Source organism: Salvelinus namaycush, chromosome 3 (assembly GCF_016432855.1).
Source record: "Salvelinus namaycush isolate Seneca chromosome 3, SaNama_1.0, whole genome shotgun sequence".
Classification (NCBI taxonomy): domain Eukaryota; kingdom Metazoa; phylum Chordata; class Actinopteri; order Salmoniformes; family Salmonidae; genus Salvelinus; species Salvelinus namaycush.
In genome coordinates, this window is record NC_052309.1 from 53,081,797 (window position 1) to 53,142,744 (window position 60,948).

General features: G+C 42.3%; 3 protein-coding genes across 3 annotated transcripts; 2 read left to right on the forward strand and 1 right to left on the reverse strand.

Moving 5' to 3' along the window:
• Nucleotides 1-6,413: 6,413 nt before the first annotated feature.
• On the forward strand, nt 6,414-25,866 carry LOC120032479 (tetratricopeptide repeat protein 1-like). Its single transcript, XM_038978587.1, has 8 exons — nt 6,414-6,449; nt 17,970-18,558; nt 18,746-18,806; nt 18,893-19,005; nt 19,491-19,527; nt 19,831-19,979; nt 24,989-25,043; nt 25,474-25,866. Exons 2-8 carry the CDS (start codon nt 17,992-17,994, stop codon nt 25,608-25,610), a joined length of 1,119 nt encoding a protein of 372 aa, XP_038834515.1. The 5' UTR covers nt 6,414-6,449; nt 17,970-17,991; the 3' UTR covers nt 25,611-25,866.
• Nucleotides 25,867-28,453: 2,587 nt separating this feature from the next.
• On the reverse strand, nt 28,454-48,951 carry LOC120032490 (PWWP domain-containing protein 2A-like). Its single transcript, XM_038978598.1, has 3 exons — nt 47,795-48,951; nt 34,258-36,184; nt 28,454-30,472 (listed from the first exon to the last, which is right to left on the reverse strand). The coding sequence occupies exons 1-2, from the start codon at nt 48,934-48,936 to the stop codon at nt 34,285-34,287; spliced, it is 3,042 nt and encodes a 1,013-aa protein (XP_038834526.1). The 5' UTR covers nt 48,937-48,951; the 3' UTR covers nt 28,454-30,472; nt 34,258-34,284.
• Nucleotides 48,952-53,778: 4,827 nt separating this feature from the next.
• Nucleotides 53,779-55,255, forward strand: fabp6 (fatty acid binding protein 6, ileal (gastrotropin)). The gene is made up of 4 exons (XM_038989065.1): nt 53,779-54,051; nt 54,317-54,492; nt 54,943-55,032; nt 55,140-55,255. The coding sequence occupies exons 1-4, from the start codon at nt 53,985-53,987 to the stop codon at nt 55,188-55,190; spliced, it is 384 nt and encodes a 127-aa protein (XP_038844993.1). The 5' UTR covers nt 53,779-53,984; the 3' UTR covers nt 55,191-55,255.
• The last annotated feature ends 5,693 nt before the right edge of the window (nt 55,256-60,948 follow it).

A 60,948-nucleotide genomic window follows, 5' to 3' on the forward strand; every position in this document is an offset into this window, starting at 1 on the left:
CTATCCGACTTGCCAAAACTATAGTTTGTTAACAAGAAATTTGTGGAGTGGTTGAAAAACGAGTTTTAATGACTCCAACCTAAGTGTATGTAAACTTCCGACTTCAACTGTATATATAGTATATATACTATCAGTCAAAAGGTTTAGAACACCTACTCATTCAAGTTTTTTGTTTTGTTTGGACTACACTGTAGAATAACATTGAATACATTAAAACTATGAAATAGCACATATGGAATCACGTTGTAACCAAAAAAGTGTTAAACAAATCAAATTTGTGGAATTTCTATTCTTTGGTCTGAGATTTTTGGTTCCAACCGCCGTGTCTTTGTGAGACGCGATGTGAGTGAACAGATGATCTCCGCGTGTGTATTTCCCACTGTAAAACATGGAGGACGAGGTGTTATGGTGTGGGGGTACTTTCCTGGTGACACTGTCTGTGATTTATTTAGAATTCAAGGCACACAACCTGCATTGCTACCACAGCATTCTGCAGCGATATGCCATCCCATCTGATTTGCGGTTAGTGGGACTATCATTTGTTTTCCAACAGGACAATGACCAAACGCACAATCAGGCTGTGTAAGGGCAATTTAACCAAGAAGGAGAGTGATGGAGTGCTGCTTCAGATGACCTGGCCGCCAGAATCCCCCGACCTCAACCCAATTGAGATGGTTTGGGATGTGTCGGACCGCAGAGTGAAGGAAAAGCAGCCAGCAAGTGCTCAGCATATGTGGGAACTCCTTTAAGACTGTTGGAAAAGCATTCCAGGGGAAGCTGGTTGAGAGAATGTCAAGAGTGTGCAAAGCTGTCATCAAGGCAAAGCATGGCTATTTGAAGAATCTCAAATATAAAATATACTTTGATTTGTTTAGCACTTTTTTGGTTACTTATATATATATATCATACATTTTATGTTTCTACTTTACAAACATACATTTTCATTATGTAGTTCTCAAAATCTGTAGTTAACAAACCAATTTACATGTTAAATCTATAGGTTTACCAAACATTTAAGTGATTATCAATTAAAAGCAGTCGGATTAAGTAATAGTAAATGTCTCTTAAAAAAAGAGAAGAGAATTATTTCAAAGTAATGAGAGCATTGCATTGTGAAAAGCAATTACTTTATCTGAACATGTATTGCAATGTGAAAAATGTATTTCTAGATTAAACACTTAGTCAATTGAAAATGTGCTTAGACTTTTGAAATAACTGCCTTTTTTATTATCTGTTTTGAGTTTCGTACTAAGAGTTGTGAAAATGTACCACATACTTGTGAAAATTGCACCGAGGTGACAAAAAAAAACTGTAACTAGGCCCTTGAAGGGGATCAACTTTGCCCACGTCTTGACTTTGTTTGCACTGCTCTGCATTGTAACATACACTGAGTGTACAAAAAATTAGGACACCTTTCCATGACATAGACTAACCAGGTGAATCCAAGTGAAAGCTATGATCCCTTATTGATGTCACTTGTTAAATCCACTTCAATTGGTGTAGATGAAGGGGAGGAGACAGGTTAAAGAAGTATTTTTAAGCCTTGAAACAATTGAGACATGGATTGTGTATGTCTGCCATTCAGAGGGTAAATGGGCAAGACAAAAATAGTTAAGTGCCTTTGAACAGGGTATGGTAGTAGTTTCAGCAACTTAGCATGAGTAAATATTTGTATGAACATAACAAGATTCAACAACTGTGACATAAACTGAACAAGTTCCACAGACACGTGACTAACAGAAATGGAATAATGTGTCCCTGAACAAAGGGGGGGGGGGGGTCAAAAGTAATAGTCAGTATCTGGTGTGGCCACCAGCTGCATTAAGTACTGCAGTGCATCTCCTCCTCATGGACTGCACCAGACTTGCCAGTTCTTGCTGTCAGATGTTACCCCACTCTTCCACCAAGGCACCTGCAAGTTCCCAGACATTTCTGGGGGGAATGGCCCAAGCCCTAACCCTCCGATCTAACAGGTCCCAGACGTGCTCAATGGGATTGAGATCCGGGCTCTTCGCTGGCCATGGCAAAACACTGACATTCCTGTCTTGCAGGAAATCACGCACATAACGAGAAGTACGGCTGGTGGCATTGTCATGCTGGAGGGTCATGTCAGGATGAGCCTGCAGGAAGGGTACCACATGAGGGAGGATGTCTTCCCTGTAACGCACAGCGTTGATATTTGCCTGCAATGATGACAAGCTCAGTCCGATGATGCTGTGACACACCGCCCCAGACCATGACGGACCCTCCACCTCCAAATCGATCCCGCTCCAGAGTACAGGCCTCGGTGTAACACTCCTTCTTTCGACGATAAACGCAAATCCGACCATCACCCCTGTGGAGACAAAACCGCGACTCGTCAGTGAAGAGCACTTTTTGCCAGTCCTGTCTGGTCCAGCGACTGTGGGTTTGTGCTGGTGATGTCTGGTGAGGACCTGCCTTACAACAGGCCTACAAACCCTCAGTCCAGCCTCTCTCAGCCTATTGTGGAGAGTCTGAGCACTGATGGAGGGATTGTGCCTTCCTGGTGTAACTCGGGCAGTTGTTGTTGCCATCCTGTACCTGTCCCGCAGGTGTGATGTTCGGATGTACCGATCCTGTGCAGGTGTTGTTACACGTGGTCTGCCACTGAGAGGATGATCAGCTGTCCGTCCTGTCTCCGTGTTGCGCTGGCTTAGGCATCTCACAGTACGGACATTGCAATTTATTGCCCTGGCCACATCTGCAGTCCTCATTCCTCCTTGCAGCATGCCTAAGGCACGTTCACGCAGATGAGCAGGTGCCCTGGGCATCTTTCTTTTGGTGTTTTTCAGAGTCAGTAGAAAAGCCTCTTTAGTGTCCTAAGTTTTCATTACTGTGACCTTAATTGCCTACCGTCTGTAAGCTGTTAGTGTCTTAACGACCGTTCCACAGGTGCATGTTCCTTAATTGTTTATGGTTCATTGAACAAGCATGGGGAACAGTGTTTAAACCCTATTCAATGAAGATCTGTGAAGTTATTTGGATTTGAAAGTCAGGGTCCTGAAAAAGGGATGTTTCTTTTTTTGCTGAGTTTAGGAAAGTATTCTTAATCTTTCGTACACTCAGTGTGTATAAAAGACAATCGTCTCGACTATTTTGGAGGGTGAAACATATTCTTCTTGTCATATTGTATTTGTTCTATTTGTATGTTTAGTGAAACATATATATTTGATAGCTAGCTGCCCAGTAAAGGCTATTGAAAGCATTATGTTGAGATCATTCAGGTTCATTTTTGACATCAATCCCCATGTGCATTTGGGTTTGTTCTCTCAATTTAAGAATGTATATGTAGTATTCCATAACAGCCACTGAAAATAAATTTTTATTGTATGAAGGCATGTATATATATATGTGTGATGTATCTTTATTTACAGTATCGTATTGCAGCGTTTGTACACATCTGCAGCGTTTGTAGTTCACATCTGCTAAACTTGTGATTGATGGCGATATATGTGATAGAAATGTTTTATTTAACAAACAATTTAGAGGGACAGTGCAGTAACAATCTAACTATGCCAATTAAGATTTCAATTAAATACATTAAATGAAATTAAAATCAAGACCCTCTATGGCTGTTCAGATTTCATGTTTTAATGTCATGTGCACAAGTACAGTGAAATGCCTTTCTTGCAAGCTCTAAGATCGATCTAAATTTAAAGATATTGTAAAATCAAATGCCTTAATTCAGAAATACTACTAATAACAATAATAGATGTTAGCTCTCTTGAAAACATGTAGTCATATTAAAATGTATCAATCTTAATTCAGACAAAAATGATTACTTTACAGCTGGACTAAGTGAGGGAGAACGGACCGTTAGAAATGTACAGTATACTACTCCATTTCTCCTACCAATCACTGTACATTCTGTTCAGCAGACACAGATAAGACAGCACAGAGGTGATTTCTGTGTAAGTAAATTGATTTGTAGTACATTGTTATTTAGTTTTGATTGACTGGTTAAATAAATGTGATTTATGAACGTTCCTGGCTGTTCCTCATCATTTCTCAGTTTCATTATTATAATGAAAGTTATAACATACATATCACCCTCCTTTTAAGGGAATGGGACAAATATTTATGGATAACTTAATAGATCACACATTCCAGTATCAACAGTATTTATTGTGGGTGAACAACAGTATTCGCTAGGTGATAAAGGACCAGAAAATAAGCTCCTTATTAAGTGTGGCATCACTTGTCTGGGTCTTGTGGAATTTGGTAGCCTCAAGTGGTTATAGAACGATGCAAGTAATGATCTTAAGCACTGTCTGTTCGATGGCAGCATGAAAGCATAGCAGCAGAGGTCAAGGTATGACGTTTATCATCAGGGTCAAGAACACACTCCTTTGCAAATATGTCCCTAATCCATTCAGTGATACAGAATACTGTGAACATCATAAAAATAGATGTTCAGCAGAGAATGTGAGAGAGACATTTTCTATGTCAGCATTCAGCTATAAAGCACATTTTGAGGATGTATCTGTCCATGGCATTTGATCTCAATAATACCCTTTTCTCCCTCCCAAAATGGTCCCACAACTTGTATAATTTGTACCCAAGATAACAGCATTTGGATTTGTAGAGCAAGTACCATCTCTTGTGCATATTTAAGACTTTTTCTAGCAAATACAAAAAAGTGATCTCAAAGGGATGTTGACGATGAATGTTTTAGCGCTAACTGGGCTCCACAAATGAGAAATGACTGAGACAGGGTTTTATCCAGTCAAATAACCTTCTCTACACTCCATCCAGTTCAACCAAGCCCATTCATTGATTCCAGAGCCCTTCAATAAGAAGAATGTGGGCAAATCTTCACACAGATCGCAGCTAACAACAAACATTCCCACAGCTTTAGAGAATGTTCCCTTAGTCTCATTAACAATTAAGTCGTTTAGCAGAAAGTCTTATCCAGAGCACACATTTTCATGCTGGTCCCCGTGGGAATCAAACCCACAATCCTGGTGTTGCAAGTGCCATGTTCTACCAACTGAGCAGCACGGGATACATCTAATGTTTTCATAGGAATGTTCCTGTGATGTGCAAGGAATGTTTCCAAGTGTCCATTCCCTTAATAATGTAAAATAGAATTTACCCAGAACATGGTTACCATGTTCTCAGAACATAAAATAATGTTCTAGACATGTTTCATGGGAACGTTGCAAAAGCATTTATATGTCGACTTTTCTGTGGGGTAGGAGAATATTGTCCAGAAGAAACCCCAGCTCCTCTGAATAATGCACTTTTGTAGGTCTGAAACAACTTGATATGTCTAAGCAATAGGGTGAATGCACTTTGAAGTAAATCTGAGCTCTGTTCAAAGTACACTCAAGAAAAACTTGCATTGATCATAGTGGTTCAGGACTATCATTATAACAGGTTATTATGTGCCAAAACCATTAAACAACTATACAGAAATATCTTAAATAGTTGAAATAAGGAAATGAGAGAATGATGAGAGAATAGTCAAATTAACTGATAACTGACACAGACATGGTGGCGTAGCAAGAATATCTGAGTACTGTAAACCAAGAGGTTTGTGAGTTCAAAGCCCAGGTGAGGACATGTTAAATAATAATTACTGTATAAATGAACATGCAAAGTGTGTCCAATATGTAAGTTGAAAACACCACTGTATGTGAAACACCACTGTGTGTGTGAGTATCCCTAAACTTGTCAACAGACAAAAAGAGCTGAAAATGAATCAGCGGTTCACCAATCAAGGCCTTGATGTGCTTGACAACAGTAACAAGGTGTGATGTTTAATGAAATATACATTTTTTGGACAATGTTTCTTTGAGACCATCAGAAGACATCCTGACAACTGATACACAGAAATGTTCTTGCAACATTTCCATGAACCTTGTCTAGAACATTAATATCTTGTATTGTGAGAACATGGCATCCATGTCCTGTGTATGTTTGGTGGGACGTTGAGGGAATATTCTCCTAACTGGACACATGAATGTTCTTGCAATGTCCCATATAACACATCTAGAACATTAATGTAGTATATTCTGTGAACATTGCAAACACGTTCTAAATCACTTCTGCTTGACATTGAGGGAATGTTCACCTAACTTTAACACCAAAATATTCTAATATTCTTGCTAACATAGATAGAACACTCAAACATTTGAGTAACATTACAAAAACGCTTTCTCTCCCTAGAATTGTTAGCTGGATTTCTGAAAGGCACGTTTGAGAGAGATTCATTCATTCATTATTCGGTTTTTAATGGTTTTCTTCAGGGTGAAACCAAAGAATAATTCTGTGACGAAACAGACAGTATTTATGTGAAACATTCATTAAGTCAAGTGTTTCCTTAATGACTACATGTCCCAGAGTTCCTCGGGGTCGTAACCCTTATGTGATTGGATAAGCAAGCGGAAGCATTGTTTACAGAGGAAACGTCATCGTGAGTAGAGGTAGGACTGTACTAAATCGTAAATATGCAATATTATACTCCTTAACGAACCATTGTAAAAAAATATATATATGTTTACGATGGTGAAGAAGTAATTTAGCTTCAAGTATTGAAATATATATAGAAAACATAATTCAAATGTCACAATGTGTATAATTTGGGTCTGTAACTGTTAGGTAACATTATGCTAGCTAGCTAACGCATGAATTTAGCTGACTAGCTAGCAAGCTAACGTTAGCTTTATCGCTGAAGTAAAAATGTTTTTTTTTGCTGCTAGATAAGCAAACATAATGCTAATATTAAGTAAACAGTTTTGTAGCGAACGTAGTAGCTAGAAGTTTAAAAAAAGTGTCCATGCCTCTACATTCGTGTTAGAGAGGGAGCTGACAACAAGAGGCTTAAACGACGGTGATACATTGCCTTCAAAGTATTCATACCCCTTGATTTATTCCGTATTTGTTGTTACAGCCTGAATTCAGCAGTTTGTCTTTCTGGCTAAGTCTAAGAGTTTTACACACCTGGATTGTGCAATATTTGCCCATTTATTCTTTTCAAAATTCTTTAAGCTCTGTCAAATTGGTTGTTGATCATTGCTAGACAACCATTTTCAGGTCTTGCCATAGATTTTCAAGTAAATTTAAGTCAAAACTGTAACTCGGCCACTCAGGAACATTCACTGTCTTCTTGGTAAGCAACTCCAGTGTAGATTTGGCCTTGTTTTTAGATTATTGTACTGCTGAAAGGTGAATTCATCTCCCAGTGTCTGGTGGAAAGCAGACTGAACCAGGTTTTCCTCTAGGATTTTGCCTGTGCTTAGCTCCATAGTTTTTTTTTTTTTTACCTGAAAAACTCCTCAGTCCTTAATGAGTACAAGCGTACCCGTTACATGATGCAGCCACCACTATGCTTGAAAATATGGAGAGGGGTACTCAGAAATGTGTTATATTGGATTTAACCCAAACATAACACTTTGTATTTAGGACAAGATGTTAATTCAATCAATAAATCATTTTTTTATAAAGCCCTTTTTACATCAGCAGATGTCACAAAGTGCTATACAGAAATCCAGCCTTAAACCCCAAACAGCAAGCAATGCAGATGTAGAAGCACGGTGGCTAGGGAAAACTCCCTAAAAAGGCAGGAACCTAGGAAGAAACCTAGGGAGATTATTGTGCCGGGTGGAGATTATAAGAGTACATGGCCATTTAAGGACAGATTGTTCTTCAAGATATTCAAACGTTCATAGATGACCAGGAGTGTCAAATAATCACAGCGGTTGTAGAGGGTGCAACTGGTCTGTACCTCAGGAGTAAATGTCAGTTGGCTTTTCATAGCCGAGTATTCAGAGGTCGAGACAGCAGGTGCAGTAGAGAGAGAGTCGAAAACAGCTGGGAAAAGGTAGCACGTCCGGTGAACAGGTCAGGGTTTCCTAGCCGCAGGTAGAACAGTTGAAACTGGAGCAGTAGCACGACCAGGTGGACTGGGGACAGCCAGGAGTCATCAGGCCAGGTAGTCCTGAGGAATGATCCTAGGGCTCAGGTCCTCCGGGAGTGGAGGGAGAGCGAGCTAATTAGAGGGAGCATACTTAAATTCACACAGGACACTAGATAAGACATGAGAATTACACCAGATATAACAGACTGACCCTAGCCCCCCGGCACATAGACTATTGCAGCAAAGATACTAGAGACTGAGAGAGGGGTGTGTCGGGGGATACTGTGGCCTTGTCCGACAATACCCACAGACAGGGCCAACCAGGCAGTATATAACCCCACTAGAGGGATATCAACAGACCACCAATTTACTACCCTGAGACAAGGCTGAGTATAGCCCACGAAGATCTCCACCGCACAAGCCTGAGGGGGTGCAAAACCGGACAGGAAGATTACTTCTGTGACTCAAGTCACGCACCCCTCCTAGGGACGGCAAGGCAGAGCACAGTAAGCCAGTGACTCAGGCCGCGTAATAGGGTCAGAGACAGAGAATCCCAGTGGAGAGAGTGGAGCCGGCCAGGCAGAGACAGCAAGGGCAGTTCGTCGCTCCAGTGCCTTGCCGTTCACCTTCGTACCCATGGGCCAGACTACACTCAATCATAGGACCTACTGAAGAGATGAGTCTTCAGTAAAGACTTAAAGATCGAGACCGAGTCTGCGTCTCTCACATGGCTATGCAGACCATTCGATAAAAATTTAGCTCTATAGGAGAAGGCCCTGCCTCCAGCTGTTTCCTTAGCAAATTATAGGGACAATAAGGAGGCCTGTGTCTTGTGACCGTAGCGTACGTGTAGGTATGTACGGCAGGATCAAATTGGAGAGATAGGTAGGATCAAGCCCATGTAATGCTTTAGCAGTAAAACCTTGAAATCAGCCCTAGCCTTAACAGGAAGCCAATGTAGAGAGGCTAGCACTGGAGTAATATGATACATTTTTGGGGTTTTAGTCAGGATTCTAGCAACCGTGTTTAGCACAAAAGGTTTCTGATTTTTGCAATGTTACGAAGGTGGAGAAAAGCTGTCCTTGAAATATTCTTGATATGTTCGTCAAAAGAGAGATCAGGGTCCAGAGTAACGCTGAGGTCTTTCACAAGTTTTATTTGAGACGACTGTACAACCATCAAGAATAATTGTCAGATCCAACAGCAGCTCTCTTTGTTTCTTGCGACCTAGAACTAGCATCTCTGTTTTGTCCAAGTTTAAAAGTAAAACATTTGATGCCATCCACTTCCTTATGTCTGAAACAGAGGCTTCCAGGGTAGGCAACCTTGAGGAACGCCTATTACAATTGATTTGTCAGAGGCCAAACCATCCACAGAGTCGTCTCTGATATCTTTATGACATATAAGATTTAAACCAGTCAAGAACTTGTCTGTGTAGACCAATTAGGGTTTCTAATCTCTCCAAAAGAATGTGGTGATCGATGGTGCCAAAAGCAGTACTAATGTCTAGGAGCACGAGGACAGATGCAGAGCCTTGGTCTGACGGCATTAAAAGGTAATTTCACACCACGAGGGCAGTCTCAGTGCTATGATGGGGTCTAAAACCAGACTGAAGCATTTCATATACATTATTTGTCTTCAGGAAGGCAGTGAGTTGCTTCGCAACAGCTTTTTAAAAAATGTTTGCAAGGAATGGGAGAGTTGATATAGGATGATTTTTTAAATATTTTTTTTATTATTATATATATATATTTTTTTTACATTTTCCATGTCAAGGTTAGGCTTTTTCAAGAGGCTTTATTACTGCCACTTTCAGTGAGTTTGGTGCACATCCGGTGGATAGGGAGTAATTTATTATGTTCAACATAGGGGGGCCAAGTACAGGAAGTAGCACTTTCAGAAGTTTAGTTGGAATAGGGTCCAGTATGCAGTTTGATGGTTTAGAGGCAATTACTATTTTCATAAATGTGTCAAGAGCTCCAGGATTTAAAAACTTGAGTGTTTCTGTTGATCCTAGGTCCTGGCAGTTCTGTGCAGACTCGGGACAACTAAGTTTTGGAGACATACGCAGATTCAAAGTGGAGTCTGTAATTTGCTTTCTAATGATAATTATCTTTTCATCAAAGATGTTCATGAATTTATCACTGCTGAAGTGAAAGCTATCCTCTCTTGTTGAATGCTTTTTAGTTAGCTTTGCCACAGTATCAAAAATAAATGTTGGATTGTTCTTATTCTCCTTAATTAGGTTGGAAAAATAGGATGCTCAAGCAGCAGTGAGGGCTCTTTGATATTTCACGGTGCTGTATTTCCAAGCTAGTCGGAAGACTTCCAGTTTGGTGGAGCGCCATTTCCGTTCCAATTTTCTGGAAGCTTGCATCAGGGCTCGAGTATTTTCTGTAAACCAGGGAGCAAATTCTTCGAGACAAATGTTTTTTGTTTTTAGGGGTGCGACTGTGTCAAGGGTATGATGCAAGGTTAAGTTAAGATCCTCAGTTAGGTGGTTAACTGATTTCTGTACTCCAACGTCCTTAGGTAGGTAGAGGGAGTCTGGAAGGGCGTCTAGGAATCTTTGGGTTGTCCGAGGATTTATAGCACAGCTTTTGTTGATCCTTGGTTGGGGTTTGAGCAGATTATTTGTTGCAATTGCAAACTTAATAAAATGGTGGTCCAATTGTTCAGGGTTATGAGGAAAAACATTTAGATATATAATATTTATTCCACGGGACAAAACTAAATCCAGGGTATGGCTGTGGCAATGAGTACAGTAGGTCTGGATGACATGTTGGACAAAACCCACTGAGTCGATAATGGCGCCGAAAGCCTTTTTGAGTGGGTCTGTGGACTTTTCCATGTGAATATTAAAGTCCAAATGTTTTTATATTACCTGCCATGACTACAAGGTCCGATAGGAATTCAGGGAACTCAGTGAGGAACGCTGTATGCGGCCCACGAGTCCTGTAAACAGTAACTATAAGTAGGCTGCATAGATAACATGACTAGAAGCTCAAAAGATGAAAACGCAGTCATTTTCTTTTTTATAAATTGAAATTTGCTGTCCATAAATGTTAGCAACACCTCCACCTTTGCAGGATGCACAGGGGATATGGTCACTAGTGTAACCAGGAGGAGAGGCCTCAATTAACACAGTAAATTCATCAGGCTTGAGCCATGTTTCAGTCAGGCCAATCACATCAAGATTATGATCAGTGATTAGTTAATTGACTGACTTCCTTGGAAGTGAGGGATCTAACATTAAGTAACACTATTTTGAGATGTGAGATCTCAATCTCTTTCAATAATGACAGGAATGGAGGAGGTCTTTATTCCAGTGAGATTGCGAAGGCGAACACAGCCATGTTTTGTTTTGCTTAGCCTAGATCGAGGCACAGACACAGTCTCAATGGGGATAGCTGAGCTGACTACACTGACTGTGCTAGTGGCAGACTCTAAGCTGGCAGGCTGGCTATCTCATTGTGGAGCTAGAGGAGTTAGAGCCCTGTCTATGTTCATAGATAAGATGAGAGCACCCCTCCAGCTAGGATGGAGTCTGTCACGCCTCAGCAGGCCAGGCATGGTCCTGTTTGTGGGTGAGTCCCAGAAAGAGGGCCAATTATCTACAAATTCTATCTTTTGGGAGGGGCAGAAAACAGTTTTCAACCAGCTATTAAGTTGTGAGACTGTAGAGTTCATCACTCCCCCTAACTGGGAGGGGGCCAGAGACAATTACTCGACGCCGACACATCTTTCTAGCTGATTTACACGCTGAAGCTGTGTTGCACTTTGTGACCTCTGACTGTTTCATCCTAACATCGTTGTTTCAGACGTGGATAACAATAACCCTATACTTTCTACACTCGCCAGTTTTAGCCTTAGCCAGGGCCATCTTCAGATTAGCCTTTACGCTGGTAGGTCTGCCCCCTGGTAAACAGTGTATGATCGCTGGATGATTCTTTTTAAGTCTAATATTGCGGGTAATGAAGTTGCCAATGACTAGGGTTTTTAGTTTGTCAGAGCTAATGGTGAGAGGCTTCGGCGGCTCAGACCCGTAGCGGGTGGAGGAGAAACCTGAGAAGGCTCGGCCTCTGACTCAATCTCGTTGCTTAATGGGGAGAACCGGTTGGAAGTTTCTGTCGGCTGAATGAGCAACACCGGTTGAGTAGGGCGGAACACTCGAGGCTGTAATCCGAGCGTACTTTGCCACATTTTTTGACAGTATTACATTAGCGCCTTATTGCAAACAGGATGCATGTTTTGGAATATTTTGATTCTGTACAGTCTTCTATCTTTTCACTGTGTAAATCAGGTTAGTATTGTGGAGTAACTACAGTGTTGTTGATCCATCCTCAGTTATCTCCTATCACAGCCATTAAACTCTGTTTTAAAAGTCACCATTGGCCTCGTGGTGAAATCCCTGAGCGGTTTCCTTCTTCTCCGGCAACTGAGTTAGGAAGGACGCCTTTATCTTTGTAATGACTGGGTGTATTGATACAACATCCAAAGTGTAATTAATATGCTCAAAGATATTTTCAATGTCTACTTTTTATTAGTTTTACTAATAGGTGCCTTGTGGTTGAATCTGTGTTTGAAATTTACTGCTCAACTGAGGGACCTTACAAATAATTGTTTGTGTGGGGTACATATATGAGGTAGTCATTCAAAACTCATGTTAAACACTATTATTGCACACAGTGAGTCCATGCAACGTATTATGTGACTTGTTAAGCACATTTTTACTCCTGAACTTATTTAGGCTTGCCATGACAAAGGAGTTGAATACTTATTGACTAAATACATTTCAGCTTTTCATTTTTAATTAATTTGTAAAACTTTTTTTTTTAACAAATCCACTTTGACATTATGGGGTATTGTGTGTCGTAGGCCAGTGACAAAATCTACATTTTAATCCATTTTAAATTCAGGCTGTAGCACAACAAAATATGGAAAAAGTAAAGGGGTGTGAATACTTCCTGAAGTCACTGTATATGAATGCTTCCATACAGCTGTTACACAGTAGGTAGTGTAAAGCATAGCACAGAGAATGTTCGACCAACCTTTACTTGGCGATACTTCCTCAATTCCTGACTTTGAAGACAAAACACATCTTCTAAACTTCCATGTGTAGTTGCAGGGGGTTTGTTTGAATTTAGAAAATGCTCTGTTATTCAATTAAATAAAAAATATTTCTCCATTAAGTAATCCAACAATATGTACGCTGCCATCTTGTCTACTTCAAATCTTCTGTTATTGATTGAGACGGGTGTCCTACCCAAAGTGCAGCATGTCATGATGACACTCGCCTCTCGATCAATGGGAAGATTTTAAAATACAAGATGGCAGAGTGCACGTTGGATTACTTAATGGATCGTTTTTTAAATTTAATTGAATAACAGAGCATTTTCTGAATTCAAATAAACCCCTGCAACTACACATGGAAGTTTAGAAGACGTGTTTGTCGCCAAGTAAAGGTTGGTCGAACATTCTCTGTGCTATGCCTTACACTACCTACTCTTTAATGTCTGTATGGAAGCATTCGCATTTCACTGCCATTTCAAAGTGTAGCTGGGTCATTCTCACGAAACTGTCAAAAAATAATAATAATCCTTGTAATTTTTCCACCCAATTTTCTCTTGAATCACTGAGATTAGTCTGTACTTATCTATATCTTAATTATTGTTTTTTTAATCAGATGTTATGCATTTTACCAACATTTTCACAAAATTCTCATTACCTTAACAGTTCAAAAAAGTAATATACAAATCAATATTTCTAATATTTTTTTGCAATTGCTTACCTGATGAAAAGGTCTGAGTTAAACATAACACTGACAGGTTTCACACAAGGTGCTTGAGGTGCTTAAAGTACTTTAATTTGGCACTCTGAAATTCAAGTCCTGGAATTCCTTGAAAATCGGACATTTTCTCAACGTGGTACTTGGAAAAGTACTTGAATTAAAGTGAGTGGAACAGAAAATTATCAAATATGTTTATAAAAAAATCTTAGAAAAATATGTTGGTCTTGCAAATGAATTTCCAGGCAGACTATTGAGTTTTATTTCCTCATGTGTTTTGTGCTCTGGTTGCCAGGCGAGCTCGCTCATTACACCCACACTGCCACTCAGCCAGGCAGTTACAGAACTGACTGATTAGGCGCTGCCAAACATCACATGATAGCTAAAATGCTGGGCAAATGTAGATTCAATCCTGCTTTTTTTGCGTATGGGACATTTCTGGGATCTTTTAGTTCAGTTCATGAAACATGTGACCAACGAATTACTTGTTTTATATTTTTGTTCATTATAGTTTACCCACCTTTTTTTTACCACTACATCACTGAACCCAACCAGCCCACACCGTGTAAGGTGCAATAAAATGCTTCAGACTTCGACATTAACAGACACATCACTGTTATTACAGACACAGCACTGTTATTACAGACACATCACTGTTATTACAGACACAGCACTGTTATTACAGACACAGCACTGTTATTACAGACACAGCACTGTTATTACAGACACAGCACTGTTATTACAGACACAGCACTGTTATTACAGACACAGCACTGTTATTACAGACACATCACTGTTATTACAGACACAGCACTGTTATTACAGACACAGCACTGTTATTACAGACACAGCACTGTTATTACAGACACATCACTGTTATTACAGACACAACACTGTTACTACAGACACATCACTCTGTCACAGACACATCACTGTTACTACAGACACATCACTCTGTCACAGACACATCATTGCCAGCATGGGTGAATCGGCCCTGAAGAGCCACATGAAGGGGGAGAGACACAACACTGCATCCTGCTCTGGCGCCAGTTCTACATTGTGACTTTTTCTCTTCAACAAGCTCAAGTGCTTTTTTTGCCAATCTCCTCATTCAGGGGCGCCCGGGATATTCAGCTTTATCAAGCGGTTCTGGTGACAGTTCGCATGCCGTTTTCCTCACACAGCCCACCCGCCCTTCTCCCGACCGGTGACACTATAAAGCTGCCAGTTGGAAGCAAGACGCTTTTTCGTAGTTAAGTAGTAGATTCTCAAATACCCCAAAATATAAACGCAACATGCAACAATTTTGAATATTTCACTGTTGCAGTACACGTAAGGAAATCAGTCAATTGAAATAAATTCATTAGGCCCTTATCTATGGATTCCACATAACTGGGAATACAGATATGCATCTGTTGGTCACAGATACCTTAAAAAAAGGTATGAGAGTGGATCAGAAAACTTTGCGTCTCCTTTGCATAGAGTTGATTAGGCTGTTGATTGTGGCCCGTGGAATGTTGTCCCACTTCTCTTCAATGGGTGTGCGAAGTTTCTGGATATTAAGAGAACTGGAACACGCTGTTGTACATGTTGATCCAGAGCATCCCAAACATGGTAAATGGGTGACATATCTGGTGATTATGCAGGCCATAGAAGAACTGGGACATTTTCAATTTCCAGGAATTGTGTGCAGATCCTTGTGACATGGAGCCGTGCATTATCATGCTGAAACTTTGAGGTGATGACAGAGGATGAATGGCATGACAATGTGTCTTTAGGATCTCGTCACAGTATCTCTGTGCATTCAAATTGCCATCGATAAAATGTAATTGTGTTCGTTGTCCGTAGCTTATGCCTGCCCATACCATAACCCCACCGCCACCATGGGGCACTGTGTTCACAGTGGTGACAGCAAATCGCTCGCCCACACAACGCCATACATGTGGTCTGTGATTGTGAGTCCTGTTGGACGTACTGCCAAATTCTCTAAAACAACGTTGGAGGTGGCTTACGGTAGAGAAAATAACATGAAATGATCTGTCAACAGTTCTGCTGGACATTCCTGCAGTCGGCATGCCAATTGTATGCTCCCTCAAAACTTGAGACATCTGTGGCATTGTGTTGTGACATTTTAGAGTGGCCTTTTATTGTCCCCAGCACGAGGTGCACCTGTGTAAGGATCATGCAGTTTAATCAGCTTCTTGATATGCCACATCTGTCAGGTGGATGGATTATCTTGGCAAAGGAAAAAAATACTCACTAACAGGGATGTAAACAAATTTGTGCACAAAATTTGAGAAAATACGATTTTTGTGCGTATGGAAAGTTTCTGGGATCTTTTATTTCAGCTCATGAAACATGGGACCAACACTTTACATGTTGCATTTCATATTTTTGTTCAGTGTACAATACTATCATTAAGCTGGAATTGTTTAGGAATATGAATGGGAAATGTGTGTTTACCAGTATGTCCTAAATTCTGCTCATCACTACTCAAATTACAACATCATCAGTACTGATTTACCACTCATGTACACTATATATATACAACAGTATGTGGTCATCCTTTCAAATTAGTGGATTCGGCTATTTCAGCCACACCCTTTACTAACAGATGTTTAAAATCGAGCACACAGCCATGCAATCTCCATAGACAAACATTGGCAGTAGAATGGCCTTACTGAAGATCTCAGTGACTTTCAACGTGGCACATCTGGCAGTCCGACGGTCAACTCTGGGTTTGGCGGAAGCCTGGAGAACGTACCTTCCCCAATGTATAGCGCCAACTGTAGCGTTTGGTGCAGGAGGACTAATGTTCTGGGGGTGTTTTTCATGGTTCGGGGACCCTTAGTTTCAGTGAAGGGAAATCTTAATGCTTCAGCATACAATGACATTCTAGATGATTCTGTGCTTCCAACTTTGTAGCAACCGTTTGTGGAAGGCCCTTCCTATTTCAGCATGACAATGCCCCCGTGAACAAAGCGAGGTCCATACAGATATGATTTGTTGATCGGTGTGGAAGAACTTGACTGGCCTACACAGAGCCCTGACCTCACCCCCATCGAACACCTTTGAGATGAATTGGACTGCGAGCCAGGCCTAATCGCCCAACATCGGTGCCCGACCTCACTAATGCTCTTGTGGCTGAATGGAAGCAAGTCCCGACAGTAATGTTCAAACATCTAGTGGAAAGCCTTCCCAGAAGAGTGGAAGCTGTTATAGCAGCAAAGGGGGAACCAACTCCATATTAATACCCATGATTTTGGAATGAGATGTTCCATGAGCAGGTGTCCACATATCTGGTGTCCACACATCTGGTGGCGCCTAGAAACAATTGCAAAATAAGAACTATTACAAATTGATGGTCCTTGAAAAGAAATACACTACATTACCAAAAGTATGTGGACACCTGCTTGTCATACATCTCATTCCAAAATCATGGGCATTCATATGGAAATGGTCCCCCCTTTGCTGCTATGTTAGCCTCCACTCCTATTTTTGAGTTGCACCCCCTTTTCCCCTCAGAACAGCCTCAATTCGGCAGTTTATGGACTCTAGAAGGCATTCCACACTGATGCTGGCCCATGTTGAGTGTGAAAAACCCATCAGCGTTGCAGTTCTTGACTCAAACCGGTGCACCTGGCACCTACTACCATACCCTGTTCAAATGCACTTAAATATTTTCTTGCCCATTCAGCCTCTGAATGGCACACGTACACAATCTGTGTCTCAGTTGTCTCCAGGCTTAAAAGTCTTTAACCTGTCTCCTCCCCGTTGTTAGGTTCTGAACATATTTCAAGCTAGAATCCAACACTTGGTGAAAGCTATGTCATGGAAAGAGCAGGTGTTTCTAATGCTTTGTACACTTTGTATTTTGTTTTATTCAAATAAAACATTTCATAAAATGACCCGAGAAATTAATCCAGACGCATTTCGGTAATGAGATTTTGGGGTGAAAATTTAAAAAATGTGTTAAATGTTAATGTATTTAAAATAAGACACTATCCCAAAAACTACACATCTTAGTCCTCAGAATGATAGTTGATAGTTTTTCAGATGCATCATGGTTTTGTAACTCAATTTGCTACAGACATTTTAAAACTGTTTTAATGAGAATCACCCTCCTAGCAGAGATTTGAGCGCTCGAGACCACGGCTCTGGCTAGCTATGTGAATTATATTATCTCTGGTCAATGGTATCTCAGTGCACTGTAACATAGTCTATCCTTATGTTAAACTGAGATGCAGGTTAAATTGACAGAATGTAGAACTGACTACAACGCCTTCTTCTTATGTGAAGTTTTGTACAGGGAGAAAATTGTATGGATTCCACAGCAGAAAAGGAGTCCGAGGTGCTCCTTGACAAGATGACCAACTCTCTGACCAATGCTATGAGAGTATCCGAACAGCATGAATGTCCAGACAGCCAAAGCACAGCAGCCCACAGGGGTACTGAGCAGGAGGACGATGCCTTCTTTGACTGTGAGGAGTCTCTGGATGGAGCAGACGGCTCCATGGGTGACAAGGAAAGGAAGACTGACTGTTCAGAAGCCCCACCATTATGCCAGGGAGCAGAGGGAGACAGTAAAGAGACAGTCAGATTGAACAACTCACAAAACACAGAGGAAGTACACATCAATGCAGAGTTAGGAGAAGCTGAGTTGTCAGGGGTGAGAACGACAATATTGGAAGATAAAGAGGGGGAGAGAGGTGAAGGAATGGAGGAGGAGAAAGAGAGTTGGGATGAGTGCACTGAAGAAGACATGAGTTTGGCAGTTGAAGGGGGAGATTCTGATACTGAACTGAAAGGAGAGGAGAACCCAGCTCCTGAGTTTGACGAGGAGTATCTGAGAGAAGTGGAGAAAGTCCTGACAGAGGAAGAAAAGGAGGTGAATTTTATCCTAGTCTAAACATTAGTTTCCTACAACGTGTTTCTGTTATAATAATAAATCACCAAAATGCAATATGCTTTTTTTCCAACTTGAAACTCTACAACCATCATTTGGTGCTTAGTAAGTTGACATTGCATAAGCTCCCCATCTTTTGTGTTTAATGTTTGTTTCCTTTGTGCCATAGAGCCGCAGAGAGGAGAGCATGACACTAAAGGACAAGGGGAACAGTCAGTTCAAGAGTGGAGGTAAGCTGCTGTAGGCTAAACTGCTGTAGGGCGGCTGTTAGAGGAAACGTGTCAAATAGGAATTGACTGACCCTTTATCTTCCTAGAGCACACTGAGGCAGAGGAGTCTTACACGGCAGCTTTGGGAGTGTGCCCTGTGTGTTACAGCAAGGAGAGGGCTATTCTCTTCTCTAACCGTGCTGCTGCCCGCCTGCACCTGGTAAGACTGATGGTAACAATAAACTTAACCAAGTGGGGAATTCTGAGGACCTATCTGAGTTTATCTTGATTGTTATTACCCTCCTGAGGTTTCCTAAACTTCTGTTTGTTTTGTCAAAATAACTTATCAGACGGCTACCTAATATAAATTATAACATATGGCTAAAGTGTACCTTTTATGGCACAATTGTATCAAGTAAACTATCTTCTACTATTGCGAAGTCATGTGCAAGGTTTAGTGGTGGGGCAAAAAGACGCAGAGCTCTTGTGACACCTAGTGGTACTCCACTGTAGCTATAGGTTTGAATGGGAACTATGCTCTTGCCTGATTCATTCGAGTCCTATGTGTCAAGACATCAACAGGTCATTTGGAGTTGATGATGTCATCTCATAACTATTCCACCCAAACAAATGTACAACACCTAGACAAATACACAACAAAATGCAGACTTGAGTTTCAATCAAACCTTTTTTCCCCGCCAACAGGATAAGAATGAGAAAGCCATTGCTGACTGCACAAAAGGTGAGACTGTTAAATCTGTATGTATTGTAATTCAACCATGTCAGATGATTGAACTGTCTGGGACCCGGTGTCCTGCTTTACCAGTGTATGGTGTGTGTAGCGAACACACTGCCCACTCCAGAACCCCCCCATGTTTCTACATATTTTCTGTTCACCCAAACCAGGTGTATCCGGTAAATAGCAGTTGCTATTATCAAAATCACCAACACCAGGTGCAGATTTGGGTGAATTACATTTATTCATACCCATTGCTACATAACTAGCACTCTGAACATTTGTTTCCTTGTTTTTTTTCACCTCCAGCTATAGAGTTGAGCCCAAACTACATGCGGGCGATCCTGCGGAGGGCAGAGCTCTATGAGAAAACAGACAAGCTGGATGAGGCTTTGGAAGACTACAAGGCTGCTCTGGAGAAAGACCCAAACCTTCCTTCAGCCAGAGAGGCCTGCATGGTTAGTGGCAAAAACGGACATTTAACTCAAAGTAACGATTTAGCAGAACAGAGAAAGCTTGCACTTAACGGTCACTATTCAGTAGATGCACATAGTTCACTTTTAACACTTGGAGACTACTCTACTGTATAAGGGTTGGGTTTTACATGTTGGATGAAAAAACAAGATTTTGATATGAGGCCCACTTATTTGACAATTTCATTGATCTTGCTCGTTCAATAGCTAGGGTTCGAATTGATCATCACTGTTTAACTTGCAATATTGATGTGAGGCAAACTGAAATGGCTTGGACAAAGGGTTTTTCATCTTTCCATTCAATGAGGCTGTCTGTGCTGGAGTTGGCTGTATCTGTGTCAAGGGTAGAGATGTTTTTTTTTGTTCTGAATGAGGCCATGCATAGCAACAGGAGCCAAGCAGCAGCTCTTACTAATGTAGCCATGAGGAGGCGGCTTACACAACACAAGCTCACAGCGCACGCATCTCAAATGGCACCCTATTACATATATAGTGCACTAAGTAGTAGAGCAGGGACGATAAACCCAAAATGATCGACACCGACCGCTTATCGCAGGTATTTTGCTGAAATCGTTAATTACGATAAGTAGCCTATACTAGAGAAATGTGAAGTTTGAAATTAAATAAGTTTGCTAATATGGGTCATTGTTAATGGGACAATTGTTGGCTACAACCATCAACCTAGTAGTAGTAGTAGTAGTAGTAGTAGTTTAAAATATAATAATAATAACTGGTGCTCGACATTAATGTTATAAACGTATCGTTCTATTTATCATCATCGCATCAATTCAGGCAATTTATTGCAACATGGATTTTTGTCCATATTGCCCAGTTCTTTAAAAAAACATTTTTAACCTTTATTTAACTTGGCAAATCAGTTAAGAACAAAATCTTATCATACAATGACGGGTTACCCCGGCCTAACCCGGATGACGCTGGGCCAATTGTGTGCCGCCCTACGGGTGCGCACAACTGGCCTATCCTAGTGCACTTTATAAGGGATTAGGAACCATTTGGAACGCGGTCGCCCCATCTTGGCCTGGCCTGAAACAGAAGAGTAGACCGAGGCAAGGAGAAGACAGATAAAATATGGAGAGGAAGGAGCATAGTGCAATTACTTTCATATGAAACTACACCGGAAGACACTAAATGGTCTCAAAATACTCTGTCTAATGTATCTCCTCCGGCCCTGACACACACACACACGTACCCAAGAATCAACTCCACTCCTCCCAACAGCTCCAGATTTCCTTTGTTTGGTCTAGAATGGATAATGTGAGATGAGAGCAGTTACAGAGCCTTCAGAAAGTATTCATACCGTTTGACTTATTCCACATTTTGTTGTTACTGCATGAATTAAATATATATTTATTATCTGCCAATCTACACACAATGACCCATAGACAGTGAATTGTTTTTAGACATTTTTGAGACATTTTCAAATTGATTGATTAAATGAAATACAGAAATATCTCATTTACATAAGTATTCACAACCCTGAGTCAATACTTTGTAGAAGCACCTTTAGCAGTGATTACAGCTGTGAGTCTCTAATAGTTTTACACACAGATCTGTCAAATTGGTTGTTGGTCATTGCTAGACAACCATTTTAAAGTCTTGCCATAGATTTTCAAGTAGATTTAAGTCAAAACTGTAACTCGGCCACTCGGGAACATTCACTGTATTTTTGTTAAGTGTAGATTTGGCCTTGTGTTTTAGATTATTGTCCTGCTGAAAGGTGAATGCATCTTCCTGTGTCTGGTGGAATGCAGACTGAACCAGGTTTTCCTCTAGGATTTTGCCTGTGCTTAGCTCCATTCTGTTTATTTTTTATCTTAAACTCCCCGGTCCTTAACAATTACAAGCATACCAATAGCATGATGCTGCCACCGCTATACTTGAAATATGGAGAGTGGTACTCAGTAATGTGCTATGTTTGGGGAAAATCCAATAACATTTTCTATTCAGGAAGAAAGTGAATTGCTTTGCCTATTTTTTTTGGCAGTATTACTTTAGTGCCTTGTCAATTAGGTTAGTATTGTGGAGTAACTACAGTGTTTTCTCCTTGCACAGCACAGCCTTTAAACTCTGTAACTGTTTTAAAGTCACCATGGTGAAATCCCTGAGTGGTTTCCTTCTTCTCCGGCAACTGAGTTAGGAAGGACGTCTTTGTAGTTACTGGGTGTATTGATACAACATCCAAGGTGTAAATAATAACTTCACCATACTCAAATAGATATTCAATGTCTGCTTCTTTATTTATTTATTTTATCTTTTTGCGATCTACCATTAGGTGCCCTTCTTTGCAAGCCATTGAAAAGCCTCTCTGGTGTTTGTGGTTGAATCTGTGTTTGAAATGTACTGCTCAACTGAGGAACCTTACAGATAATTGTATGGGTGGGGTACAGGGATGAGGTAGTCATTCAAAAATCATGTTAAACACTTGTTGCACACGGAGTGAGTCCATGCAATTTACTATGTGACTTGTTAAGCACATTTTTACTCCTGAACTTATTTAGGCTTGCCATAACAAATGGGTTGAATACTTATTGACTCTAGACATTTTATCTTTTCATTAATTCATTTGTAAAAAATAAAAACAATTAGAAGAACATAATTCAACTTTGACATTATGGGGTATTGTGTGTACAGTGAATTCGGAAAGTATTCAGACCCCTTTACTTTTCCCACATTTTATTACGTTACAGCCTTATTCTAAAATGGATTACATTTCCTCATCAATTTACACACAATACCCCATAATGACAAAGAGAAAGCGTATTTTTTTTTTAGAAATGTTTGCAAATTCATAACAAATGAACAGAAATATCTTATTTACGTAAGTATTCAGACCCTTTGCTATGATACTCGAAATTGAGCTTAGGTGCATCCTGTTTCCATCGATCATCCTTCGAGAGTCCAAGTTTCTACAACTTGATTGGAGTCCATCTGTGGTAAATTCAATTGGACATGATTTGGAAAGGCACACTGTCTATACAAAGTCCCACAGTAGACAGTGCATCTCAGAGCAAAAACCAAGCCATGCGGTCGAAGGAATTGTCCGTAGAGCTCAGAGACAGGATTGTGTCGAGTCACAGATCTGGGGAAGGGTACAAAAACATTTCTGCACCTTTTTAAAGGTCCCCAAGAACACAGTGAACTCCATCATTCTTAAATGGAAGGTTGGAACCTCCAAGACTTTTCCTAGAGCCTGCCGCCTGGCCAAACTGCGCAATCGGGGGAGAAGGGCCTCGGTCAGGGAGGTGACCAAGAACCCGATTGTCACTCTGACAAAGCTCCGGAGTTCTTCTGTGGAAATGGGAGAATCTTCCAGAAGGACAACCATCTCTGCAGCACTCCACCAATCAGGAATTTATGGTAGATTGACCAGACGGAAACCGCTCCTTAGTAAAAGACACATGACAGCCCGCTTGGAGTTTGCCAAAAGGCACCTAAAGGACTCTCAGACCATGAGAAACAAGATTCTCTGGTCTGATGAAACCAAGATCGAACTCTTTGGCCTGAATGCCAAGCGTCTCGTCTGGAGGAAACCTGGCACCATCCCTACGGTGAGGCATGGTGGTGGCAGCATCATGCTGTGGGGTTGTTTTTCAGTGGCAGGGACTGGGAGACTAATCAGGGTCGAGGGAAAGATGAACGGAACAAAGTACAGAGAGATACTTGATTAAAAACCTGCTCCAGAGGTCTCAGGACCTCAGACTGGGGCGAAGGTTCTCCTTCCAACAGGATAACGACCCTAAGCACACAGCCAAGACAACGCAGAAGTGGCATAGGGACAAGTCTCTGAATGTCCTCGAGTAGCCCAGACAGAGCCCAGACTAGAACCCGATTGAACTTCTCTGGAGAGACCTGAAAATAGCTGTGTAGCGACGCTCCCCATTCAACCTGACAGAGCTTGAGAGGATCTGCAGAGAAGAATGGGAGAAACTCTCCAAATACAGGTATGTCAAGCTTATAGTGTCATACCCAAGAAGACTCGAGGCTGTGATCGCTGCCGAAGGTGCTTCAACAAAATACTGAGTAAAAGGTCTGAATACTTATGAAAATTTGATATTTCAGTTTTGTATTTGCAAAAATGTCTCAACCTGTTTTTGGTTTGTCGTTAGGGGGTATTGTGTGTAGATTGAGGGGGGAAAAGCTATTTCATCAATTTTAGAATAAGGCTGTAACTTAACAAAATGTGGAAATAGTCAAGGGGTATGAATACTTTCCGAATGCACTGTAGGCCAGTGAGGAGAATCTCAATTTAATCCATTTAAAATTCAGATTCAAACACAACAAAATGTGGAAAAAGTTGAGGGGTGTGAATACTTTCTGAAGGCACTCTATGTCCTTGGAGGCATGCTGTATAGACCAGCGCCCTAGATATAATATGCCAATAATTACAAAGCAGAGAAAAGGGGTCCTTCTGACCTGAGGTGGATAATGAGATATTACTGTGATGGATTGAGGGGAAAAACCTGTGGGGCGGCCTAGTGGTTAGAGCGTTGGGCCTGTAACCGAAAGGTTGCTGGATCGAATCCCTGAGCTGACAAGGTAAAATATGTCGTTCTGCCCCTGAGCAAGGCAGTTAACCCACTGTTCCCCGGGCGCCGAAGACGTGGATATCGATTAAGGCAGCCCCCCGCACCCTCTGGTTAAATGCGGAAGACACATTTCAGTTGAAGGCGTTCAGTTGTACAACTGACTATGTATCCCCCTTTCCCACTACGTCTGAGGTTACTAGCTCTTCTCCAGGGGTTAAGGACAAGTGTAATGCAATAGTCCCACCACAGTGATGTTGTCAAGACAACCAGGGGGTAAAGTAGTAACACCATGTCCTTGAAGTTCTATTCCAAACAAGTAAAGGTTGTGAGATCAGAGGGAGCTAAATCATATCTGATGCGCACTGTTGTGTGTGTGAAATGTTGGGGCCACAGAATAGTAACCAGCCACCTTGACTGACTGACTCTCTTTCTATCTCCTCCATACAGCGGCTTCCACAACAGATCCACGAGCGAAATGAGAAGCTGAAGGAAGAGATGATGGGTATGAGACCTTTTTGTATTTTACACCTACTGCTTTTCTCTTGCTTTGCGTAGATTGGACCCCCAGGGGAACGTTTCAAAAGGCTAGAGACTAAAGTACATTCACTGATCGGCAAGAAACACTGAATGGTGCACTGTGATATGTTAAATCAGATTGTTAGCAAGTGAGGGTGGCTGCAACATGCCATTGCAGTTTTAGGGTGGTTCTGTTCCATCATGGTCACCTATAATGTTGTGTGGATCCAGCTGTTACTCACTAGGCTGGGAGTGGTAAACCAGTGTGTAGGTAGGAAGGAGAAAGGTTGTTTAATAATACGGACCTAAATGGAAATGTTTTCATGTGTTATTGGTCATTTTATTGTTTTCATCACAATTTTCATCATAATTTAGTCTTTGTGTATTTTGCCTTTACCCTGTCTGTTTGTCCATAGGCAAGCTGAAGGACCTGGGCAATATGTTCCTACGGCCTTTTGGTCTGTCCACCTCAAACTTCCAGATGAACCAGGATACAGGCACGGGATCCTACTCCGTCAACTTTGTTCAGAGTCCAAATAACAACAACAGATAACAGCATGACAAGCCAGTCTGAGAGCCGTCACACCTGGCTGGCCTTCCATCCCCAGAGCTAAGAGACTGACACTCAGGACCCTCCACTGGTGTGTCAGAGGTCTGAGTGGGATCCGTTTGAAATCCACACGACAAATGAGTCTTTCATGGTTAAATAAGATGTGATAGTGTGTGTGAGAGTGTACTGTTTAACCGTCTGAAAAGTAAACTGTGTTTCCTAAGGGTATAGCCATTAAATGATCAATGACTGTTACTTTGCAGCGTTGTCCTTGTTTTTATATGGAGCTATTTCCTTTGTCACTTCTTTGAGGTCAGGATGTGAGGATTGAAAGTCATTGGCCCCATAAACACTCAGGTTATACTGATGTACAACACATTTGACAACTTCTGAAGAATATCTGTGGTATCGCACCTTTTTGTCAAATGTGTTGTACATCAGTTGTACAACCTCAGTGTACAGGGCCAGAGTGTAGTTGTTAAATTGTGTTGAAAGGATTAACTACTCTGTGTAGGCCTTTTTCATTTGCTTAAATATTCAGAGATATTGGTGTCAAATGGTGAATTACAGTACAATATAGAAAAACACACCAAGTACAAAGGCAAAAAGCAGATTTACTGATTTTAGGAGATATACAGTAATTACAAAACAGGATTTCCCACATCCACCAGTCTGTTAAGTCAAGACATTATTAGATTGTATCAAAACGCATACATGTACACGAGATGGCGAGAGATGAGCCACGGCTGATTCAGTCACTGTGGCTCTCTTCAGCTGCTCCTGACTGACTTGACCATGTGTTTGTTTCCCTTTGGGAATCCCCAATCCAGCCTGTGACCTCACAATCGGTCCAGTCAACTGGCTGCTTGTCTTGAAGTGAGGAGGAAAGTCAGGGAGGAAGATTGTGGTTTTAACCCTAGAGAGTGACTGGAGAGGGACATCTGGCAAGGAAAATGACATGTACGCTTAAATTTGCACATAAAATGTCATGTCATCAAATAATCTATGTGCTGGATGAGTTGGGCTTCAGCGTTAGTGTGATTGAAATTTAAAGGCAATGTTCCTGCGTTAGTGGAGACTGCATTCGTGTTAAACGCTGCATATGTCGGCTCATAAGGAAATTACCTTTAAATTTCTTACGCTTCAGCGAAACTGAGTGAATGGAGCCCTACAGGACACTAAGTGGGGGAGCGTGATATCTTTGATTTTCTGTATCTGCCAGTCAGTTGTAGATTACACACTTTAAGTACTGCATCTCCCCAGGAACAGTCTAGACATTTGAAGTTGTTCAGCTAACTCCTGTTCTTTAAGGCTGCTTGTAGCTCAGCGAGTAGCTTACTGTGGGATAACAGGAGCTGGTATAAGGTTGGGGCAGACTGAAGCCCCGTTTACACCTGGTGCTGATGTAGTCCACATTCTGATTGGGCCCACATTTTTTGACCGGTGTAGACGATCAAAATAACTGATGGTGATTCTCCCACATCCACATAGCTGATCTTTTGACGGTGTCAGAGGTGGAACTGAGTTAAATCCACAAGCAGCTCCCAGCATTATACTTAAAGTGGACATTGGCTATGGAGTCACATTAAGAGAAATCCATGCAGCCTCGTTTACAAATTCTAACACTGGACTGTGAGATGTAATCTACACCTTGATTAGGCTGATAGAAATCCTCATTATTTTGTTTAATGATTTTCAATTTGAGTGTCATTTCTACAGTGGAATTGGAAAGTATTCTGACCCCTTGAATTTGTCCACGTTTTGTGCCGTTACAGCCTTATTCTAAAATTGTTCTCATCAATCTTCACACACTACACCATAATGACAAAGTAAAAACAGGTCTTTAGAAATGTTTGCTATCACATTTACTTAAGTATTCAGACCCTTTACTCAGTACTTTGTTGAAGCACCTTTGTCAGCAATTACATCCCCGAGTCTTCTTGGCTATGACGCTACAAGCTTGGCACACCTGTATTTGGTGAGTTTCTCCCATTCTCTACAGATCCTCTCAAGCTCTGTCGGGATGGATGGGGAGTGTCGCTGCACAGCTGTTTTCAGGTCTCTCCAGAGATGTTCGATCGGGAGTTTCATCAGACCAAAGAATCTTGTTTCTCATGGTCTGAGAGTCCTTTAGGTGCCTTTTGGCAAACTCCTCAGTAAAAGGCACATGACAGCCCACTTGGAGTGGCCTCCGTCTGGCCACTCTACCATAAAGGCCTGATTGGTGGAGTGCTGCACAGATAGTGGTCCTTCTGGAAGGTTCTCCTACCTCCACAGAGGAACTCTGGAGCTCTTTCAGAGTGGCCATCGGGTTCTTGGTCAGCTCCCTGACCAAGGCCCTTCAAACCCAATTGCTCAGTGTGGCCCAGGCGGACAGTTCTAGGAAGAGTCTCGGTGGTTCCAAACTTCCATTTAAGAATGATGGAGGCCACGTAATTCTTTGGGCCCTTCAATGGTGCAGACATTTTTTAGTACCCTTCCCCAGATCTGTGCCTCGACACAATCCTGTCTCAGCTTATTTCCTTGGACCTCATGGCTTGGTTTTTGCTCTGACATGCACTGTCAACTGTGGGACCTTATACAGACAGGTGTGTGCCTTTCCAAATCATGTCCAATCAATTGAATTTACCACAGGTGGACTTCAATCAAGTTGTAGAAACATCTCAAGGATGATCAATGGAAACAGGATGCACCTGAGCTCAATTTCGAGTCTCGTAGCAAAGGGTCTGAATACTTATGTAAATAAATGTGCTAAAAAATCTAAAAACCTGTTTTTGCTTTGTCATTATGGGGTATTGTGTGTAGATTGAGATTTATTTTTATTTAATCCATTTTAGAATAAGGATGTAACAAAACAAAATGTGGTCTGAATACTTTCCAAATGCACTGTAAATAGCCAAGTCTCTCGTTCTGAACTTCTAATGTGAGCGGAACGGGTGTGGTTTCGTGACAACGATTAAGAGCAGCTGCTCACCGATTTGACAGCTCCAACGCAGTTACACCTCCGACACCGCCAAAACATCAGCTATGCGGGTGTCAGCTATCGCTGGTTAGCGCTTGATCTTATTTAATCTAGGCCTAATGCTCAGTGGGCAAAGCTTAGAATGTCAGTGGTTGGAGTTACAGGTGAGAGCAACAACAACAAAAGGCCCTTAGGGAGGTAGGTTGGAGGTGATGGATGGAGGGAGTTAAATTGTTGCAACAAATTATGTATATAAACCTTAGATTGCTAATGCTATGTATTGGTAGATGAGAGGCTTAGAACCCACCAGTCGGTCATATTGGGACTCAGAAGAAGCAATCCTCAATAGGAATGAATTTAAATCTACAGTATTTCAATTACTTATTATTGTTTTCAAGGAAAAAATTACATTGATTTAAGTATTTTGTTGTTGTAGTGGGGACATAAGTGCTTTAAAAAAATGATACAAATAAAAAAAAATCTAAACATTTAATGTATGTTCAGCTCACATATCATTTGAAAGTAAGCATTAAGGTGTTTGTAAAAGGATAAAACAAATGTAGACATTAAGAAAAAGACATTTGTAGTTCTATAGCTTTCAAAATATCTTTTTATAATGGTGGGGGAGTGCCAACATGGAGGCACAGTTGCTTCAAAACAGCACCCCCCTCAGTCATCTTATGTGTGTATATATATATATATCATTGGTTGCGACCCGCAAGGTTGCCAGTTCGAATCCCAGTTGCGACTTATTTTTTAAACTTTATTAACCTACATTTTTAACTTATCACATTTCTAATCTACTAACTTTCTGGCTGAACAGCTTTAAATATGTGACAAGTCTGGGCTAGTACCATCCCCCCTGCTGGTGCAATGGATTTGGCAAGGGACCAGAAGGTCACAGGTTCTAATCCTCCCAATCACCTTTCTCAAAAAAGGTATAATTCAGCATATTAATGCAAATTTTTATTTTATGTTAAGACAAATATTGCTGGGTCTCCCGAGTGGCGCTGTGGACTAATTCACTGCATCACAGTGCTAGCTGTGACATTAGAGATCCTGATTCGCCTCTTCCAAATCCGTACGGGAGTTGCAGCGATGGGACAAGACTGTACCTACCAATTGGATACCACGAAATTGGGGAGAAAAAGGGATAAATAAAACAAATATTGCCTTGAGTCAAGAGGGAATATTTAAAAGGTTTGATAATCCAGATCTGTTTACACTTCTAAGATATCTAGATACAACGTGTCCCTGACTACCTCCTGAGGTGGTCAGGAAGATCTGATCACAATCACTTCACTTCAAATGCGGGCACAATCAGAATGTGGACAGGATCAGGACACAGACCGCATGTTAGCACCAGGTATAAATGGGGCTTGAGACACCAGTATTCTTTTTCAAGACTGCTTCAACACAAAGCACAGCCTTCTGCAAATGCACTGTAATAGCATAGCACATGCAATCTTTATTGCATTAATATAAATGTTTTACATAGTATTAATTTTTTTGTCTTTGCATTTCAAGATCACTGATCAACATACTAAAAACCCTGCAAAATCCTGTGTCCTGTCAACATGTATGTAATACAAATGTAATAGATATCTATAATGGTCAGAGTGCTCGTCTACTCTGCAGATGTCCTCACTCAAACTAAGGTCACATGCTTGTGGACATGGACGCCTGCTCAAAGAAATCAAATGGTATTCAGCATGATGGACAGGCCCAGAGGTGGAGTAGGTCTGCAATTCATTATAAATATATAAATGTTCCTTCTTCCGATACTTAAATAAAAATAATTATATCGATGACGTCTCCAATTCTGGACATGTCCTTCCGTCCGACAGTCTCTCAACCAATGGCAGTGTAAAGGACCCATCAGCAGCCCTTCAGCGTTGTAGCACTGGAAGAGAAGACAGAGAGAGACATGAACACATCAGGGACCTTTTCATCCAAATCAGAGGGCATGTTCTTTCTGTATTTGGCCTCAACAAAGCAGATTCAATAGGTTTAGTGCATGCCATTAAAAAAAGCTTTTTTATCAAAGCACTGAGACATTGAAAACAGCGACGCTACATGACAGGAAGTGCACTCCTACAAATACTAAAATGTTAATTGAATAAAGGCTGTAGGTCAGTGCACATTAGTTAGCCAACAACACAACATTTTTGAGGGGCCTCTAGTGATCTTGAGTGAAATCAGAAATGAACCTAACGGTGCATTGTTCATGTTGCAATGGCGCCATTTCTGGGCTCAAGGACACCTCTAAGGCATTTTGGGAGGGGTCCTGTGTGTCTCAATGAGGGATCTATAGCTGAGTTCTACTGCACGGATGCCTAGCAAGTTCCTGATTGACAGTGGTAAAACCAAGATAGACATCACAAATGAGTCACCGTAATCTGTGATAACGTTTTCAGCAGTTTGCTGGTCTGCCATGCATTTACTCTACTGATTATTCAAATGTCTTTGAGATTTAACCTAGTTAACCTTGAAATGCTGCTGCTGTGTGGATCGGCTCCTTTATTTACGTAATGTTATGTGTATGCTGCTCCCGAACATGGATATATACACTGAATGTACAAAAACATTAGGAAAAACCTGCTCTTTCCATGCCAGCCTGACCAGGTGAACGCAATTATCTCTTATTGATGTTACCGGTTTAATCCACTTCAAATCACTGTAGATAAAGGAGAGGAGACAGGTTAAAGATGGATTTGTGTCATTCAGAGGGTGAATAGGAAAGAAAATATTGAAGTGCCTTTGAATGGGGTACGATAGTAGATGCCGGGCGCACCGGTTTGCGTGTATCAAGAACTGCAACAGTGCTGGGTTTTTCACGCTCAACAGTTTCCTGTGTGTATCAAGAATGGTCCACCACCCAAAGGATATCCAGCCAACTTGACATCTGTGGGAATCATTGGCATCAACATGGGCCAGCATCCTTGTGGAATGCTTTCAACACCTTGTAGTCCATTCCCTGACAAATTGAGGCTGATCTTAGGGCAAACGGGGGTGCAACTGAATATTAGGAAGGTAAGTAGCCTTTTCATTTGTATTTCAAACCAAAACATTACTTCTCAGTACTATTTCATTTACAAACAATTAAAGGGCAGAACCATCAAACTCCCCCTAAACGTTAAATTCTACAATGCCATTCAAAGATGCATTGCTTCAGATACACTGACTGACAGCCATTGAACAATGGCTTCTATTAGCATATGACGTCAATGTCCTAGATCTGTTTGCAGGTAAGAAAATCTGTTCAATAAAAGGAATGATTTTACTCCCCCAAAAATTCTCCACATTCAGCCCTTTCCTCTCATTATTGTTAATGTACCAATAGCCTCAAGTGGTAAACAGGGGCTTGACTGGCAAGTCGTTTTCTACAGGTCTGCTATTTCATAAAAGCCCCACAAATATTTGCAGTTAATGGCAGCTATTATAAAGACCACAAGCCACAATTTAAAAGGCATGGTCATTGTCAACTTAAAATGCCCCCATTTTAGTACAAGGGGGACAATAGAAATATCCCAAATTCCAAATGACCAATGTTTTTATTCCAGCTTGTTTCAAGGTGAAACTGAAGCCTTATAAATGGCATTGGATTTGTAGGTGTTAATGGAAGTAGGAGCACTAAAATGAAGACAACTAGGTAAGATTCTTGAAGTTGACATTTTATTTATAATACTTTTTAAAAACATCAGAAAACATTTACACAAGTGTTCTTCAACTGTTACTTTTTCCAACAGTTTTCTCCCCCCCCCTATACAGCATTCTCTGATCTGCAAACAGATGATGTCCAAAATAGAAGAAACAGAGCCAACCGTCATAATACACTTTGTCTCTGCTTGTAACAATGGTCAGGTCAGTGTACTCTACCAAGCAATAAGCCTCTGATCTCTACCTGTTCGGGCCAAAAGGGCAAAGGTGAGGCGATGTTGGTCTTACTGTATGTCCCTTAATATTTAGTCAGAGTGGATAGGTGTGTAGGTAGGTAAATGAACAAACATCTTTCGGAAATGTAATTTGTCATTGGTAATGAAATGGTCAAATCTGAAGTGAACCCATATAATTACATAAGAGTTGACGTAACCTTTCCTCACTACCCTCCCCCAACTTCAGCCAAACAAATAACCCTTTTTCCATTATTTATCATAAAAATCCACTAAAAATAATTTGATACATATTGTACTGTACATAATATATCAAATCGAGATTTGCAGTCGTATGAGATCAGCCAAGCAGTGAAGTGATAGAAGATCAAGTTCAGAAGAACCAAATAAAGTCAAACACATTCCAACTCAAATAGGGTCGAGTAACAGCTGAACACTGAGAACTCTGAGAAATCACTGAACTACTTAGTACAAGTCAACAAGACATGGCAAACCCATAGTAAAAGTTTTACAAAATAACTGAGCAAAAATAGTTCATCCCTGTAACGTGCCATACCACACGTATATGGGAGGAGTAACTACAATGGCTTCCCTCTGTCAATGCTAGTTGATTCTATCATTTTCATAGTAAGCCATCGCTCCATTAACTAACATCATTGTTTAAAATGTCCCGATGCAGACAATTCAAATCAGTGATTTTAAAACAAAATTGGGCATCATTCTATGTATAACAGCATGCAAAGTCAAGGAGCTAGATAGGAAGACCAGAGAGTAATAAAACAGTCTTGGTTAACTGAGGAGCATAAGGTATAGAGACTACAGACAGGACAGAGTCAGATGAGGAGAGAGAAAGGGGGAGAGGTGAGGTGGCCCAAGGGGACCAAATGATGTAGCACTGGACAGGTATGAGGGGGGTGGATGTGCCCACTGCCCGGTTGAGCGAGCACGCTCTCAGTACTGTATCTACTGCCCTGCAACCATCTCTGTTTTCAGAGAGGATTAGAAACAGGGCACCATCCTCCTCTCACCGGCACTTGAGGTGACTTTGGCTTACAGGCACATCCTCACAACCTCAGCTCAACTGTCTGGAAAGCCCTGGCTGGCAGTGTGCCACACGGTGATCAAGAGCTTACCGGCCCGGCAGCCAGCTCCCACAGCCAGTCAGCTCTGACTGTGTCTGAGATACAGCAGGTACCTAAGCCCCTATGACTGCTCGCTCTTCAAATCCACCAGGGTCCACTTCCTCGTCACATCACAGCTACAGTACATGTCTTCCACCAGCACAGATACATCATATTTACTGCTGCTTAGATCCTGTAACTTTCCGTTCACAGTATCTGAAACTGAACCGTTTGTTGCATAGACTGAAAGAAATACACATTTTGTCTCTTAAGATTTTGACAATTGGCAGCCAATCAAGCAGACCTATGAACCATGGTGTTAGAACAGAACATAAGCTTCTTTGCACAGAGTGAAACTTAAAGGCCTCAAGATAAGGAGAATATTTCAATCACCAACCATTCTGTAAAGAAAAGTTAAAAATAAAATGACCAGATTTCCACCACTTTGGATAAATAAGTGAAAGGATGATAAAATAAAAACACACTGCCATTTTTATGTATGCAGTAATGTGTATAACTCCAACCCATTCCGTCCCTTTTTGACCATAGAAAAAAAAAAGAGGAGTCCAGCTTGTCGGGCCTGAAATATTTTGTTTCTTTCTCCCAGGAAGGTGAAGGGACATGGTAGGTGGCTAGCAGGGGAGGGGAAGGGGGGGGGGGGCATGTTAGCCTACCTTTCCTTTTCCCCAAAGCACACCACCTCACGTCTCGAATTGCGTAAGCAAGGCGCGAACCTCAGGAGTGAGCTGCTTGGCAGCCTTGGCTGCCTCTGTGATGGCTTTACGGTACAAGCCCTTTCTCTTCTTGTCGAAGCGTGACTGGAAGCTTTCTAGAAAGGGGGCGACCTGTGCAAGTGCCAGGAAGGAGGTGGTGGGTGAACCGAACCAGGCGACACGGGCCTCCTGCCTGACTAAGAGCCCATTATCTTTGCGGCTGATCTGGATGCCTAAGACGCGGGCTGGCCACCAAGGGAAACCATATATTTTGGCCCAAACGATGTCCCCTACGCAAATGCTTCTGCCGTCCAGAGAGACACACTTAGACACATTTTTGGAAAACACTTTCTGAGATTTACGAGGGGTTTTCTCTTCCGTAGGTGCAGGCGAGGTGTCAGTGACTGCTGAGGACGTGCCGGGGGCGGGGGGCGAGTGCAAATCACCGGGAGGGGGAAAGTCAAAGGTCTCGGTGGAGCTACACTCTGAGTTTGAAGACTTTAAGTCATCTGCACTATCAATGCTGCACATGGAGGTATTAGAGGAGTCAGGCTGGCTGGGGTTAAGGGTCATGTACACCACAAGGTTGCCAGTCTTGCTGCCGCGCGTCTCCCGCCTCTCCTCCCGCCCCCCCTGCTCCTCTGGCTCCACCTTGGGGTCGCTGTGCTCCGTGACTGTGAGGGGTTCCACTTGGGGCTGGGATTGGGTCTGAGGACTGAGCTCAGGTTCTGGCCCTTTATCTGGACCCTGGTTTTCAGCAGCAGTGGCCTCGCCTGTGGAGCAGGAGGAGGAGGAGGAGCGCGTGGAGGTGCAGCGGGGCGCGCCTAGCTTTGGAGGGGACAAACTGCCACTTCCCGGCACTTTCTCGAGGCAAGGCGGCTTACATGTAGAAGAGTCATTCTCTTCATTACGGTACCTTTGGGGCTTGATGCGCATCCTGGGCGGGAGAGGGGTGGCGTTGCTTGGTCCCACCCCGCTGATCTGCTGCAGCCGCCGGGTGAAGTGGACCTTCTGGTGGGCGTGGGCCTCCTGCAGGGCAGCGGCCCTCGTCATCGTCTTGGCGTTGCCACTGCTATCGGTGACCACTGTAGCCTCTCTCTGCCTCTTCTGCGCCTTGGCCAGTTTCAGCACCTCCCGTGCCTTGGAGTGATCAACATTTTTGCTCTGCAGCACTTTCTTGGCATTGAGCTGGACTCTGGAGCTGCTGTTGACCGGTGATGTTGTTGTGGTGGATGTTGTCCTCAGAACCCTGTTCCCTCCAGCTCCGCCCTTCACCTGGCCCAGAGAAGAGGAAGAGGAGACTTGAATCCCTGAGGCCTGCCGTTTGGACACCTCAGCAGCATGGCGCTTCTCCTCAGAGCGAGGTTCATTACGCGGCCGCTTGCTGACAGTAGCTGCACTGTCGTTGCGTCTCCGCTTGGCGTCCTCGCCCCTAGAGTCCGACACAGGGCCTCTACGTGGCTCCCTCTTGTCCACGGTCATGACAGTCCCCTTGCACTTGTCACAGAGCACCTGGCGGGGCCGCAACTTGATGGCGTTCATGATAGAGGTGGGCTCCTCGCGATACAGCCTGCGCTTGGGCCGCTTGATCTTGCGGGGGGGCGGCTGAGGTAACGACTGGTTGTAGGTGTCCCTGATGAACAATGGCGGAGGGTAAGGGGCTCCCTCCTGAAACAGTGGCGGAGGTTTTGAAGTCCATGGGTTAGGCTTAGGCTGGGGGTCAGGGTTTGGTTCGGGGATTGCGACAACTTGGCTGTCAGGGTTTTCCTGGACTGGCTTTTCCACCTTCTCTGGCTGGAATGTTTCTGTCTTTAGCTGCATAGATTCAGGTTTATCCTTGTATTCTCTCTTTGGGAACACAGTGATTGGAATTCCATAGGGTCCAAACCTGAGAAGAGAGAATTTAGAGGATTTAGAAACTGTGGATAACTATAAAAACTCAACTTGTTTTTTGTCTTGTATTCGTCAAAGATTTCATGCTAATTCAAGATGTTTCACATTTAGGCCTACATTGTACATTTAGGAAATCAATCTAAATCAATTAAATCCTGAACATTCAAAGAGGAAATATTAAATGAGTGTTGCAAAAGATCAAAGGAGCTCCCACGGCCTAAAACACAACATCACCATAGCTAACTAGAGTGCACAAGGCTCTACAAACAAAGGGGAAAAAACTATCCTTGTTTACAATATTAATGCTCACCCTCCAGCTTTATTCACTCATGTTTTAATAAGGCAGATACACGTGGAGGTGGCAGCAGAAACTCCATGACTGTGTTTGTTAAACCCTACCTTATGAATTTGGGATCAGAAATGACTCTTGGGTTGAAACTGCCACACATTTCAACATCTAGTGGACTGCGTTGATACAGGAAGACCAATTCAGATATTAATTTTTTTTTTACACTAATTGGTCTTTTGACCAATCACAGATCTTTTCACATCAGATATTTTTCAGACCTGATCTGATCAGTCAACAGACCAATTAGTGAAGAAAAATCTGAATTGTGCTGCCTGTCTTGTTTTCTCTATTTGACTGAGTGTTCTTCAAAATGAAATTCCAGGAGGTGTAGAGATGTGTGCCATGCAAAGCAAACCAGACATAGCCTATATGATCATTTACTTCCCATGAAGCAGGCCTAGCCTAAATTCAACGTTACCATGAACCAAAAATAAACAAATCTGAATAAGCCTATAGAAAGTTTCAGCAGTGGCTATTACAATGGCAGTATATATATATATATATATATATATATATATATATATATATATATATGGTTTTTTTTACCCCAGAAGAACCCCTATACACCTTGACAACTTCAGCTCAACCAAAATCTTAAAACTGCCGGCCCTACTGAACATTATCCAGATACTATAGGTCAAGTGGTTCAACTACCACTACATAGGCCTAGTTGAGCTAGTTTCTAGGCTGAGATATCATATGCAGTACACTATGTTTCCTACCAGAGCACCTCCTAAAATAATCCCCATGTTACAGAGAGATGACAGAGCTATACAGAGATAGATGGCCTTGGGTAAATGTGTCCCTATGCTGCATTAGTGAGTGCTTCAAGCGCAAATACAGGACAAGATTTATCATGCTAACTCTACTGGACCAAATGCTAACTCTACTGGACCAAATGCTAACTCTACTGGACCACCCTTCCTCCCCTTTGAAGAACAAAACAATGGATCAATAGCTAGGTTTCCATCCAACTGGCGACATTAGAAAATATGCGCATTTACCCACCAGTGGTGTTTCAGCCAAAAATCAGTGCGTGATGACGTAAAACACACAAAATGTATTTTTTTGCTTAAGTTTTCATGTACCCGAATAAAAATCTAAAGTTCAGAGTGTTTACATCGCATTTTCAACTCTACCAATAGTTTTGTAACAAACTGTTGCGTTAAATAGCAAATGTGCCTACTCTGGTCTTCACATGTGCGCTCTATCCAACAGCTCGCATACACAGTGCGGGTAGGCTAGTCTACATGATGAGATTCTTATGGATAAGAGAAAGAATATTTGTATTTGTCAAGCAAGTGCAACGTCAAAGAAGATGTTTTGGGAAACAGCTCTGAAATGTAAAGATGCTCTTATGAAGGTTCTAACGATGAACTTCGCCTTAAGATGCTTTTGGGGTATATACTGTATATACTGTACTGAGACGTCCAAACTTGTGAAACTAAGACGTCTATGATTGTTTCAGATTTAGTCTGGTCCGGACCAACCAAATGAGGTCTTGTTTGGGGGCGGAGATCATTACAATATGTGTAGAGATCATTACCAATGTGTAGAAAAATACCCAAATATGCAAAAGAAGGATCTTGCACATTTCTACCTTTGTGTACCTTAGGGCTGTCCCCAACAACAGCAAAAATGTTGGCCGACAGTCTGTTCTTTCGACCAATTGATTGGTCGAAATGTTTAAACGTGTACTTTTCCATATGTAGACACATCCTATGTGTGTTAATCAAATCAAATATATGCACTGAGCTTTTCTGATGCTTTAAGCACACCGTTTGATTAAATAAAGAAGACACAAATTACTAGAGGGAGTCCAACCTCAATTGATTTGATTGTACTCAGGCTTGCAGCGTTGTTAAAAAAAAAAAAAGAAGACAGTGAGCGACTGTGACTAGCACCCGGTGTCTCTCTCTCTCCACCCTGCTGCAGCGACCACTACAAAACTTAATGTGTTTATCATGCTGTAAGTGTTGCTGAAGCTGCAACATAATTTGCCATTTCATACTGAAAACTTCTGTTACCAAAATATCTCATTTGTTTAGGAAAAACATTCCCTAGTCCCGCAACCCTTACTTTCTTTGTGACACATGTATGCATCGCATGCACATGACCAATGGGGCCTGACCTATAGCATATCATAATCGCATCAATAAATTGGTTATAACAAACTCCGAACACGTGAAAGCAAAATGGATGCAGAGGACGTGACATGCAGTGCATTCGGAAAGTATTCAGACCCTTTCACTTTTTTATGTTATGTTACAGCCTTGTTCTAAAATTGAATCTTTTTTTTATTTTTTCTCAATCTACACACAATAGCCCATAATGGCAAAGCAAAAACTGCTTTTCATAAATTTTTGCAAATTTATCTTAGAAAATTAACCCTTTACTCAGTCCTTTGTTTAAGCACCTTTGGCAGCAATTACAGCCTCGAGTCTTCTTTGGTATGACGCTACAAGCTTGGCACACCTGTATTTGGGGAGTTTCTCCCATTCTTCTCTGTAGATCCTCTCAACCTCTGTCAGGTTGAATGGGGAGAGTCGCTGCACAGCTATTTTCAGGTCTCTCCAGAGATGATCGATTGGGGTCAAGTACGGACTCTGGCTGGACCACTCAAGGACATGCCCCGAAGACACTCCTGCATTGTCTTGGCTGTGTGCTTAGGGTCGTTGTCCTGTTGGAAGGTGAATCTTCGCCCCAGTCTGAGGTTCTGAGCAGGTTATTAAGGATCTCTCTGTACTTTGCTCCGTTCATCTTTCCTTTGATCCTGACTAGTCTCTCAGTCGCTGCCTCTGAAAAATATCCCCACACCCACAGGATGGTGCCAGGTTTCCTCCAGACGAGATGCTTGGCATTCAGGCCAAAAAATTCAATCTTGGTTTCATCAGACCAGAGAATCTTGTTTCTCATGGTCAGAGTCCTTTAGGTGCGTTTTGGCAAACTCCAAGCGGGCTGTCATGTGCCTTTTACTGAGGAGTGGCTTCTGTCTTGCCACTCTACCATAAAGGCCTGATTTGGTGGAGTGCTTCAGAGATGGTTATCCTTCTGGAAGATCCTCCCATCTACACAGAGGAATTCTGGAGCTCTGTCAGTGACCATCGGGTTCTTGGTCACCTCCCTGACCAAGGCCCTTCTCCCACGATTGCTCAGTTTGTCCGGGCGGCCAGCTCTAGGAAGAGTCTTGGTGATTCCAAACTTCTTCCATTTAAGAATGATGGAGGCCACTGTGTTCTTGGGAACCTTCAATGCTGCAGAATTGTTTTTGTACCCTTCCCCAGATCTGTGCCTCGACACAATCCTGTCTCGGAGCTCTACGGACAATTCCTTCGATCTCATGGCTTTGTTTTTGCTCTAACATGCACTGTCAACTGTGGGACCTTATATAGACAGGTGTGTGCCTTTCCAAATCATGTCCATTCAATTGAATTTACCACAGGTGGACTCCAATCAAGTTGTAGAAACATCTCAAGGATGATCAATGGAAACAGGATGCACCTGAGCTCAATTAAGTCTCATAGCAAACGGTCCGAATTCTTATGTAAATAAGGCATGTATTTTTTATTATTTTGCACATTTCTAAACCTGTTTTTGCTTTGTCATTATGGGGTATTGTGTGTAGATTGAGTGTTTTTATTTAATCCATTTTAGAATAAGGCTACAATGTAATAAAATGTGGAAAAGGTGAAGGGGTCTGAATACTTTCCCGAATGCACTGTAATCAATAGCATAACTGTTAAATGTGTCTAGCTTTATAAAATTATGGAAACTGAAAACGCAGGCCACGTAGTATTTGTACTGTCCAGAGCTAAAAGTAAAACTGGAAAACGTGGCAGGCTACGGCCTTTTGGAGGGTACTCAATTACTGCCTACATTCAAACTTTCAATCTCTTTAAATGGGAGGGGATGTGTGCGGTTCAAAATGTATTGTTTCTCTGGCAGTTAGATAAGGGCAATTCCACGTTAACGGAATTATGCTTTGATTCCGATTTTTCCACTTTAAAATGTATGCCAAACAAAAACCATTGATTTCAAAGTGTAATGAAACCATAAGTCTATGCACAAGGACTACTTGACTACTTAACTAAAACTAATTTAGTGGATAGATGCAGATGCAAACTTTGGTAACGGAATTTAGGTAAAATCAGGATTTTATGCAAACCCGTTTCAAAGATGTCTGTAAGTGAAGTGGATTTACACCCGGTAAAGGAATTACATCATGGGTCCCTGATCTGTAATACCCAGAATTGCATAATTATGGATATGAATGTTATTCTCAGGGGTCGCACTAAAAAAGATAGGCCTATTTCTTAATACGTTATTTTGCTGCGTTTTGTAAATGCTGATCTAAAACGCTTCAAATTGTAATTTCTGCTCGGCATCAGACTCATTGTGTGCTTCAGTTGCACTTCTCCACTCGGAAGAGAATTCACGAATGGGCATTCTATCAGCAGACAGCGCTGACCGATGTGTAGCTACTTTTCTCGGGTACTTTTCTCAGTGTAGCCTACTTTTCTCTGGTAAAATGCAAGATTAACATCAAGCAAAACATTCGGAAATGTAGCTCGCTACATTCTTTCTATGATAAACATTAGAAATGGCCATGCATCGTTTTTTTGCAAAAAATGACTTGCTTTTTCATTGTACGCTCATTTACTTGTGACTGCTAGCCAAATAGCTTTGCACTTCTTTTGTCACCTGATGAAAATGAAGCTATTTACTGCACGAATGTATTTTCTGTGAAGGAAAACTATAGCTGCACATCCCTGATTACTCTTTTGAAGCAAAACACTTGACTGTCAATATAAAACGCAGGTGATATGGTTTAAAAACGCAGATTTTTTTTTTGATGGGCTGCATTTTCAAAATGCAGATTCCTGAACTATTAACGTGACTTCTGATTCTCATGTTTAACAAGTTTGGACATCACAGCGCAGCAGAGCATTGCAGTACAAAAGAGCAGAGTAGGTTTCAGTAGAGTGCAATAAAGTTCAGTAGAGTACAATACTATATTGGACTGTATTCTACTGTGCTGTATTGTGATCTCTACTCACTGTACTATCCAAACTTGTGAAACATATGTCTATGATTGGTCCAGTCAGTCTGTGGACATTACCATCAAGGTCAGGGTGGACTGACCAAATTTGAACTACTTTTCAACATCCATGGACATCCGGTGTTGGTCGGTGCTTAGTGGGTTAGGATGCTGGTTACAGGGGGCTCATGGGTAGGTGTCAGTAAGAGCTGGGAGAAGTGACATTAACTGGAGAGTAAGAGAGAAGGGCAGAGAGCAAGGAAAAAGGGAGAGGGGTTGTCCACCAGAAAGAGAAAGAAACCCATTATAATGCCAGTGGAAGAGTAGCAGGTGACCCAACTGTGGTTTGTGACTATTATGATTTCCTATCGTAGCCAATTCAGTTGCCGTAATTACGTTACATATCTTTTGGTAAATACGTTACCAATTTTAATGACTTAATTCATAAAACAAAATCAATATTAGTAAAATACTAATTGGTAGGTTTACCATTACTTGTTACTTCTGTGAACTTTCATTATCCGAAATTACAAAATATCTTAAATGTGCATTTTTGGTAATGGAATTACAAGGCAATATTTCTTAAACTTGCAAGTGTTGATATTAGTTGGGAGGGTTTTTACATCAACATTTTGTTTTGATGTAATTTTTGTTACCTTAAGACTTTTTCGGGCCGACAGAGATGGTCGCCTCGCTTCGCGTTCCTAGGAAACTATGCAGTATTTTGTTTTTTACGTGTTATTTCTTACATTGGTACCCTAGGTAATCTTAGGTTTTATTACATACAGTTAGGAGGAACTACTGGATATAAGAGCAACGTCAACTCACCATCATTACGACCAGGAATACGACATTCCCGAAGCGGATCCTCTGTTTTGCCCACCACCCAGGACAATGGATCGGATCCCAGCCGGTGAACCAAAACAACGTCGCCGTAAAAAGGGGCAGACGAAGCGGTCTTCTGGTCAGGCTCCAAAGACGGGCACATCGCGTACCGCTCCCGAGCATACTACTCGCCAATGTCCAGTCTCTTGACAACAAGGTTGATGAAATCCGAGCAAGGGTAGCATTCCAGAGAGACATAAGAGACTAACGTTCTTTGCTTCACGGAAACATGGCTCACTCGAGACACACTATCGGAGTCGGTACAGCCAGCTGGTTTCTTCACGCATCGCGCCGACAGAAACAAGCACCTTTCTGGTAAGAAGAGGGGCGGGGGGGTATGCCTTATGATTAACGAGACGTGGTGTGATCATAACAACATACAGGAACTCAAGTCCTTCTGTTCACCTGACTTAGAATTCCTCACAATTAAATGTCAACCGCATTATCTACCAAGAGAATTCTCTTCGATTATAATCACAGCCGCATATATTCCCCCCCAAGCAGACACATCGACGACGGCCCTGAACGAACTTTATTTGACTCTATGTAAACTGGAAACCACATATCCTGAGGCTGCATTCATTGTAGCTGGGGATTTTAACAAGGCTAATCTGAAAAGACTCCCCCCTAAATTCTATCAGCATATCGATTGTGCTACCAGGGCTGGTAAAACCCTAGATCATTGTTATTATAACTTCCGCGACGCATATAAGGCCCTCCCCCGCCCTCCTTTTGGAAAAGCTGACCACGGCTCCATTTTGTTGCTCCCAGCCTATAGAAAGAGACTAAAACAGGAAGCTCCCGCGCTCAGGTCTGTTCAACGCTGGTCCGACCAATCTGATTCCACGCTTCAAGATTGCTTCGATCACGTGGATTGGGATATGTTCCGCACTGCGTCAAACAACATTGACGAATACGCTGATTCGGTGAGCGAGTTTCTTAGCAAGTGCATCGGCGATGTCATACCCACAGCAACTATTAAAACATTCCCAAACCAGAAACCGTGGATTGATGGTAGCATTCGTGCGAAACTGAAAGCGCGAACCACTGCTTTTAACCAGGGCAAGGTGACCGGAAAACATGACCGAATACAAACAGTGTAGCTATTCCCTCCGCAAGGCAATCAAACAAGCTAAGCGTCAGTATAGAGACAAAGTAGAGTCGCAATTCAACGGCTCAGACACAAGAGGTGTGTGGCAGGGTCTACAGTCAATCACGGATTACAAAAAGAAAACCAGCCCCGTCGCGGAACAGGATGTCTTGCTCCCAGACAGACTAAACAACTTCTTTGCTCGCTTTGAGGACAATACAATGCCACTGACACGGCCCGCTACCAAAACCTGTGGACTCTCCTTCACTGCAGCCGACGTGAGTAAAACATTTTAACGTTTTAACCCTCGCAGGGCTGCAGGCCCAGATGGCATCCCCAGCCGCGTCCTCAGAGCATGCACAGACCAGCTGGCTGGTGTGTTTACGGACATATTCAATCAATCCTTATCCCAGTCTGCTGTTCCCACATGCTTCAAGAGGGCCACCATTGTTCTTGTTCCCAAGAAAGCTAAGGTAACTGAGCTAAACGACTACCGCCCCATAGCACTCACTTCCATCATCATGAAGTGCTTTGAGAGACTAGTCAAGGACCATATCACCTCCACCCTACCTGACACCCTAGACCCACTCCAATTTGCTTACCACCCCAATAGGTCCACAGACGACGCAATCGCAACCACACTCCACACTGCCCTAACCTATCTGTACAAGAGGAATACCTATGTGAGAATGCTGTTCATCGACTACAGCTCAGCATTTAACACCATAGTACCCTCCAAACTCGTCATCAAGCTCGAGACCCTGGATCTCGACCCCGCCCTGTTCAACTGGGTACTGGACTTCCTGACGGGCCGCCCCCAGGTGGTGAGGGTAGGTAACAACATCTCCACCCCGCTGATCCTCAACACTGGGGCCCCACAAGGGTGCGTTCTGAGCCCTCTCCTATACTCCCTGTTCACCCACGACTGCGTGATCATGCACGCCTCCAACTCAATCATCAAGTTTGCAGACGACACTATAGTGGTAGGCTTGATTACCAACAACGACGAGACAGCCTACAGGGAGGAAGTGAGGGCCCTCGGAGTGTGGTGTCAGGAAAATAACCTCACACTCAACATCAACAAAACAAAGGAGATGATCGTGGACTTCAGGAAACAGCAGAGGGAGCACCCCCCTATCCACATCGACGGGACAGTAGTAGAGAGGGTAGTAAGTTAAGTTCCTCGGCGTACACATCACGGACAAACTGAATTGGTCCACCCACACAGACAGCGTGGTGAAGAAGGTGAAGAAGGTGCAGCAGCGCCTCTTCAACCTCAGGAGTCTGAAGAAATCCGGCTTGTCACCAAAAGCACTCACAAACTTTTACAGATGCACAATCAAGAGCATCCTGTCGGGCTGTATCACAGCCTGGTACGGCAACTGCTCTGCCCACAACCATAAGGCTCTCCAGAGGGTAGTGAGGTCTGCACAACGCATCACCTGGGGCAAACTACCTGTCCTCCAGGACACCTACACCACCCGATGTCACAGGAAGGCCATAAAGATCATCAAGGACAAAAACCACCCGAGCCACTGCCTGTTCACCCCGCTATCATCCAGAAGGCGAGGTCAGTACAGGTGCATCAAAGCAGGGACCGAGACAGAAGCTGTTTTTCAATCTCAAGGCCATCAGACTGTTAAACAGCCACCACTAACATTGAGTGGCTGCTGCCAACATACTGACTCAACTCCAGCCACTTTAATAATGGAAAAATGTATGTAAAAAATGTATCACTAGCCACTTTAAACAATGCCACTTAATATAATGTTTACATACCCTACATTACTCATCTCATATGTATATACTGTACTCTATACCATCTACTGCATCTTGCCTATGCCGTTCTGTACCATCACTCATTCATATATTTTTATGTACATATTCTTCATCCCTTTACACTTGTGTGTATAAGGTAGTTGTTGTGAAATTGTTAGGTTAGATTACTCGTTGGTTATTACTGCATTGCCGGAACTAGAAGCACAAGCATTTCGCTACACTCGCATTAACATCTGCTAACCATGTGTATGTAACAAATAAAATTTTAGTTGATGCTCATGGGTTCTTTTCGATGGAAATGCGCATAAGCAAGTAGCCTACATCTATACCTGCATTAATATGGCCATGAGCCCCTCCATTGCTACTTATCAACATCCTTGAAACCGTAGAAAGATGCAGATTCCTCTGACAGCCAAAACCAACTGTAAAATTGCACTGGAGAGTTAAGGATTAGCGAGTGTCTCACTCTGATCACACTGAATGAAACAGCCAAGAGAAAGAGGGGAACATGCCTTTCCTCACCACTGTCTTTCCTTTGCGTCACAGCTTCTCACAGCAGCCTCCTTATCAACCAACACCTTTCATTAACACACAACCACCATCCTTTCCTTCCTAATCAACACCAGGTGACTGTCAGCTAGGCAAAAGGTTGGCCTGGTCCAGAACCATCAGCTAGCCCCTTCCCCTTGGCACGTCATAGATTTGAAATAATTTGATAAGTATACAATATGGTAGAAGCTCTAACTTTTCCTCTGATAGCAACAATATGGTGGAAATTCCACCCATCTATCCTAACACCCATCTTTCCAGATGCATACACCTAAGTAGGGGACGGGTAGAGTAGATATTTTAGGACCAGGTCGATGTCTAGTGGCGAGTTAGTCTGAACCAAAGACAGCGACTCATCTCTCATCTTGAGCACACATCCAATAGGAAAAACAATGACTCCATATCACCTATGTTATGGAACACACTCTGGCAAATCACAGGCACAAGGCCTGCACTCAGGGGACTGTTGGAAAACAAAAGCCATAAACCGATCCCTTAGACTCAACAATGAGGATCTAAAAATGGAGTCTTTTGTTTGTAGAGAGGGGGTGGTGTTGATTATCTACAGTACTATAGAAAATGAAGCAGTAAGGTTTGAGTGGCCTCCATCTTGTCATTGTAATGAACCGGCCATTGTCCTTGGGATCACTGCTGCACTGGCTCTTATCAAAGCAACTTACACTAACGTGGCTTCCAAGTTATAGCATATTCTACCATGTATTGATAACCTATATTAATAGCGTATATGGTATAACACCAGAGGAATACCTTGAAATGATATGAAGTCCTGAAGAGCAACTACACAATGAGCTGTAAGCAGCTTGTGAGGGGAAACTAAACACAACAAGGTGTTGATTGTGTGTGCAGATGTCATCTTTGCTAAACATAATGAAGATATTCAACACAGTCCCCAGGCATGTCAGCAAGTTTAATTATGACCAAAAATATAGACCTGCAGATGATAAAGGGATGGTTGGAGGAAAGGTGTTGATTAGACGGGTGACAAATTACAAGAAGGATATTAGATAGAATCCGAGAGGGGTTGGTGATAGTGGCATAGTGCTACATGACTACTCTACCAAAGTATGACCTTACACTACAGACTGAGCATGTGATCATCCTCTCCAGCTGACCTCTGATATCACTAGCCACTTTAAACAATGCCACTTTTATATGTTTACATACCCTACATTACTCATCTCATATGTATATACTGTACTCTATACCATCTACTGCACCTTGCCTATGCCGTTCTGTACCATCACTCATTCATATATTTTTATGTACATATTCTTCATCCCTTTACACTTGTGTGTATAAGGTAGTTGTGAAATTGTTAGGTTAGATTACTCGTTGGTTATTACTGCATTGTCGGAACTAGAAGCACAAGCATTTCGCTACACTCGCATTAACATCTGCTAACCATGTGTATGTGACAAATAAAATTTGATTTGATTTATACCCGGACTTTGTAAATAGAAACATCAAGTTTAGTTTTGTAAACTGAAATGACAAACCGAAAGCACTGCCCACATAATTGGGGATAAGAGCAGTTCCTCTGTATTTTTGTGATATGTTGTCAAACTAGAGATCACCATGGTAGCTTGACCCCTCGACCCCTGGCAAATGTAGAAAACTATCCGTTTAGGTCAGGAGGCAGGGGTTTGCAAAGCACAAGGTCCTTTACTGACAGCTGACAAGTCGGAATGAGGACACACCACATCTTTCAGGTGTGAATTGTTGTGTAATTTTGTATGTGCATAATGTGCAGTGGATGTCAGTAGTAAACAAAAATATGTGGTGTGTTTCCAGAAGTAAACTAATGGACAGAAACGTCTTAGGAAGTTACATAGAAAAACAAATGTGGTATAAAACTAAAACATAAGAGACATTTCCGAGACGGATTATACTATACCTTTTAGAGAGGTCCATCAGAACCCCAGAGAAGATCTTCTCGCCTAACCGAAAGGACACCACCAGTGCGTCGTCGATGATGTGATCCAGAGATACTCGAACTTCGGAACCAGGTATCAGATTGTCCACTGATTCGGACTGTACCTCCTCAGTTTCAGCAACGGGCATGGGGTGAGGGGGTTTCAATACCGTCTCGCTCTCGTGGAAGTTCGTTTCCAAACTCCGCTGTCGTGAGCACGAGTCCCCAAGTTCTGCCGAGGAGGGAACCTGACCCACTGCCATTACAGGAAGCTCGGGACTCGGAGAGTTCTGGTTTGTGATGCTCAAAAAGTCATAAATGTATCCAGTTTCCATGGGTGTTCCAAGGAGTGTCTCCGTCTCTAGAACTGGCAGAGAGTCGACGTGTTCTATGGACTGGGGATGTTCAAGAGAGGCATCTTCCGAAGACTCGGCCTTGTACTCGGTACCAGAAGGAGCATCATCTGCTGATTCGGGCTCCAGTTCAGCCTCGTGGGACGGTTTGATTAAAGCTCTATAGTCACACTCGATAATAGTAGGTTGGGTTAATTCTGTGTTTTGATAGTAATTGATCATGGGCTCTGCTGGTTCTGCCAACGACAGCCCAGCCTCCGTAGTCACAGGATGCGCAGGGAACGAATGCAAAAAGACCACCGATGGCTGTGAATCGGAGATGGAGCTATTCTGATGGCAGGCGTAGGGCTCGTGCTTACTGAGCTCGTTTGCAGGATCAACATTAGGCGAAAAAAATTGTTTCAAACGTTCTGCCCTCGACATTGTGTATTTCGAACCATAGCCCTCGCGAGAATGGTTATCGGTATTTTCTACGCCGACCATGAGACATCCTGTATCGATGTGTTCATCCTCTGCACAAGCAGCGAGGACTTTTCCCGCGGCTTCTTGGTCTGGCCTGCTCACTAGCTCCATTTGGACCTGGCTGCATTCCTGAACTGCATCCCCATCCTTGAGTTGGTGAACAAGGTCTATTACTGGCGCGTACTGCTGCGTTGCATCGGAGTCGAGTTTGGCCCCCGGCACAGCTGGCACCGGTTCGAGCTCACCACAGTCCCCCGCTGTTGTTGTTAATACCGCAACAGCTCCTGGCTCCGCAGCCACGGCCGCCATTTTCTTTCCGCTTTGCTTCTACGGCCAGTGTCCCGTCCTCTCCCTGTGATAGCACTAGAGCCCGCCCACTTGAAAGCCAATTACACTTGATAGGCCAGCGAACTATAAAGTTGTAGTTGAGTTGTCAATATCCACGTCATTCAAAGGAAACCCTGGAAACACTTTTGTAATTGGCTCCCTTTGTCTAACCTTAACCTAACGTAGCAGGCAAAAAATAAACCTTCTGTGAACCTTTTCCACAAGGGGCGATATTGTATTGTATTTCAAGCATCAGCGAGGTTCAAGCAGAGATGTTAAAAAATGTACAGTATGCCTATATTGATTTTGGACCTTTTGTCTTTGGTTCTAGTTCTATCCCTATCCTTCAAACATGTTGTCTGGGCAACACTCAATGCATTGCATTTAACACTTATCAGTCACTTCAAATTCGTCAGGTGGTGACTCACTAGTATAAACTATGTATAACTGTGTCATTATGTCTCATATGAGGCAAGAGAACACATTATAGAGTAAATGCATATAAAGTGAATTATCTTAACCTGCTGCTTAAATTCTCCTAACCTGCTACGAAAAAGTAACGTCCGGTTGTAGCTCTATCTAAGTAGCAGTCCAAATGACGAGGTAGACGAAAACAACAACAAGCGCAATTAATGGCTTTGGTCCTTGCCATAGCCTTCAGCTTCACGATTGCTGACTGGTCTGGTGCAAGGCTTTATAAGGCTTTAAGTCTTAGGCCACAATTGCACATTGCTATTTAATTGTCACATTATATTTGTCTCCTTTAGAAACCAAGCTTACCAGTAGGTCTATGTATACCACAGTTTCTAAAGATAGGATCCAAAAACGAGGGGTCATATCAGTTCTACCATTTACGTCTGCATAAAAGGTGTATCTGAATGGATAAATTCTATAAATATAATGCATTGCTATATATCCCTTATCCATATTATTCAATGGATACTTTACAGGATTTTTAAAGCAGTACCAGCAGTGTCTGAAATACACCCCTGATATAGATCTTGGCCTATAGCATACACTCCTAGGCCTAATGTGTTCATAGCGAACTTTTGACCTGAGCTTAGGGTGGTTCCTCTGAAAAGCACTGTCAAAGCATCTCAGCAGGAAATACCGTTGGATATTATATGGGGGTGGATGGAAGATAATAGTATTACTTGACAAGGCAGCTGAAACACATTTCCAGTTGAGGAAGAGCATTTGTGTTACAGGTGTGTCCTTTGTGTGAATTAGAGATTATCCATAAGAGATACCGTAGTACCCCTTTTGAGAGTACCACCTTACAAAAATGACTTCTGCCAGAGAAAGATTGTATGACATTTGTCATTGGTAAGGGGTACTTAAGTAGTATGGTGCACTATAAAAGTTGATGTTTCAGTGTGTTTTACACTCTTCAAACTGATTCAACCCTCGGGGGAGAATAAAATGATTTAGCTCTGTGCTGAAGGACACTGTTGAGCAAATAATCATGAAAGAGTGTTATGTGTTCTCTTGGCATAGTACAATAACGACTCAAGGGATGAAATCAAAGGTAATACAGTATGAGTCAATGAGTAACCAATACCTGAATAAACGTACTTACTTATTCATTTCAATTTTTTAAGAATTTCACATGAGCATTTTCTTACATTTAGATGAGCATTACGTAATTCAATGAACTATCAAAAATAGTAGCCTACAGTAGGCTAGATATAAAAATGTGGATCTTATTACATACAGTCGAAGTCGGAAGTTTACATACACTTAGGTTGGAGTCATTAAAACTCGTTTTTAAAACATTCCACAAATTTCTTGTGAACAAACTATAGTTTGGGCAAGTGGGTTTGGACATCTACTTTGTGCATGACACAAGTCATTTTTCCAACAATTGTTTACAGACAGATTATTTCACTGTATCACAAAGTGGGTCAAAAGTTTACATTCACTATAAGTTGACTGTGACTTTAAACAGCTTGGAAAATTCCAGAAAATGATGTCATGGCTTTAGAAGCTTCTGATAGGCTAATTGACATCATTTGAGTCAATTGGAGGTGTACCTGTGTATGTATTTCAAGGCCTACCTTCAAAACCTTCAAACTCAGTGCCTTTTTGCTTGACATCATGGGAAAATCCAAATAAATCAGCCAAGACCTCAGAAAAAGAACTGTAGATCTCCACAAGTCTGGTTCATCCTTGGGAGCTATTTCCAAATGCCTGAAGGTACCATGTTAATCTGTACAAACAATAATACGCAAGTATAAACACCATGGGACGACGCAGCCATCATACCACGCAGCCATCATACCGCTCAAGAAGAAGACGCGTTCTGTCTCCTAGAGATGAATGTACTTTGGTGCAAAAAGTGCAAATCAACCCCAGAACAACAGCAAAGGATCTTGTGAAGATGCTGGAGGAAACAGGTACAAAAGTATCTATATCCACAGTAAAACGAGTCCTATGTCGACATAACCTAAAAGGCTGCTCAGCAAGGAAGAAGCCACTGCTCCAAAACCGCTGTAAAAATCCAGACTACAGTTAGCAACTGCACATGGGGACAAAGATCATACTTTTTGGAGAAATGTCCTCTGGTCTGATGAAACAAAAATAGAACTGTTTGGCCATAATGACCATCGTTATATCTGGAGGGAAAAGGGTGAAGCTTGCAAGCTGAAGAACACCATCCCAACCGTGAAGCACAGGGGTGGCAGCATCATGTTGTGGGGGTGCTTTGCTGCAGGAGGGACTGGTGCACTTCACAAAATAGATGGCATCATGAGGTAGGAAAATTATGTGGATATATTGAAGCAACAGCTCAAGACATCAGTCAGGAAGTTAAAGCTTGGTCACAAATGGGTCTTACAAATGGACAATGACCCCAAGCAGACTTCCAAAGTTGTGGCAAAATGGCTTAAGGACAACAAAGTCAAGGTATTGGAGTGGCCATCACAAAGCCCTGACCTCAATCCTATCGAACATTTGTGGGCAGAACTGAAAAAGCGTGTGCGAGCAAGGAGGCCTACAAACCTGACTCAGTTGCACCATCTCTGTCAGGAGGAATGGGCCAAACTTCACCCAACTTGTTATGGGAAGCTTGTGAAAGGCTACACACAACGTTTGACTCAAGTTAAACAATTTAAAGGCAATGCTACCAAATACTAATTGAGTGTATGTAAACTTCTGACCCACTGGGAATGTGATGAAATAAATAAAAGCTGAAATGAATCATTATCTCTACTATTATTATGACATTTCACATTCTTAAAATAAAGTGGTGATCCTAACTGACCTAAGACAGCGAATTTTTACTATGATTAAATGTCAGGAATTGTGAAACTGAGTCTAAATGTATTTGGCTAAGATGTATGTAAACTTCCAACTTCAACTGTAAGTTATTCAAGTATGTCAACACGTATGGCACCATCTCATCAAGCATGTCTACAATATTTACTGTGACTTTCTGCCCATGCCATAAGCACTGCATAGCTCATCCACTGGATTGTATAATTTAGCTGAAAATACACTGAGTGTACAAAACATTAAGATCACCTTCCTAATATTGAGTTGGACCGGATTGAGTTGCACCCACGTTGACTCCAATTCTTACCAGATTTGTGTCAAGTTGGCTGGATGTCCTTTGGGTGGTGGACCATTCTTGATGCACGTGGAAACTGTTGACTGTGAAAAATCCAGCAGCGTTGCAGTTCTTGACACAAACTAGTGTGCCTGGTACCTACTACCATACCATGTTCAAAGGCACTTCAATATTTTGTCTTTCCCATTCAACCTCTGAATGGCACACATACACAATCCATATCTCAATTGTCTCCATCCTTATTTAACCTGTATCCTCCCCTTCTTCTACACTGATTGAAGTGGATTTAACAAGTGACATCAATAAGGGATCATAGCATTCACCTGGTCAGTCTGTCCTGGAAAGAGCAGGTATTCATAATGTTTTGTACACTCAGTGTAATTTCATAGTTAATCACATCGAGATTTGGAGCTACAAGAAATGCGAAAGTGTGAGATGTATTCAGTCTTGTGGCTTGCATTTTGAAAAGGCATACTCTTTAGTAGAGGTTCTTGGACGAGCAGTGGGGTTTTACCCTTATGGCTTTAAGGGTATTGACCTGCATGTGTTGCTTCCTCACCAATGCCTTTTGAATTTCAAAACGCGCTGATATAAAAATGTGTTGTGTGTATTTCTGCATAGTTTTTGGCAAGTGCTGGGACTTGCACTGAGTAGCATCTAAAAATAGGAGCCGTAGGAAGTTTGATGTACAAGTGGAACACTGAATTTGTGGGCGTGCATTTTCTGGAAAGGTCTCAGAGGCTAGGTGTGTGTATGTGTGTTTCCGATGTCCTCGAACAGACTGTCCACCCCTGACGATTATCCCTGGTGTTTTGGCGGTGGTGTAACGAGCTTACTGTCCTCCATGAGCTGATATTGTGTGCTGCCAAGTTCTATGTCTGGTCTCATCATAGGATCTTTGGTCAAGGGTGGAAAATGCAGAGTAATGTTCTGTAGCTGTCATAGAGATCATGACAACACTCCGAATGGATAACTAAACAGACAAGGAGAAGCTGTTGTTGATTCAGAACCTGTGTCATGTATGGCAGCCTTAGGTCCCAGACTGAGGCAGACTGTAAACTCACCATGTAATTCACTGTTGACTAACAAATTAAAGGAGGGGTTGTATGGTCCAAGCATGTCCTCTGTTCTGAGGGCATTTTGGACCTCTATGTTGCCATTGATGTAGTATTGAAATACTGTTAATAATCAGGTGTTTCCCCCCCCCCCACACATACAGTAGTAGATTATGTGCAAAAGGTGAGTGACCCCATGGTCACCAACTCTCTGACTCGCCATAATACCCAATGGCACCATAAAAGTTTATGGCGTAGTGATGTACCCATTGTAGTGAAAGAAGGGTGGAGATGGTTGCCGTGTCTATTTAAAGAGGGACAGGTTGTCACTCAGTACCTGACTCTTCCCTGCTGGTCTTGGAACTGCTTCTCCCTCTCCTTTACCTCTCCTTTGCTTTCTGTACACCATGGCCTTTGCTGGAAAGTGGGAAACTGAGTCCCAGGAAGGATACGATGAATTCTGCAAGCTCTTTGGTAAGACATTTATTCAAGTTTAATAACCACCTGTATAAAGTAATAGTAAACCTATGAAAGCCTTAGTCTTTGTCTTGACATCTTGAATTCAATTGTTTTATGCAATATATTGAAATGGATGTATTCACATCACTGCACATTCAATGGGGATTAGCAGTATTAGTATAGAAAAACTACGGTGCTCAAACAGTGCTCAGACATGAGAATATGATTCAAAATTGCCTCATTACCCCTAGTCTAACTACATATTTTCTTGTTATCCAAGGCATCCCTGATGACATCATTGAGAAGGGTCGTGACTACAAGCTCATTACTGAGGTGGTGCAGAACGGCAATGAGTTCTCATGGTCCCAGCTCTATCCCACAAACAAGACCATCAGCAACAAGTTTGTCATTGACCAGGAATGTGACATGGAGACTATTGGAGGGAAAAAGTTCAAGGTAAGAATCTCTATGATGTGTCATACAACTTTCAGTCAGTTTAGATCAGGAATTCGTTTTTTTTTAAATCCTGGTGTCTGTTGTGTAAGCTTCTGTAATATAGTACTTCAGACAAAAGTCTCATATAGTCACTATAGTAAAAAATTATCTAGGGGACTCCCGAGTGGCGCAGCGGTCTAAGGCACTGCATCTGAGTGCTAGAGCCATCACTACAGACACCCTGGTTCAAATCCAGGCTATATCACAACCGGCCGTGATTGGGAGTCCCGTAGGGCGGTGCACAATTGTCCCAGCGTCAATAAGAGTTTGTTCTTAACTGACTTGCCTAGTTAAATATAGGTTAAATTTAAGATAGGGGAACTCAGATGCATGTATTGTAATCTAGAATCTAGATTGTTGGTTTAACAAATTATAGTATGAATAAATATAATTTGTGTCCATCCATTTCAGGCCACAGTTACAATGGAGGGGGGCAAGCTGAGCACGAAATTCCCCAACTACCACCACACATCTGAAATCAGCGGAGGAAAGCTGATTGAGGTAAGTAAAAGTGGCACTTTGCAGAAGATGGTGTATATTAGAGGGGAGAAGAAAAAAGACATTTAGGCAGTTCAAGTAATGTTTTATATATGTTTTCCCCTGTTTAGACCTCAATCGCGGGCTCAGTCGTGCTGAAAAGAACCAGCAGGAAGATCTAAACACACTGTGACCGTGCTATTAGCAAAAAAACGAACGGAATAATGAGTAAATAAAGTAAGACTGCCTAGCCAACCTGCTGCCTTGGTCTTTGTGTCTCTCCTATGCGTGATGACATTTGCCACAAGAGGAAAACCTCTTGACAAATGTCACTACATTTATTATGGGACAACCATTGGGGGGGGGAAATCTATCTTTAAACACAATACAATTCAGTAGCAACTTTAATAAAAGGTTGAAAGAATAGTTTTCAAGAGTTTGCTAGAATGATTCATACCCTATACCATCAAGATTAAGCCGTGTGTAGAATAGAATCTGGAAACCAGTTGGATTTTCCATTTCCACCATGATAGATGTACATTGTTAGGTTTTAGGATTAAACATTAACAAGCAAACAACAGGTTTGTGCCACACTCTCTTAGGATGTGCATGCAAACCGAGTTAAGAGCAATTAAGCTCTCTGGGATAGTTACAAAACAATAGACAGATGAGGGGATGTCTCGGGGTGAATGAGTGTCCCCCTCTCTGTGTAACCAGCCAGCCCCTCCCCTCTCTGCTTTGTAAACAAAGCTAGCGAGAATGATCCATTACCCAACCCCCCTTGCCTACTCCAGAGTCCTCACTTCCCACGACTGCCTTCAGTACCACCTACCGATCCGGCCAAAGAAGGAGGGGCTACTATAACCTCCCTTTCCTATCATTGGTAATCAACTTGGATTATAAATATATTTTCCTCTCCCACGGTTTTTCACGAATGAAAAATGTTGCACAACTTTATGATCTGTGAAGTGAATGAACAAAACATCTCAGAAATCCTCTAAAAATTAAGATGTCAATTTCTGAAAAAGAAAAGAGGGGGTCAAGTGTGAGCGTTAGTTGTCTAAAGGCAAATGTTATTATATTTTTTACTATGCATTGCTTGTACTTCTTATTTTGTCTTTCATTTTGAGAGACTAACATGTTTTACATTTTTAATTTGCAATGATTATTTACAGTTTCTTTACACTTTGTAAGGCCTACAGTATCAATAGTCTCCAGTTTCTTAACTATTTGTTTAGTGGCAAAGGGAGGGTAGAAATGAGGGATAGGGATCTCCTCCATTGTCGTGAGGTCTGTAGAGGAAGGGAGCATCAGGGGAGGCTGGGGAGGGGGTTAGTTGGTAGAGAGTGGAGCTCCTCTTCCCCCGTTGAATAGCTTTTCATGTGCAATGAATTGAGACATTCATATTAAACTATTCCCCCTGGGGTATGCTAATCGACTTCAAAAGGCTTGCTATACACATCTACAAGATATTCTCTACAAACATGAAAAACAAAGGGTGGAGAAACGATAATGTCAGTCTGGCTTTTGTAAACTGTTTTATTTTCAACTCATTTGACAGAGAAAACACCGATTCCCCTTCCCCTGCACAAATGCACACAGCTGTTATTGATCCATCAGGGTAGATATAGTTGGTCCATTTGGATTTCAAGAGTTGATGCTTCGAGGTGGTTGCAATGTGCAACATTTTCATTCAGGTAAAGAAATCCACTGCCTTTCCAAGCAGTTAACACAGGTACTAGAAAGCATTTGCAAAAAAAAAAAAAGTGTGCTTTAAAACAACACAATAAGATGGCGGTGTGATTGAAAGTAGTCTTGACTAAAGTGACCAATCATTAGCCTACATATCACACAAGATAGATTGGTCTTTGATGGCGCATTGAGCTCTTCATATATTCCAACATAAAACAAAAAAAAGTTACAGGTAGAGTCAGTGATATGACGTAAACAGCATAGTGGATACATTTCCGCAACTACTAAGAGCGCTGAAGCGCAAGGCTCAACTTCTCTGCTGTTTTGGTCCCGTAGCTACCACGCTGTAACAGTGTGAAGCAAACCCGTGCACATGTGCAGATACTGTGAGGGGGAAAAAACGGTTCGGGGGGAAAAAAGTGTACATACATTTTTTTTTTTTTAAGTGTACATCAACTATAAAGTCAACTAAATGTACATACATTTGATCTAATGAAAAAAAGTAGCAAATAATAAACACAGGTATCAATACATATTGAGGTAGGTAAAAGTTAAGGTATGCAAGAGGATGGTTTTGTTATCGGAGACCCGGTAGACTACAGGGCCATGGCCTCTTCATGCCATCTGTCAGCAGTAGGGGAAGCTGATAGACATCGTGGCTAGGATGTGATCAGTGGAAAATATTTAATTACTCCATCAAACCTGAGCTATTCCGGGAACTGGACCCACATGTACTTGGCCATCGGTAACAGCATGTCTGGCCAGCCTGGATTTAGACGTTAAGGCAGCATCATGACTCATGACACAGACATCAAGCTCATATTCCATATAAACCCGAGTCATACAGCCGTGGCCAAAAGTTTTGAGAATGACACAAATATTAATATTCACAAAATTTGCTGCCTCTGTCTTTAGATATTTTTGTCAGATGTTACTATGGAATACCGAAGTATCATTACAAGCATTTCATAAGTGTCAAAGGCTTTTATTGACAATTACATAAAGTTGATGCAAAGTGTCAATATTTGCAGTGTTGACACCCTTCTTTTTCAAGACCTCTGCAATCCGCCCTGGCATGCTGTCAATTAACTTCTGGACCACATCCTGACTGATGGCAGCCCATTCTTGCAAAATCAATGATTGGAGTTTGTCAGAATTTGTGGGTTTTTGTTTGTCCACCCTCCTCTTGAGGATTGACCACAAGGTCTCAATGGGATTAAGGTCTGGGGAGTTTCCTGGCCATGGACCCAAAATATCGATGTTTTGTTCTCCGAGCCACTTAGTTATCACTTTTGCCTTATGGCAAGGTGCTCCATCATGCTGGAAAAGGCATTGTTCATCACCAAACTGTTCCTGGATGGTTGGGAGAAGTTGCTCTCGGAGGATGTGTTGGTACCATTCTTTATTCATGGCTGTATTCTTCGGGAAATTCTGAGTGAGCCAACTCCCTTGGCTGAGAAGCAACCCCACACATTAATGGTCTCAGGATGCTTTACTGTTGGCATGACACAGGACTGTTGGTAGCGCTCACCTTGTCTTCTCCGGACAAGCTTTTATCCAGATGCCCCAAACAATTGGAAAGGAATCAGAGAAAATGACTTTACCCCAGTCCTCAGCAGTCCAATCCCTGTACCTTTTGCAGAATATCAGTCTGTCCCTGATGTTTTTCCTGGAGAGAAGTGGCTTCTTTGCTGCCCTTCTTGACACCAGGCCATCCTCCAAAAGTCTTCGCCTCACTGTGTGTGCAGATCCACTCACACCTGCCTGATGCCATTCCTGAGCAAGCTCTGTACTGGTGGTGCCCCGATCCCGCAGCTGAATCAACTTTAGGAGACGGTCCTGGTGCTTGCTGGACTTACTTGGGCACCCTGAATGCAGCCTTCTTCACAACAATTGAACCGTTCTCCTTGAAGTTCTTGATGATCCGATAAATAGCTGATTTAGGTGCAATCTTACTGGCAGCAATATCCTTGCCTGTGAAGCCCTTTTTGTGCAAAGCAATGATGACGGCACGTGTTTCCTTGCAGGTAACCATGATTGACAGAGGAAGAACAATGATCCCAAGCACCACCCTCCTTTTGAAGCTTCCAGTCTGTTATTCGAACTCAATCAGCATGACAGAGTGATCTCCAGCATTGTCCTCGTCAACAATCACACCTGTGTTAACGAGAGAATCACTGACATGTCAGCTGGTCCTTTTGTGGCAGGGCTGAAATGCAGTGGAAATGTTTTGGGGGAATTCAGTTCATTTGCATGGCAAAGAGGGACTTTGCAATTAATTGCAATTCATCTGATCACTCTTCATAACATTCTGGAGTATATGCAAATTGCCATCATACAAACTGAGGCAGCAGACTTTGTGAAAATTAATATTTGTGTCATTCTCAAAACTTTTGGCCACGACTGTACACTCTCTTAGTTACTTGACTTCTGTTCTTTAATGTTTTAAATATTCCTACTGACTTTCAGTTGGTTGTATCCAAGGTAACCATTAATCACAAAACAGCCTAAAGATGGAATCTGCAGTAATGGGAAACAGCGCCACTGTCTGCCCCACGGCCATTATTGTTTTTGTTCTGTTGACAAGCAGAGTTGGGGAGCGCTGGGGGTGTTACGTATTTTAAAAAAATTGTGCATTTGGAAAGTATTCAACCCCCTTTTTCCCACATTTTGTTACGCCTTATTCTAAAATGGATTAAATTGTAATTTCTTTCTCATCAATCTACACACAATACCCCATAATGACAAAGCAAAAACAGGTTTTTCGAATATTTTCAAATTGACAAAAAATAAACTGAAATTACATTTACATAATGTCATTTATGTTGGGACACCTGCATTTGTGGAGATCCTCCCTTTATTCTCTGCAGATTCGCTCAAGCTCAGTCAAGATGGATTGAGAGCATCGCCGCACAGCTATTTTCAAGTCTCTCCAGACACGATCGATCGGGTTCAAGTCCAGGCTCTGGCTGGGCCACAGCCCACCTGCATTGTCTTGGTTGTGTGCTTAGGGTCGTTTTTATTTAACTTTTATTTAACTTGGCAAGTCAGTTAAGAACAAATTCTTATTTTCAATGACAGCCTAGGAACAGTGGGTTAACTGCCTTGTTCAGGGGCAGAACGACAGATTTGTACCTTGTCAGCTCGGGGATTTGAACTTACAACCTTTTGGTTACTAGTCCAACGCTCTAACCACTAGGCTACGCTGCCGCCCCTGTCGTTATCCTGTTGGAAGGTGAAACTTCGCCCCAGTCGAAGGTCCTGAGCGCTCTGGAGCAGATTTTCATCAAGGATCTCTCTGTACTTTGCTCCGTTCATCTTTCCCTTGATCCTGACTAGTCTCTCAGTCACTGCTTCTGAAAAACATCCCCACAGCATGATGCTGCCACCACTATGATTCACCATAGGGATGGTACTAGGTTTCCTCCAGATGTGACACTTGGCATTCAGGCCAAAGAGTTCAATCTTGGTTTCATCAGACCAGAAAATCTTGTTTCTCATGGTCTGAAAGTCTTTAGGTGCCTTTTGGCAAACTCCAAGCGGGCTGTCATGTGCCTTTTACTGAGGAGTGCCTTCATCTGGCCACTCTACTATAAAGGCCTGGTTGGTGGAGTGCTGCAGAGATGGTCATCCTTCTGGAAGGTTCTCCCATCTCTACAGAGGAACTCTGGAGCTCTGTCAGAGTGACCTTCAAGTTCTTGGTCACCTCCCCGACCAAGGCCCTTCTCCGACCGATTGCTCAGTTTGGCTGGGAGGCCAGCAAAGAACCGCCCTTGCTGTCTCTGCTTGGCCGGCTCCCCTCTCTCCACTGGGATTCTCTGCCTCTAACCCTATTACAGGGGCTGAGTCACTGGCTTACTGGTGCTCTTCCATGCCATAACTAGGAGGGGTGCGACACTTGAGTGGGTTGAGTCACTGACGTGATCTTCCTGTCCGGGTTGGCGCCCTCTTGGGTTGTGCTGTAGCGGAGATCTTCGTGGGCTATACTCGGCCTTGTCTCAGGATGATAAGTTGGTGGTTGAAGATATCCCTCTAATGGTGTGGGGGCTGTGCTTTGGCAAAGTGGGTGGGCTAATATCCTGCCTGTTTGGCCCTGTCCGGGGGTATCGTCGGACGGGGCCACAGTGTCTCCCGACCCCTTCTGTCTCAGCCTCCAGTATTTATGCTGCAGTAGTTTATGTGTCGGGGGCTAGGGTCAGTCTGTTATATCTGGAGTATTTATCCTGTCTTATCCTGTGTCCTGTGTGA

Bases quoted from the DNA above. Each gene is read 5' to 3' on its own strand.
- LOC120032479 (XM_038978587.1), top strand. From the start codon at position 17,992: ATGGATTCCACAGCAGAAAAGGAGTCCGAGGTGCTCCTTGACAAGATG. The intron at 19,006-19,490 runs GTAAGACTGATG...CCCCGCCAACAG, and splicing joins CTGCTGCCCGCCTGCACCTG to GATAAGAATGAGAAAGCCAT. The intron at 19,528-19,830 runs GTGAGACTGTTA...TTTCACCTCCAG, and splicing joins CATTGCTGACTGCACAAAAG to CTATAGAGTTGAGCCCAAAC.
- fabp6 (XM_038989065.1), top strand. From the start codon at position 53,985: ATGGCCTTTGCTGGAAAGTGGGAAACTGAGTCCCAGGAAGGATACGAT. The intron at 54,052-54,316 runs GTAAGACATTTA...TTGTTATCCAAG, and splicing joins TGAATTCTGCAAGCTCTTTG to GCATCCCTGATGACATCATT. The intron at 55,033-55,139 runs GTAAGTAAAAGT...TCCCCTGTTTAG, and splicing joins GCGGAGGAAAGCTGATTGAG to ACCTCAATCGCGGGCTCAGT.
- LOC120032490 (XM_038978598.1), bottom strand. From the start codon at position 48,936: ATGGCGGCCGTGGCTGCGGAGCCAGGAGCTGTTGCGGTATTAACAACA. The intron at 36,185-47,794 runs GTATAGTATAAT...CTCTCTTCTCAG, and splicing joins CTGATGGACCTCTCTAAAAG to GTTTGGACCCTATGGAATTC.